Here is a 72,089-nt window from a genome sequence, read left to right on the forward strand (position 1 = left end):
ATCATTTCAGAACTTTTTCCATCTTTAATGTTACCTACAAACTGTACAACTCAATTGAAAAACAAACTGAGATCTTTTAGGTGAAGGGAAGAAAACAAAAAAATATATATAATGTGGTTGCATAAGTGTGCACACCCTCTTATAACTGGGGATGTAGCTGTGTTCAGAATTTAGCAATCACATTCAAAATCATGTTAAATAGGAGTCAGCATACACCTGCCATCAATTAAAGTGCCTCTGATTAACCCCAAATAAAGTTCAGCTGGTCTAGTTGGTCTTTCCTGAAATTTTCTTAGTCGCATTCTACAGCAAAAGCCATGGTCCACAGAGAGCTTCCAAAGCATCAGGGGGATCTCATTGTTAAAAGGTATCAGTCAGGAGAAGGGTACAAAAGAATTAGATAGACAGTCATCATAAAGTGGACAAAATATGGCACAACAGTTACATTACCAAGAACTGGACATCCCTCCAAAATTGATGAACAGACGAGAAGAAAACTGATCTGGGAGGCTACCAAGGGGCCTACAGCAACATTAAAGGAGCTGCAGGAATATCTGGCAAGTACTGGCTGTGTGGAACATGTGACAACAATCTCCCGTATTCTTCATATGTCTGGGCTATGGAGTAGAGTGGCAAGACGAAAGCCTTTTCTTACGAAGAAAAACATCCAAGCCAGGCTAAGTCTCCCAAAAGCATGTAGGAAAAGGTGTTATGGTCTGAGGAAACCAAGGTTGAACTTTTTAGCCATAATTCCAAAGGATATGTTTGGCCTAAAAACAACACTGCACATCACCAAAAGAACAACATACCCACAGTATAGCATGGTGGTGGCAGCATCACGCTTTGGGGCTGTTTTTCTTCAGCTGGAACTGGGGCCTTAGATAAGTAGAGGGAGTTATGAACAGTTCCAAATACCAGTCAATATTGGCACAAAATCTTCAGGCTTCTGCTAGAAAGCTGAACATGAAGAGGAACTTCATCTTTCAGCATGACAACGACCCAAAGCATACATCCAAATCAACACTGGAATGGCTTCACCAGAAGAAGATTAAAGTTTTGGAATGGCCCAGCCAGAGCCCAGACCTGAATCCGATTGAAAATCTGTGGGATAATCTAAAGAGGGCTGTGCACAGGAGATGCCCTCGCAATCTGACAGATTTTAAGTGTTTTTGCAAAGAAGAGTGGGCAAATCTTGGCAAGTCAAAATGTGCCATGCTGATAGACTCATACCCAAAAAGACTGAGTGCTGTAATAAAATCAAAAGGTGCTTCAACAAAGTACAGTCCTGATCAAAAGTTTAAGACCACTTGAAAAATGGCAAAAAATCATATTTAGCATGGCTGGATCTTAACAAGGTTCCAAGTAGAGCTTCAACATGCAACAAGAAGAAATGGGAGTGAGACAAAACATTTTTTGAGCATTCAATTTAATGAAAAGAACAAATAAACTCAAACAGGTTGTTTTTCAGCTGATCTAAAGTTTAGGACCACACCTCCAAAAAAAAACTAAACCCCCCACCCAAAACAGAAATCCAACTTCGAAACATGAACTCAGTAATGAGTAGCTCCGCTGTTATTGTTTATCACTTCCAAAATTCGTTTCGGCATGCTTGATGCAAGCGTTTCCATGAGGTGAGTGGGAACATTTCTCCAAGTGGTGAAGACGGCCGCACGAAGGCCATCTACTGTCTGGAACTGTCCATTTTTGTAAAATTCCCTTGCCATCCATCCCCAAAGGTTCTCAATTGGATTTAGATCAGGGGAACACGCAGGATGGGCCAAAAGAGTGATGTTATTCTCCTGGAAGAAGTCCCTCGTCCTACGGGCATTGTGTACTGTAGCGTTGTCCTGTTGAAAAACCCAGTCGTTACAACACAGACAAGGGCCCTCAGTCATGAGGAATGCTCTCTGCAACATCTGGACATAGCCAGCGGCCGTTTGACGCCCCTTCACTTCCTGAAGCTCCATTGTTCCACTGAAGGAAAAATCACCCCAGACCATTATGGCGCCCCCTCCACTGTGGCGCGTAGAAAACATCTCAGGTGGGATCTGCTTGTCATGCCAGTAATGTTGGAAACAATCAGGACCATCAATGTTAAATTTTTTCTCATCAGAGAATAAAACTTTTTTCCACCTTTGAATGTCCCATGTTTGGTGCTCTCTTGCAAAGTCCAAACGAGCAGTTCTGTGGCGTTCAAGAAGATGAGGTCTTTGAAGACGTTTTTTGTTTTTGAAGCCCTTCAGTCTCAGATGCCGTCTGATGGTTATAGGGCTGCAGTCAGCACCAGTAAGGGCCTTAATTCGGGTCGAGGATCGTCCAGTGTCTTGACGGACAGCCAATCGGATCCTCCGGCTCAGTGCTGATGAAATTTTTTTGGGTCTTCTACTTGACTTTTTTGTTCCATAACCCTCAGGATAATTTAAGAAATTCCAAATTACTGTCTTACTGCGTCCCACCTCAGCGACGATGGCGTGCTGTGAGAGACCCTGCTTATGCAGTTCAACAATCCGACCACGTTCAAAAAGGTAGAGTTTTTTTGCCTTTGCCATCACAACGTGTGACTACCTGACAGAAAATGACAATGAATCCACAACTTTGCACAGATTTGGCCTTTTAAAGGCATGTGGTCCTAAAATTTGGATCAGCTGAAAAGCAGCCAGTTTCAGTTTAATCGTTATTTTCAATTAATTGAATGCTCAAAAAATGTTTTGTCTCACTCTCATTTCTTCTTGTTGCATGTTGAAGCTCTACTTGGAACCTTATTAAGATCCAACAGTGTAAAATATAATTTTTTTGCCATTTTTCAAGTGGTCTTAAACTTTTGATCAGGACTGTATTAGTTTAAGGGTGTGCACACTTATGCAACCATATTCTTTTATTTATATTTTTTCTTCCCTCTACCCAGGGGCGTACACAAAAATCATTTGGCCCCATAGCAAGAATCAGAATTGGGCCCCCTAACTCCGCCCATTACCCACCACTGGCCCTGGCTCCTCCGCTGCCACACCCATTTGCTAATAAGTAAAGAAATACAATGTATAAATAACCTTTTAAAACTGTTACGGATAAATAATTTTTTTTTAATAGAGGGAACCGTATTCCTCCGCCTTCACTCACAGGTGCCGCGATCAGCATTGACCGTGGCACCTGGGGAGTTAAATGATGGGGGCTGTGCACTGTTCAGAGACATTTACATCCTATGTGACTGATATTAGCTGCTCCTCTTATAACGCTCCAGCACTGATATAACTTCCAGAGACATTACATCCTATGTGACTGATATCAGCTGCTCCTCTTATAACGCTCCAGCACTGATATAACTTCCAGAGACATTACATCCTATGTGACTGATATCAGCTGCTCCTCTTATAATGCTCCAGCACTGATATAACCTCCAGAGACATTACATCCTATGTGACTGATATCAGCCGCTTCTCTTATAACGCTCCAGCGCTGATATAACCTCCAGAGATAATACATCATACATAGGGAAATGAGGACTGGGGAAATTTGAAATGCCACTGATGGGGGGGGGGGGGGGGTCACTGGGAGACATAACTTCTTGCTCTGCATGAAGTATAGGTTAAGATAGTCAGTGGGCAGAGGTCTGTGAGGGGCTGGAACAACAGGGGGACACAAGATATGCAGGGGCAGCAGTTTCAGGACTCAAACTTCCCTCCCACAGTAACTTACCCCATTGCTGCTGTGTAGGAGGACCAGTGAGGGGACTGAACTTTATACTGGAGGCACAGTGACACAGGAGGTCAGAAGGAGCAGTGTCTACATTATCTCCTGCTGCTGCCTCGGCTCCTCTGCCTTTGCCCCCTCCTCATACATGAAGGAATTTCACACTGCAGAGAGGAGGGGGGCTGTCTGCTCATGTCGGTCGGTGAAGTTTACTTTGGAGAAAGGAACAAGCCCTGCAAGGTACTGTGCTGTGCCTTTCACCAAAGTAAAACTGAATGCAGTCCAGCAGCAGAGAAGAGCGTGTGGTGGTAGCTGGGAGCCAGCCCTTGCTTCCTTGCATTCCGGGCCCCCCCCTCCCACGGGCCCCATACCAGCTGCGTGGTCTGCCTATATTGGCAGTACGCCACTGCCTCTACCTAAAAGATTTCAGTTTGTTTTTCAATTGAGTTGTACAGTTTATAAGTCACATTAAAGGTGGAAAAAGTTCTGAAATTATTTATCTTTGTCTCATTTTTTTACATCACAGAAACCTGACATTTTAACAGGGGTGTGTAGACTTTTTATATCCACTGTATGTATATTTGGGTTATTCCTGCAGTATATGAATCTTTTGCTAGAGGTAGTTGTGCATTGTGTTTGTGTGTGTATATATATATTACTCTTTTTGTGGGGCAAGGTAACCAAAAAATGGCTGTTCTGGCACAGTTTTTATTTTTTGTTCTTTACAATGTTTACCTGACAGAGTAGATAATGTGATATTTTTATAGAGCAGGTCATAACGACGCGGCGATACCTAATATGTCTATTTTGTAATATTATTTTGGTTTATACAATAAAAAAAAGTTTGAAAAAAAATTGTTTTTGTGTTTCCATTTTCTGAAAGCCATTTTTTTTTTTTTGGGGGGGGGGGGGCATTGTCTTAGGTAGGATCAAATTTTTTTGTTGGATGAGATGATGGTTTGATTGGTACCATTTTGGGGCACATATGAATTTTTGATCGCTTGGTATCACTTTTTGTGATGTAAAGTGATAACGATTTTTTGGCATATTTTATATTTTTATTTTTTTACGGCGTTCACCAGACGGGTCAGCGCATGTGATATTTTTATAGAGTAGGTTGTTACGGACATGGCGATACCTAATATTTTGGTTTTACACAATAAGAGCATTTTTGAAACAAAAAAATCATGTTTTAGGTCTTCATTTTCTGAAAGCCATATCTTTTTTTATTTTTTGGGCAATTGTCTTAGATAGGAGCTCTTTTTTTGCGGGATGAAATGACGGTTTGATTGGTACTATTTTGGGCTACGTATGACTCTTTTGTGGGAAGTGCAGTGGGCAAAATTGCAATTCCATCATAGTTTTAAAAAAAAAAATTTATGCTCTTCACCGTGCGGTAAAAAAACGTAATTTTTGTTATAGATCAGGTCGTTATGGAAGCTGCGATACCAAACATAACCAATTATATGTGTGGATTTAGGAAGAAGTTTTTTTTTCTTTTACTTTTTTTTTGCACTTTTTTGACTCAGACCCACTTGGTTCTTGAAGATCCAGTGGGTCTGATGCCTCTCTAATACACTGCAGTACACTGTATAGTCATTCACAGTAAACCTGATCAGGCGCAGCTATACCATGGCAATCCGGATGCCTGTGAAGGTCTCCAGGTGCCATGGTAACCATTGGGATGCTGCCACAGCAGCACAGCATCCCGATGGGGGAGGGAGCTCCCTCCATCAGTTTACCCTTCAAGCATTGGGCCGCTGCCACAGCAGAGCAGTGGCCCGATGGTTATCCCCTCCATGCAGCGGTCCCTAAGGACTGCGGCATGGAGGGGTTAAACAGCCAACATCGGTGCCAGCACCGATGTCGGCCGTTTCAAGCAGAGTGTCAGCTGTATGTTACAGCTAGCACTCTGCTCCGCTGCCGCTCTTCAAACCTTGATTTGGAAGGGGAAGGCGAGGGGGTCTTGTTACCGTGCCGGCCATCCTGAACGGTAGGGTGTGACGGTTTGTGAGGACGGCCATCCTATACAGCGGGGGAAGGGGGACGGCATTGGGTCGCTGCCACAGCAGAGCAGTGGCCCGATGGTTAGCCCCTTCCATACAGTGATCCCTAAGGACCATGGCATGAAAGAGGTTATGTCTGAAGTTTGAAGCAGACTGTCAGCTGTATGTTACAGCTGACAGCAGAGGTGGCACTACATTTTTTCCAGAAGAGTAAAAATACTCCTCGTAACAATTTCGAGGAGTATTTTTAGTGGAGGAGGAGTACGAATTTTGCGGTAATTCATATATATATAATGCATATGCCCACATAACGTTATGATGCTGATATTTCTGCAGGGAAACCATTGCTAATCTCTCATGCAGAAATAAATGTAGACAATTTTATATTTATATAACATCATACACTAAACATAAGACTACTGCTGCCATACACAGGGCCCCCCTGACGCTGCCATACACAGCGCCCACCTAATGCTGTCATACACAGCGCCCACCTGACGCTGCCATACACAGGGCCCACCTGATGTCGCCATACATAGTGCCCACCTGACGCTGCCATACACAGCGCTCACCTGACACTGCCATACACAGCACCCACTTGACGCTGCTAACACAGCGCCCACCTGATGCTACTATATACATATTACATGCAGGTTATATTAATCGCATTGCGAATTCAACTTACCACACTCTGCGTCAGCTACGTAATTTTCCATGGAAGTTTTGCTATGGATCCCCCTCCGGCATGCCACAGTCCAGGTGTTAGTCCCCTTGAAACAACTTTTCCATCACTATTGTGGCCAGAAAGAGTCCCTGTGGGTTTTAAAATTCGCCTGTCTATTGAAGTCTATGGCGGTTCACCCGGTTCGCCCGTTCGCGAACAGTCGCGGAAGTTTGAGTTCGCCGTTCGTGAACGGAAAATTTTATGTTTGCGACATCTCTATTCCCTAATTGCAGCGGCTTCTTTCAGAATGATATTGCACCCTGCTACACTTCAAACTGGATGGGCATCTGTGGTATGAGTTGGAGAAAGAGGACCTATCTATGGAGACCTCACCAGCTTGCAGGGCTTAAAGGATCTTCTGCTAATGTCTTGATAACAGATACCAAGGGACACATATAGAAGTCTTCAAGAGACTGTTGTTTAGTGGTTTAGAGCTGTTTTAGTAGCAAGAGGGACGCCTACACAATCTACGGAAGGTGGGATTAATGTTATGGCTAGTCAGTGAATATAAAATGTAGAATTACATAAAACTCTGAAAAAGGGTGGCTTGGCTGCCGAGAGGAATGGCTGCTTGAACACATCGCTCCTGCACCTCGGCGACTACAAAACAGCTCCCCAGGGCAATAACTGCTGCCTTCTCCACGCTTTTGCTGGCACCAAAGCTGGACAACATCCAGGAAGCTATGGGGAAGTCTAAAAGGCAGCTCGCTAGGCTGCAGAGCGGTAACCTGGACAGCTTCATTGAACGAGGCCAGGCCAAAGATGGCGCAGATTCCCGCGCCACAACCCGCGCCTCATCTCCTCAAGACAGCGCATCGCCAAGAAGCACCTCTAGATCCCCACCACCTTTACTGGAGCCCGATGCCTTCTCCCTGACGGAAGCAGAGTTCCCCTCGCTCCCACCAACTCCAAGCGATCTAGGGACTCCAGGGAACAAGGATACACAGAATGTCACCGCGACTAACCTGAATGGGCTTTCACCCTCCAGCAGTCCACAAAAGCAGAAGCCGCGCCGGGACACGTCATATTCTTCTAAGGTCAGTGAGGGGCCCTGGGCACAAGCAGCGGAGCCTCCTGCTGTGATCCCCATCATTGCGTATCAAACCTCAGACAAACAGCTGTGTGAGGAATCTATTAAAAACATGCTGCTGGCCTTACACCAATCCCTGCGATCAGATATGACAGGGTTAATTAACCCACTGGCGGCTAAAGTTAAAGCCAACACTGACAAAATCCTGCATGTGGAGAATAAAATGTTAGAATTTGCCATGTCACAAAATAACGTCATAGATGCCCATAACGAAATGGCGGATGAGCTAGAAACCATCAAAAGCAAGTTAGCAGATCTGGAAGATCGTTCCAGAAGGAACAATGTTAAATTCAGGTGCATACCTGAAGATGTGGCACCCCGTGACCTGCAACCCTATATTAAAAGCCTTATCAAATCTTTGCTGCCCAATATCCCTGTCCCTGATATGATAATAGACAGGGCTCATAGAATTCCGAAGCCGTCACACTTGGGGGCAGATATCCCAAGGGACACACTTGCAAGGATCCATTTTTTCCACACGAAAGAAGCCCTAATGATGGCGGCTAGGAACTGCGACAAACTCCCTGCTCCATTCCAAACTGTCAGGCTTTTTGCGGACCTCTCCATGACAACTTTGAGGCAAAGGAGAGAATTACAGCCGATTACTCTAGCCCTCAGAGATAACAACATCCAATATAAGTGGGGCTACCCACAAAAGCTGCTAATCCGGAAAGACGGAAAAACCCATGTGGTAAAATCGGTTGCAGATGGAAAGGAACTTTTTATAGCATGGGACATTTCCTTCCAGCCGGAAAAAAGTGGAGACCGAAGACGGGATGATCGGATGTTTTCATCTGGAATCCAAAATGGCTAATGCCCCCAATGGGATTACCATAGTCCCAGATTGAAGATGAAGGCGATGCTATAAATATCATACGCCGGATCATTAATAGTTCAGTGGAGTGGAGTCGTCTATATGCTCTTTTCATGTGGGGTTTGATGTCTAACCTTTTTATCTAGGTGCAGATTATATGTTGACACATTCAATACTCCTCTCAGTCTCACTAGTGGACTTACGTCACCTATTCATCACAGACGAGTTTGACCGTCTGGAGTTGGGGTACTATTCTCTGTCTCTGTTATTTTTCCTAGCATCTGGACTCCCCATTAATTTGTTTCTTTGAATATCTGTCTACAGAATACATGTGTACAGATTGTTAGGCACTTGTCTATTGTTATCAAAGTTGATCTGCTGAATTTTGGTTGCCCGTCTACTCGCACAAAAATTGGTTCCTCCCCCCATTCAAATGGGTCTTAAAATTCTGTCTTTGAACGCCAAAGGACTCAATTGTCCACAAAAAAGGGCATATGTATGGCGGGAGGCAACTAAAGCTGGAGCGGACCTCATTTGTATTCAGGAAACTTATTTAATGCAGGAAGATGCTAAACTTATTAATAATCGTTTATTTCCTTATGTATTACATTCCCATTTTAGTAAGAAATCCAGAGGGGTGTTCATAGCTGTCAAGAATTCGGTGGCCTTTACAACCCTATCCTCAAAAGTGGACCCCGGAGGCCGATACATCATCTTGGTATGTTCTATCAACAACATCACCTACACCATAGTTAATATTTATGCACCTAATAAACACCAAATCTCCTTCCTGCAAAAAGTACTAAAACAGCTAAACCAATTGAAACAAGGAAAGGTGATCGTTTGTGGAGATTTTAACTTGGTGATGGATCGGTCGCTGGACTCTACTAGCCCAAACTGGCGTATGGAGGGAGATGCAGCCTCTCTTTTGCGCGCAGAAGGTCTCATTGATGTGTGGAGAGCTCAACATAGTGTAGAAAAAGACTATACCTTTTTCTCAACTCCCCATCTATCGTATTCACGCATTGATATGTTTTTTGTTGATCAGGCCACCTTGCTGCATACAATATCTTCTGATATTGGACTTATTCAGTGGTCTGATCATGCCCCAATTACACTGTCTTTGGAAGACATATACCAATTCCCACGTGCTCCTATTTGGCGTAATGATATATTGTTATTCTCCAACCCTGACACCGCTAAGGAAATAACTGCTGAACTAAAGGAATTTTTCACCTTTAATGATGGCTCTGTCACGGATAAGTATGTTTTATGGCAGTCTCATAAAGCATTTATTCGAGGCTCCCTGATTAGAATAAAATGCAAACTAAAGAAAATCAGAGAAAAGGAAATATCTCAGCTGCTAAAATCCATCGCTAACCTCGAGACACAGAACAAAATATCCCCTACAGCTCAAATAACGGCCCTTTTGAAAGCAGAGAGGAACAAATTATGTAGTCTAATGTCCCAGAATTATTCTAAATCCATGCTCTGGTTAAAAGCGAGACATTATGCCCAAGGGAACAGAGCTGGTAAACTATTGGCTAACAAACTTAAGACTCACCAAACTAAATAAAAAATTCCCTTCCTTATACATCCGTCATCTAAAGCTAAATTATTAGACCCTAGAGATATTGCAGAGCAGTTCCGCACTTATTATCATAGTCTCTATAATCTTAGAGAAACGGTTGCTTTGCCTCACAACTATTCTGAGCTAGTGGAAAACTTCCTATCCCAATCTAAACTACCCACTCTCTCTCCTGACCAACTCCATTCACTGAATACCCCTCCTACATCTATCGAAATACAAACACTTATTGCTAGTCTCCCATCGGGTAAATCCCCAGGCCCAGACGGTCTGTCTAATGAATATTACAAACATTTTTATCCCATACTATCCCCGTACATCTTAGATATTTTTAATAAAGCCTTGGAAGGTACTCCATTCCCTCCCGAGATGCTGACAGCCCTTATAGTCACCTTGCCAAAACCCGGTAAACCCCCAGAGGTTCCTCAGAATTTTAGGCCAATTTCGCTGCTAAACTCGGATATCAAAATCTTTGCCAAGTTAATAGCCAATAGATTGTCAGTCATACTCCCTTCTTTGATCAAAGACGACCAGACAGGATTTGTTAAGGGTCGATTGTTATCAGACAACACTAGACGATTGATCAATTTGTTGGATCATGCTGAACAAAATAACTTCCCTATGATAGCAGTAACATTAGACGCAGAGAAGGCGTTTGACCGTCTTCATTGGTCATTCGCATTCTCAGTCCTCAGTAAAATGGGTTTTCAGGGTAACATTTTAAATGCTTTCCATGGCTTATATGCCTCCCCTTCGGCTAAAGTATGGGTTAATGGGGTACTATCTGCTCCTTTCCAGATTACCAACGGCTCGCGTCAAGGATGCCCTTTGTCACCCCTCCTGTTCATCCTGGCCTTTGAACCTTTAGCCCAACATATACGGCAAGCGCCCAGTATTCAGGGAGTGGATATCGGAGGGAGAGACCACAGGATATCGTTATATGCTGACGATATTATCCTTACTCTTTCAGATCCCCTTAGGTCATTGGAATCAGCTTTTGATTTAATAACACACTTTGGCATTCTTTCATACTATAAAATCAACAACTCCAAATCTCAAGCCTTATTACTTAATACCTCCCGAGAGGATGTTAGAATGATACAGTCCCGATTTCCCTTAGACTGCCAGGAAATGGAGCTTCCATACTTGGGAATCAAGCTGACATATCCCAGTTCACATTTGTACAAACAAAACTATGAACCCCTTCTCGAAACCATGTCGGCTGACTTCTCCCACTACTCCATGAAGGAGATATCCTGGGTTGGTAGAGTGGCAGCATTCCAGATGATGACATTGCCCAAACTGATATACATATTTAGAGCAATCCCTATCCCAGTCCCAGATCTGTTCTTCCGGAAAGCTCAGGCAATAGTGTCCAAATACATTTGGAAATCATCTAAACCCAGAATTGCCCAGAAACAGCTCTTCTTACGGAAAAAAGCAGGAGGGTTAGGTCTACCTTGCATTAGTGATTATCATACAGCCATTGGCCTGTCATTAGCTAGGGAGTGGTGGGATAAAAATTGCAATAAAGCCTGGCACCAAATAGAATCTCACTCGATTAAGGAGAGCTCCTTAAAAGACTGGTTGATTGGCATATTATGGAACAGAAAAGTCCCTGATGTCCCCCTGCAAATTGTGAAACATGTAGGGAAGCTTTGGCTACAGTTTCATAACACCTATGCAGATTCCACTGATACCCTATTCTCCCATCTAGACACCCGAGCCTTAGAATGGATTTTGAAAGATATAACTCTTCGGAATTTGCATGAACAGGGAATTAAGAAAGTCTCTCAACTCATTTGCCCAGTAGGAGTCCTCACGTTCACCACTATCCAACAGTTGTTCCAGCTTTCAGCAGGCGAAATATTTAACTATCTCAGGGTGAAACATCTCCTGACATCGATTATCACTAAACCCCCTCCTCTACATGAAGGGATCCTTCAAATATACTGTTCTCAAAACTTGATGAAAAAAGGAGAGACAGGGCGTATATATGAATACATGGGTGATAAGTCTGAATTTGCCAAATCCAAATGCTTCCAGAAGTGGGAAAGTGAACTGGGCAGCTCATTTTCTAAGGCTGAATGCTCCTCTGCTATAAGCTTTTTGGCCTCCAATTTCAAATGTGTCACACATTATGAGGCTGGTGTTAAAACGCTTTTAAATTGGTATTTTACACCCATGAGATTGCATGTTATCTACCCTACATCTTCTCCCATGTGTTGGAGGGGCTGTGGAAACAGAGGCTCCCTGCTCCACGTCCTGTGGGCATGCCCGGTTGTCACTAATTACTGGAGACAGGTGTTTGCATTGCTAGGTGAAATATCTGGTCGGAGTGACCCCCCGTCTCCTGAAATTGCTCTTTTGTTTCTAGGCATCCAGCATTTCTGCCCGTCATACAGGCCAATAGTGGGACATGTTTTACTAAGTGCCAAATTAGTTATCACCCGTCATTGGAAAGAAACAAACCCTCCTAATATTTCGGAGGTGATTGATGATCTAAATAATACATGCAGATATGAAAGGATGATTCCGCCTTCAGTGATATCTCCTATAAAATACAGGCGCATCTGGAACCCATGGATGGTTCATCCGAAATTCTCCAAGTAGAGAATCTTTAATACTCTGATCCCATAGGAGAGGTAGGGGTTGGGGAGTCCCTTTGAATCTGCTCTTATAGGTCCCTCCTGCAGCTAAGCTTCCTGATTAGACGGATTTATGTTTGACACTTGTCACTTAGAGTTTTTCTTAGTGTTTAATGTAAATTCTTGAAGACTAATGATTGCCAAGAAACATGTCCTGATAATGCAACAATTCGATCCTGCGATATGACCCTTGCTGAATGTTATCAGATCATATTTTCCATTATACCGGAAACTTTTGTGCATGTAATAATATTTGCCATCGGTGGCTGCGTCCACCTCAGATTGTATATGCAGTGTCATGATTGTTACTTTTAAATAAGAAAAAATCTCAATAAAAATGTTGAACTCAAGGGGGTCGTATATTTGGGGAGGTCATGCAGGATACGTAGATTGTACAACAAATAAAGGGAGTAGTACAGCTCACAAACAGGTGGGACGCCACCAAAGAGCTGGAACCTCGAATAACTTAAATTGCGTTTAACATGTGAATCATTACACAGAGTTTCCACTACGAAATACTGACTTGTGAGTTGCTCGAATATACGGTGTTGGACTCATATTAACATCAGCAACTTATAGCCAATAATCGAACTGAGACCAGCTGCTTTTTTCTGTGAAAATCATACAAGTGCACTACAATATTTATAATCGGAGATTACCCAATCGAAAATCTGTTTTTGACGATTATTATATTCGATAACTAGATCATATTGTGGTGGATATACCAATTGCTGCCAGGCTTATGCGATCAACTAGTCATCCTATGCCTCAGTGATTTTCATCTTGAATTGTCATTTTAGTGATGTTTTAATCATTTTGTGTTTTGTTTTTTGTGCGGTTTGCGTGTCTTGTGTGACCTTTTTAAGTATATGACCTTTTTAATAATTATGACCTATGGAATATGGTAATATTTGAACTCAATAAAGTCAAATGTTTGAGCAGTCAAAAAAAAAAAAAAAAACTCTGAAAAAGCAGTTGTTCCTAAGAATTTATTCATCTGGGGCAAAGATTCAGTTTGCTGCCCTATCCCCCTGGATCTAGCACCCAACATCCAAGGTGTACTAGCACCCCTTCTTCATGCCCCTTGAAATTAAGGAAGCATCACCGATTATGTCAGTTCAGTACATGTTGATGAATGACTTAATATATTTCCATTTTTATTCTATATAAACTGACATTTCTGATTTGTACAATTAAATACTATTAGGATATTGATAAACACAATGCCACCAATCAATTTTAAGTGTATACAGAATATTAGACATTTGACAAATATTGTAGACCCGGGAACAGCAAGATTGAGTATGTGCTGAACTGTATTGACATTGAGTTATAAAAATTCAGCACGTTAAATTAAAATAGCTGTTTACCTAAGGACGGGGACAAAAATCAATGTTGTTTTTCATGTTTCTCTTGCTATTGCTGTCTGTGCGCTCAGTCTTTTCTTTTGTTACTTGAGCAGAAATTGCCCATAATTGCCTTAGTTTACACAGTGCAGTAATAGCTGTTCTTGGTTCTTCAAGTGATTTGGCGTAAAGTGCCGTATAATTGGGCTTTCCTGTCAGAACAGCTGTGATCATGACAGGTATGGACACAAAGGTGAATAATGCCACAGCAGCCAATAGAGATATATTATATATTATTACATAACGCCAAGGGCAACCTGTAGTGCATCAGGTGGTACTAAACCACAACTTGTAGTAAGCTATAACACAAGTAAAGGCATAGCTAGAATACAAGTGTAGCTGGCCAGCTAGGACCTGTCCAAGGTTGCTAGTATAGCTTATATGTGTATACAGTTAGACCTGCCAATAGCCGTAATACAGTTCCAATGTTTATGTGTTAAAGACAAAAGCAGAGTTATTTACTGTGACATCATGTTTTGGATGTCATATTACTGTTATATTTTGTGTTCACAGAAGCAGAAAAAGATAATATGCCTTTAACCCCTTAAGGACTCAGCCCTATTTCACCTTAAGGACTTGGCCATTTTTTGCAAATCTGACCAGTGTCACTTTAAAGGGGTTATCCGACTTAAATAAATCTATTCTAATTGCTTTTATTGTAGACCAGTGAAAGATTCTTAAAATCACTTTCATTACCTATCTATCACTGTTTGGCCAGTTCAGTTCAGGGTCATGTTACACCTGACGTCAGTAAGCCTGCTCAGGCACTGACGTCTCGTTTACAAGCTTTTCCCTGCTTGAGGGAGTGGCCAGGCTGTGTAAACGAGACGTCAGAGCCTCTGGTGCCCTCCACCCTCCAGCTCTCCTCACACTGCCTCGGCTCTGCTCTGCTGCTGATGTTTCGTTTACAAGCTTTTCCCTGCTTGAGGGAGTGGCCAGGCTGTGTAAACGAGAAGTCAGAGCCTCTGGTGCCCTCCCCCCTCCACCCTCCAGCTCTCCTCACACTGCCTCGGCTCTGCTCTGCTGCTGATGTTTCGTTTACAAGCTTTTCCCTGCTTGAGGGAGTGGCCAGGCTGTGTAAACGAGAAGTCAGAGCCTCTGGTGCCCTCCCCCCTCCACCCTCCAGCTCTCCTCACACTGCCTCGGCTCTGCTCTGCTGCTGATGTTTCGTTTACAAGCTTTTCCCTGCTTGAGGGAGTGTCCAGGCTGTGTAAACGAAACGTCAGAGCCTCATGTGCCCTCCCCCTCCAGCTCTTGTCACTGCCTCGGCTCTGCTATGCGATCGCTCATGTGCAGTACAAACCAGAGCCGAGGTGATCTCCAGCAGCACAGGGTATGTTTGTCCCTCCTGCATTCACTGGGGCTAGAGGTGGCAGTTTGTAAACGTTCCCCTCTGCATCTGGGGATCGTTATTACAGCCCTGGGTCGCCCCCCCCCCCCCCCCCCCACTAGTACACATTCAACACCCCCTGGGAAATATAAATAAATTATTGGCCATCACTATTATCATCATCATTATTCAGCTATATAAAATCCTTATCTGCCACCAATATATGGATTTATCTAAGCAATATCCATATTGAATATATATTTGAATAATATAGATATTGCTTAGATACAGATAATGCTAATGCTATTTTCACACTAGCGGCATGACAAGCGGATAGACGGATCCGTTATTGCAATGCATTTCTAGATGGATCCGCACCTGGATCCGTCTACAAATGCTGTCACTTGTCACACTGATCGGCGCATCCAGCAGGCACGCAGCTCCGACGACGGAGCTGCCTTGCGGATCCGGCGTTGCAAAACAACTGAAGGACGGATCCGGCCTTCCGGTCTGCGCATGCGCAGAACATGAAAACTGTGAAAAAGACTGCAAGAGGGATCCGTCCATCGACATGGCAAGCGGATAGACGGATCCGTTATTGCAATGCATTTCTAGACGGATCCGCACCTGGATCCGTCTACAAATGCTGTCAGTTGTCACACTGATTGGCGGATCCGGCGGGCAGCTCCGACGATGGAACTGCCTGCCGGATCACACTAACGCTAGTGTGAAAGTACCAGAAAAAGTCGAAAATCCAGGACTTTTAGTCAAGTGGCCGCTCGCTGTGCACTGCCGTGCTGCGCCATAGCTCCACCACCGTCCCCTTTATAGTCAATGGGGACAGAGCGGCAGTCCAGCGGCACGGCCAAATAGCGGCTGGCCGGATCCGACAGGGTGAACCGCCTGTTGGATCGATCCTGCCTCTAGTGTGAAAGTAGCCTTAGGCTCCATTCACACATCCGCAAATGGGTCCACATTTGTTCTGCAATTTTGCGGAACGGGTGCGGACCCATTCATTTTCTATGGTGACGGAATTTGGAATTAGTGCAAATACGTCCTCCTTGATATACTGTAATAACAGAAAGAAAATTTTTAGACTAGAAACAAAACCAAACATGAAAGAAATGTATGTAAAATAACATAACTTACACTGTACAGCTGCAATGTGACAGGAAGATCTTCTGCCCTGTGTGTGTATTTATTTATTTTTATGCAAAGTGCAGAGCAGGGGGCGGGAAAGGTCAGGTTGTTCACGCCCAGAAATATTCATGAAGCAGAGCTCAGGCTTTGTTGTTACACGCCCCCTCACCTTGTACTGCAGCATGTAAACAAAGCAATGACAGAACCATGAAAAGGTGCAAATATGGGTTTTAACTTGATGAAATCAAGCTTAACCAAATTATATGTATATCCTGATGGATTTTAAGTGTTTTGTTATTTTTTTTATTAACTCGGATAACCCCTTTAAGTGCTGATAACTTTAAAACACTTTGACTTATCCAGGCCATTCTGAGATTGTTTTTTCGTCACATATTGTACTTCATGACACTGGTAAAATAAAGTAAAAAATAATAATTTTTTTGCATAAAAAAATACCTAATTTACCAAAAATTTGGAAACATTTGCAAATTTCAAAGTTTCAGTTTCTCTACTTCTGTAATACATAGTAATACCCCCAAAAATTGTGATGACTTTACATTCCCCATATGTCTACTTCATGTTTGCATTATTTTGGGAATGATATTTTATTTTTCGGGGATGTTACAAGGCTTAGAAGTTTAGAAGCAAATCTTGAAATTTTTCAGAAATTTACAAAAAAACTATTTTTAGGGACCACTACAGGTCTGAAGTCACTTTGCAAGGCTTATATAATAGAAACCGCCCAGAAATGACCCCATTCTATAAACTACACCCCTCAAGGTATTCAAAACTGATTTTACAAACTTCGTTAACCCTTTAGGTGTTGCACAAGAGTTATTGGCAAATGGGGATGAAATTTGAGAATTTAATTTTTTTGCCTAATTTTCCATTTTAACCCATTTTTTCCACTAACAAAGCAAGGGTTAACAGCCAAACAAGACTGTATCTTTATTGCCATGACAGAAACACCCCATATTTGGCCATAAACTACTGTACGGGCACACAGTAGGGCGTAAAGGGAAAGGTGCGCCGTATGGTTTTTGAAAGCCAGATTTTGCTGGACTGTTTTTTTGACACCATGTCCCATTTGAAGCCCCCCTGATGCACCTCTAGAGTAGAAACTCCACAAAAGTCACCCCATCTAAGAAACTACACCCGTCAAGGTATTCAAAACTGATTTTACAAACTTTGTTAACCCTTTAGGTGTTGCACAAGATTTAATGGAAAATAGAGATACAATTTCAAAATTTCACTTTTTTGGCAGATTTTTCATTTTAATATTTTTTTTCCAGTTACAAAGCAAGGGTTAACAGCCAAACAAAACTCATTATTTATGGCCCTGATTCTGTAGTTTACAGAAACACCCTATATGTGGTCGTAAACTGCTGTACGGGCACACGGCAGGGCGCAGAAGGAAAGGAATGCCATACGGTTTTTGGAAGGCAGATTTTGCTGGACTGGTTTTTTTGACACCATGTCCCATTTGACGCTCCCCCTGATGCACCCCTAGAGTAGAAACTCCAAAAAAGTGACCCCATTTTAGAAACTACAGGATAGGGTGGCAGTTTTGTTGGTACTAGTTTAGGGTAGATATGATTTTTGGTTGCTCTATATTACACTTTTTTGTGCGGCAAGGTAACAAGAAATAGCTTTTTTGGCCCGTTTTTTTTTTTTTTTGTTATTTACAACATTCATCTGACAGGTTAGATCATGTGGTAATTTTATAGAGCAGAATGTCACGGACGCGGTGAAACCTAATATGTATACAATTTTTTTTATTTATGTAAGTTTTACACAATGATTTCATTATTAAAACAAAAAAAATGTTTTAGTGTCTCCATAGTCTAAGAGACATAGTTTTTTTCAGTTTTTGGGCGATTATCTTAAGTAGGGTCTCATTTTTTGCGGGATGAGATGACGGTTTGATTGGCTCTATTTTAGGGTGCATATGACTTTTTGATCGCTTGCTATTACACTTTTTGTGACGTAAGATGACAAAAAAATGGCTTTTTTTACACCGTTTTTATTTTTCATTTTTTTACGGTGGTCACCTGAGGAGTTAGGTCATGTATTTTTTTTATAGAGCCAGTCGATACGGACACAGAGATACCTAATATGTATACTTTTTTTAATTTATTTTTTACACAATGATTTCATTTTTGAAACAAGTATTTTGAAACAAGTATTTTGTGTTTCCATAGTCTAAGAGCCATAGTTTTTTTCAGTTTTTGGGCGATTATCTTGGGTAGGGTATGATTTTTGCGGGATGAGATGACGGTTTGATTGGTACTATTTTGCCGTACATGCAACTTTTTTGATCACTTTTATTACCTTTTTTGGAAAGTAAGGTGGGCAAAATTTCAATTTCCTCATAGTTTTTATTTTTTTATTTTTATGGCGTTCACCGTGCGGGGAAAGTAACATGACCGTTTTATAGATCAGGTCGTTACGGACGCGGCGATACCAAACATGTGTAGGGAATTTTATTTTTTTCATTTTTAATCAGTGATAAATGTGTTTTTTGATTTTTACTTTATTTTCACTTTTTTTTTGACCCAGACCCACTTGGTTCTTGAAGATCCAGTGGGTCTGATGTCTGCATAATACAGTACAGTACACTATATAGTGTTTTGTACTGTATTTTACTTACATTTTGTCTGAACAGATCTATGCCTTTAGCACAGATCTGTTCAGCACCATGGACAGCAGGATGCCTGAGAAGGCGTCCTGTTGCCATGGGAACCTTCCCCATCTGCTCAGTTGTGGCCACAACTTCGCAAATGGGGAAGGGTAAGGAGAGCGGCTGTCTGGGTGCTCTCTCCCTCTCCATCGGGGGGCTGCAAAGGCACAGCAGCCCCCCGATGGGAGAGGACGGGAGCTCCCTCTTACTGTTAACTTTTTCCATACAGCGGTCCGTACGGACCGCGGTATGGAAAGGGTTAAACGGCTGACATCTGCACAGATGTCAGTCGTTTATACCAGGGTGTCAGCAATGTGCTGACACCCTGGTATACCCACTGGCCACCAACAAATTTTCAAGAGGAGGCGGGGGATCGCGATCCCGCCTGCCACACCGCCCGCCTCCCACACCGCCCCCACCGCCCACAACCCCCCCTCTGCACCACCCGCCGGCAAAAAATCATGCAGGGGTGCAGGGGGGGTGCAAAATCGATATTTTAGCCACACTAAAATCTCTGATCCTCGCGGGGATCAGAAACTGCAGAAAGCGATCGCCGATACGGGGGGTCACATGACCCCCCCTGGCATTGTGACAGGATGCCGGCTGAATGATTTCAGCCGGCATCCTGTTCGGATTAACCCCCGCAGCTCCGCAATCTCGATTTAAACTTAGGATGTACCGGTACGCCCTGAGTCCTTAAGGATTCGGGAAATAGGGCGTACCGGTACGCCCTAAGTCCTTAAGGGGTTAAGATTTATTTTGCAATGTAATTACCTTACATTACAAAATAAAGTGACACTGCAGAAACAACAGAAAGCATAGTGTTAATCTGTTGTTGCTGGGTAGAAGTCTAGACCAATTACAGCCAGCTTCGCACACAGCAAGACTTTTCACCAATCACAGCCAGCCTCACACACAGCCTGTCTGGTAATTCCCCCAGCTCCTTCTGCTAGAATAATTATTCACAAGAGACAGGAGCTGAAGAGACATTCACTCCACTGAGAGCTGAGTTTTATGGGAACAAGAGGTCAATATAGGTATTTAAAACAGTTATATAATGTTTATATTGTTAGTATTGTAATTAGAACTGTATACTGAACTATATATATATATATGTCTTTACTTACAGTTCTACCAATTGCAAGTTGAAATTGCCAAATATAAATTGCAAGCATACAAACCAGATTCCATACAAATTGCATACAAACTGCGAACTGCTCATACCAGATCATAAGCAATTGCATACTGAAAACTGCAAACCAAGTTGAGCAAGCAGAACTATTAGTTAGACCTCAGATATACCTCTGAGAGAGATCATAAAGTGCTTAAATAACTTAAAGTGAGAGTACAGATAATCAAGAGAGAAATATATCCACCATTTTATGTTGAATGACAAGATTGAACAGTTGAACCACCATCTTAATCATGCCGCTATTTTCTGATATCTTTTCAACACGCAGCAGTGTTATATGAAGAAAAGTTGAAGTTAATAAGGAAGTTATTTCAAGCATTTGGTGTGCTCTTTAAACCTACTGTTTCCATAGAACTGCGCTAGAGGAATTACAGAGTAATAGACAGTCTGGTTAGACTAAAGGTCCAAGGACCCAGCACCCCATTGGACCAACATCCAAATTGCACCAGAATAGATTGACTGAGCTGTCACTCAGTCTAAAGCAAAACCAGAGGCATCTAAACCAAATAACATATTAACCTCCCTCAGCGTGCACCCGCTGAAGGGAGGAACAGAGTAAGCTCTCTGTTGCTATGGACAATCGTGTCACCAGAGGGCGTGCCTAGACAGTGCTGGAGCCCGGACAGGTAAGTTGGTGACATTACCCACCCTTTCTTAAGAGGGGCCACTGGACCCTCAACCTTGGGAGCAGGCTTAAATGGAAATTTTGCACGAAACCTCCTAATAAGGCGAGGAGCATGGATGTCCCAAGCTGGTGCTCATGTTCTCTACTAAGGACTATACCCCTTCCAATGAATTAAGTTCTGGAGAGAACCTTGAACCTTCCAGGAGTCTAGAATTCTCTGTATCTCGTAGTTAACTTAATCCAGAATAACCATTGGATCAGGAGGTTTAGGTGGAGGAACTGCAGGTGAAACATATCTTTTAAGCAAGGACTTATGGAAGACGTCATGAATTCTGAACGATGAAGGCAGCTGAATAGTGATGGATGAACATCGGCCAGGACGGTTCGCGAATTAAATGTTTGCGAACCGCAAGTTCGCGGCGGGCCCTATTCACTTTAATGGCAGGCGAACCTGAAAAAACTTTAGCTCATATTTGCAGCCAGCAAACACTTACTAGAAGTACACAAATAGTCCCACAACATGGACAGTGATATACCAGAGGGGGATCATTGGCAAAAATTCCCACAAAAAATATGTATTTTAAACAGGGGCCATTTTTATGCATCTTAAAGGGAAACTCTCAAAAATGTGCCCTGCTGGAGCCTAGAAATTTTTTATTCTCTATCAGTTTGATGTATACAAATGTGCAGCACTCCACGTTTTTGTATTCTGCAGAGTCTATTAATTTTTAATTATTCTACTAAAAAATTTTCTACCATGGAACTGTATGGTGAACGGACGCCACTGTACGGCATGAGTCTGAGGCACCTGTTAACACATAAAATTTTGGTATGCATTAAATTTATGGCAAAAATAGGATGTGAACCCAGCCCTAGTATCAGAATAAGCACCAGTACACAGCGGAGCAGCGTGGCGGAGAGGGGAGGCCGCCATGTACTGACAGTGGGCTACCTGGTCCTGGTGGTCAGGGATGAGGACTGTGTTTCCCAAGGATCATTTTCTACTGGGAAATACAGGGCACAATATAATACACTAGAATCTATATAATATAAAGATATTAGCCCTTCCCCCGAATGATAATACAATTAGGTTGTCATTTTATAGAAATACGTCTATGTTAGGCGTATTTCTGACACAGATTGTGGTGCAAAGGTCCTTAGCACCGCAACCTGCATATTTTTCCCGCTCATGCCAGATTTAAAATAGGATGGCGTGGGCAGGGAAAGGGATACAGTTATGGCCATCCAGATATTGGATACCACCGCCATACATTGACCGGATAACATCTCTGCACAGTGACCAGATAACACCGCCATACCGTGACCGGATAAAACAGTATTAGAGGGCACAGTACAGGGAATGACTAGGGGCATTGCACAGGGTGTGGTAAGAGGGCATGATGCAGGGTATAAGGGGGCACAGTACGGGGTGATGGGCACAGTACAGGGTGGGGACACAGTCACATGACCCTATGACATTAGAAGGTCCTTATGGTGAATGCGGTTCATACGCCACCATAATGAGAGGCAGAGGAGTAAGACGGGGTGTGATTATGTGGCTAGAGATAAAAAAATGTATTTGTCGGCCAGTACAGGCCCCAAAAATTAGGCAATAGGCATTCACCTGACAGCACAGAACTTTGGATTCTGTGGTTGGAGGTACATTAGGCGGTCACAGGATAAAAATTTAACTGTCGGCCAGTATAGACCCTGTAGAAAGGCGCAGGGGTCCGTCATTGACGGAAGGTACGTGTCACCGAGGTTCCTGGCCTCGGTGAGATAAGAGAGATAAGAACCGGTAATTTTGTGTGTCAGTGGCAGCTAGTGTTCGCTGACACTGTTTTACTTAGTGTGGCTGTAAAGCTAATCCGGGCCGGTTCTTATTGGGAGCAGCCAAAGAGCAGGGTGGGTGGCTGTTCCCCATGTCCAGGCCAGGTTTTCGGCTGGGGTTTAAAAGCCCAGCCAGCAGCTCAGCTGGGTGTGGAATGAACCTCCAGGTGATAGTGGAGCTCTGTGTTTTGGGAGCTGAGGAGTTCTGCCATACTGCAAGGCTGAGATCTGCATGAGAGCTGCCAGCTGGAAGCCAGGCACCCTAAAGCCTGCTGTGGACTTCCAGGTGACATGTTTTTGAGTTCTGTCGACTTTTGCTGTGTGAATTAACATGAGGATTCCTGCGGTGTGAATTAACACCAGGGCCCAGCCAAGTATTGTGTTTCTTTTCTGCCTTTTTGTGTGAATAAACACTGACTTTTGCTTTTCAACCCTGGTTTTGCCTCTGTATTGAGTCCGCTTACCCTGCCTACCAGAGCAAATCCCTACAGCCCCAAAAATTAGCCAATAGGCATTCACCTGACAGCAAAGAAATTTGGATTCTGTGGCTGGAGGTACATTAGGCGGTCACAGGATAAAAATGTTACTGTCGGCCAGTATAGGTCCCAAAAATTAGGCAATAGGCATTCACCTGACAGCAAAGAACTTTGGATTCTGTGGCTGGAGGTACATTAGGCGTTCACAAGATAAATATGTAACTGTAGGCCAGTGCAGGCCCCAAAAATTAGGCAATAGGCATTCACCTGACAGCAAAGAACTTTGGATTCTGTGGCTGGAAATACATTAGGCGGTCACAGAATAAAAATGTAACTGTCGGCCAGTAGAGGCAGCAATAATTAGCCAACAGGCATTCACCTGACCGCAAAGAACTTTGGATTCTGTGGCTGGAGGTACATTAGACGGTCACAGGATAAATACAGGGATCTCAAGTCTCCCGGAGGTTCAGGGAGTCTCCCGCTATTAGATAGCGGCTCCCTGACACCCGCATGTGAAACAATATATCCTGGAAAGGTTTATCTCAGTCACATAGCAGAGCAGAGAGATAAGAGAAGTGACAGGACAGAGTTTAGATTACAGGTTGAATTAACCCTTTAGTGTCAAATTGGCTTCTCAAGGAGATATATATGTTAAAGGCATCCCTTCTTCTGTCTCATTCAGTAGCTATAGAACTATTGAGAGAGATGCATTTTTAAAAAAATACATTTACACATTTAACCCTCCATTTTAATCATATTATTTACCCCAGTGTTAAATTCACACCCCCTGGATGCTTTAATCATATATATAAATATGATAATTTGGGGCAGGGTAATGAGCCCAGTCCTCCACACCATAGAGCAAAGTGTGCAGATACTGCATATGTTTGGAAAATGTAATAAAAAATTTGTGAAAAAAAAAAAAAGAAAACCTCCCTGAAATAAGAAGTGCACCTCCCTGAAATGAGTTTTTGCAGGTTGGGATGTCTGTAAATATGTAACTGTCGGCCAGTACAGGCCCCAAAATTTAGGCATTCAACGGACATAAAAGGCCTTTTATGCCGCTGTAGTTACCTAAGACAGTGACCATGATTTGTTCTGGGTGGTGGCGGGCTGTCATGAGGAAATTCAATCAAACGTGGTCGACTTGTGTTGAATTCCTCCGAGATCCATGCCTCATTCATTTTTAGAAATGTGAGGTGTTCGACTCCAGCTCCCGTATTGGGGCCAGCCATGAAGCCGGCTGTTACAGCTTGATGCTGTGCTGGTCACCGCTTTTCCAGTTTCTCGGCTCATCCCTCTGCTGGCTGTTTATTACCTGCCTTAGGTTGATGTCCTGCTGTCGGATGGTCGTCTTCCCATTGGTGTGGGTGGTAAGCATCTGAGGGGCCCTCTGAAGAAATTGCACAGGACTTAGGTGTGACAGCGAGGGGCTTGCTTGAGGAGCGTGAGTGTTCCTTTTTCCCCCTTGAATTCCTGGCAGTGTGGTGAGACCTTAGATGCCCTTTTTTCTTCAGATCGGGACTGTGTCACTTCAACTGGACATAACAGCAAGTGAGCGGGAGTGCGGGCTGGAGGGGTAGAGGGGGCCATGACAACAAGTTCTAAAGAATACATATGGAATCTGTGTGGTCCCCCCCAATTAAAACCAGCCCCTAGGGTTTAGACCACGGTAGAGGTGGAGGGAACGTCAGTGACCGTGGGCTTCGGGCTATAAGGACCAACCAGAGGGTGTGTTGCTGTTCCAGAGGTCCGCGGTTGGAAAGAATATAATCGACGGCCAAGAATACGGTGCGCTAATTGTGCTAACCAGATTTGCTATATATGACGTTGACTGTATGCACTCAGAACGCTTGAAGTAGCCGGAACTCCAATTGGAGTAGTTAGTGTGTCATAAAGGGGAAGCTGCTAACCCGTTTCAAGGGCCAACCACTAATCGATGTGGTGGAAACAGAGATAACTAATTGGTAACTGAAACTGTTACAGCATGTGAGCACCACCAGTGGAATTGCAATGCAACCATATGAGAACGTATGGGGACTGGTAACAATGAACTAATAGAAACTAATCCAAATAATATAACTAATTAAGGGATTGCCAGTGACCCCTGCGATACTAACTATCTGGAACTGTCGACGTTACTAACTGCAGAGTTTCTAATCAATTAATTGTACTACATTATTAACAGCAAAGACGGACTGCTAATTGATAATTGACTGTGAATATATGAAAATTGCTGATTTATGTGCATGTGATAGATATACTGTTATATGTGAACTGTCCCCCTCTGCGGGTTCTATACTGATAGAGTATTTGGGTTTGCCTGGGGAGGAGGAAAGGGTGGTCAGGGGCGAAGTAGGGGAATGGTGAGACAGGGCACAGGGAAAAAGGCAAAGGGGCAATCGGAGTTGAATACCTCGGTCTCCCCAATGCCTAAAAGAAATGAAAGATCCAAACAGTTACTCCTGACTAGCATGCGCGGACATAGCCCTGCAAAGAAAAAAAAAGAGGACGGGTTACTAGACCAGGAGGGGGAACTGCTCTTGGAGGGAAACTCGGAGTCGGTGTTAGTCGGGGAAGGCTCTCAGTCTGGGGAGAGAGGAGGTGGTCAGCCTGATGAGGCCGAAAGAAAAAGAGACGTCTTGGAACAGGCTCCTAGCCTGCAAGATATATTTCAGGAAATAAAAAAATGTAACACGGCGATACGGGACCTCTCTCTCCAGACTGGGAATATTAGGGAATCAGTCGGACTCCTTAGGGCGGACCTACAAAGATAGACTGACAGAAGTGGAGAAAAGAACATCAGAAGTGGAGGATATAGTGCAGACAGTGGTTAAAGAGAAAAACATGTTAATGGTAGAAAATAAGGGAATAAAATACAAACTAATACAGTTGGAAAATAGGGCCAGGAGGTCAAGTTTGAAATGCCTGGGGATCCCAGAGGGAGCAGAGGGGCAAGACCCCCGCATTTTTATACAAGAGTGGTTGAGGGAACAATTGGGTGAGGATATTTCTGAATATAAAAACTTTGTGGAGAGTGCTTATAGAGTGCCGGCAAAGATGCCCCCTCCAGGTACAAGGGTAATGATTTTGAATCTGCTCTCAGTCAGGGACAGGGAGGAGATATTGCGCAGTGCAAGGAGGAAAGGGAGGCTGGACTATGCGGGTACAACAGTTATGGTATTTCCCGATTACGCAAAAGAAATGGTAAATGAAAGAAGCCGGTTCATGGATGTGAAAAAAATATTGCGGTCAAAGAATGTTAAATATTCAATGATGTTTCCGGCTAAGCTGAGAATTGAATGGGAAAGTAAATCGTGGTTTTTTGACACAGCAGAGGCGGCAGGAGAATGGGTTAAGGAAAAGATAAAGGTCTGAGCGGGGGCTGGGATGGATGGGGTGCCGTAAGGGGGAATGCTAGTTTAGAGAACCAGGACTTAGGTTTCCTGGATCATTTGTGAGGGATGGGTGAGGTTTGCCGGTTGGCTTTTTTTTTTTTTTCCATTGTCCCCCTCCTCTACCCCCGTTGTGCCATCCTTTTCCTTCTCCTGTTTCAGTGTTCCTGACCCTTCTATAATACTGGGGGCCTGCCATACTTTGGGAATGGATAGGATTATGAACAAAAAAACATGAGAATCATCTCATGGAATATTAGGGGGTTGAGTAGGGGTTCAAAGAGAGTTGCAGTCTTTGATGTAATACATAGATCTCTCCCCGCAATAGTCTGTCTACAGGAAACACATCTGACAAATGAGACTAGGGATGGGATAGGTAGACCATGGATGCAATATGCTTTCCACTCAGTGTATTCAGCATACGCGAGAGGAGTAAGCATATTAATACACCGGGACATAGATATAAAAATAGTGAAAGTAACTATAGATAAGGAGGGCTGTTATGTCCAGTTGGACTGTATACTGGAAGGCAGAGCGTGGTTAATAGCAAGTGTGTATATACCGCCACCCTTTAAAATCGACGTCCTATTAAAAATTTATGATATTGCACTTAAGGCAGGGGATAAATTACTGTTGGTGGTTGGAGATTTCAATAATGTTATGGATGTAAGAATAGATAGATGTAAATTGGGGAATAATCAGGGTCCCTGCATGGGATCCAAATTAAAAAATATCACTAAAGAGATGGGTTGGATTGACATTTGGAGGGTTATGCACCCTAATTCACGGAAATACTCATGCTTTTCAAAGACTCACAGAAGTCTATCACGGATTGATTTAGTTTTCACAAATGAGAAAGGCTCACTGGAAATTGTAGGGGTGAAATATGGGCAACGGGGTGTTTCGGACCACAATCCAATCAATATAAATATTAAAACACAAAAAATGAAAAAAAAGAGGGATGAACATAAGTATAGGATGGATAAATACGATCGATACACACGATAAGATCTTGCGAGAGATAAGAGAGTTCTTCGGGATGAACGATGGATCAATGACAGTTAATATAGTATGGGAGGCTGCCAAGGCCTTTATTAGAGGGATTATTACAAAGTATACAGTGTTATATAAGAGAGGAATAAGGGAGAAAATAACAATATTGGAAGGCGAGGCAGAAAAAAATGAAAAAAATTACATTGCAAACCCTACAGATCAAAATTATACTTCTTGGATAGAGAAGGCCTCGGAACTAAAGGATGAATTGTTCTTATTGGCAGAACAACAAAAAGAAAACCATGTAAGGGATAACTATATCTATGCACATATCCCTGGGAAAAAATTTGCGGCCTTGATAGCGACCCAAACAAAAAAGAATAAGTATATCCATTGTATAATGGATGAAACGGGACATAAAAATACTGAGCCAACAGCCAAAATAGAGTTACTCCAAAAATATTTTGCTGATATATACAGAAGTAAGATAAATAAAAATTCAGAGCAAATACAACAGTTTTTGGATGAAATTACTATTTCGAGGTTAACAATAGATCAATGTAAGTCCCTGGAAGCTCGCTTAACCCCTTTAGAAGTGAAGGAGATGTTAAATGGGATAACAAAGAACAAGGCCCCAGGCATAGATGGCATCCTGTTTGAGGTGTATGTTCAATATAAAGAAATATTAATTTCGAAACTGCTTAGAGTCTGGGAGTCAGCGAAGCAGGTGGGAAATCTGCCAGACTCTATGCGAGAAGCCTTGATCACACTTATCTTAAAGCCAGGTAAGGACCCGGCCCTGATGGATTCGTATCGTCCTATTTCTCTGATCACCACAGACAATAAAATATTAGCCAAGATTTTGGCAAATAGACTTCGGAGTGTGATCTCGGTGCTTGTTCATGAGGACCAATCGGGATTCATGTTGGGCAAAACTACCACAGAGAATATTATGAGATATTTTGTGAATACCCAGTTTGAACCCACAAATTGCGGAGAACGGTTGATTGTAACTATAGATGCCTCAAAGGCTTTTGACACGATGTTCAACACAATTAAGAAAATGGGATTCGGGGATCGCTTTGTTACATGGGTAAAACTATTGTATACGGAAATCTCTGCTAGGGTGATAGTAAATGGAGAACACTCAGGTCGCATACCAATTGGCAGAGGGGTTAGACAGGGATGTTCCCTCTCCCCTCTGCTTTTTGCTATAGCTATTGAACCGCTTGCAGACATGATTAGACAGGATCCGGGAATTGTAGGGTTCAGATATCGCACCCACGAGGAAAAAATTGCTTTATATGCGGACGATATCATGTTATTTGTGGGTTCACACAGATCACTAAATAGGATATTTCAGGTATTTGAGCAATTTGGTAAACATGCGGGACTCAGTATAAACTGGTCTAAATCGGCGTGTATCCTGATTGACCCTCTGAACGAATTTAGACCGGGACAGTTGGAAATTAAGAAGATTAATGAACCCGTTAAATATTTGGGAATTCAGATTACTCCGGATCCCAATGACTATGTTCGATTAAACGTGATTCCGAAAATCCAGGAAATTAAGAAGAAAATAGATGTATGGAAAAGATTGTACATGTCGATGGCAGGACATATTTCACTGGTTAAGATGTGCGTATTACCCGCCTTGAACTATACCCTGTGGAATACACCAGTGATAATCCCCAAAAGATACTTTAAAATAATAGCCAGCTTATTAACTGATTTAATATGGCTGGGGAAAAAACCGAGGATAAAGGCACAGATACTGAGTATCACGGAGAGGGAGGGTGGACTATCCGTACCAGATTTGGAACTTTATTTTAGTGCAGGGATTACAAAAAATATGATAACATAACTCAAAGTTACAAAAATTTCATAGCAGGGATAAATAAAAGACTGGAGAAATGTAATATCTTTCAAGTTATGGAAAGAGGTATTCTGGAACAACAGGGATGTAAATATAGACCTTTGATTCTGTTGATGGCCAAGAGCTGGGAGACGGTAAAAGAACTATGGTCCCAAACTGGGCTCTATGCAGACAATATTGGCCTCACAGAATTAAAGTTAATTGATCAGAAGATCTGGTGGAAATACGGAATATACAAATTGGGACAGGTATGGGAGGTGGGGGATATAATACCTTATGAAGAGTTAAAAAGGAAATACCAACTGAAAAATATAGGGTCGAGGTTCTATTACTTACAACTAAAACATGCACTGTACAAGACGATAGGGAAAGGCACACAAATAACTACTTTGCCACAGCCTTTGGAGAATATTACTGAGTTAACACCTGGCAAGAAATAGATTTCAAGAATATACCAATGGTTGTCGCATCAAAAGAATAACAGAAGAGCAGTTGATAACCTGATCCATAAATGGCAGGGCATTCTGGAACCTGTGCGGGAAGACTTTTGGGATTCAGCTATACAGGCAAAGACTAGGGTTTCAAGGAATTTCTCCTATAGAATAATTCAATTTAATATACTGTATCGTCTCTACTACTCTCCTAAAAAGTTAATGAAGTACTATAGAACTAAAGTCTTTACTTGTCAAAAGTGTGGAGAGATAGGAGTGGACGATATACATATATTATGGACATGCATAAAAATCCAAAACTATTGGGCAAAGATAATTAAAAAAAATAGAGGAATACCATCAGTTTACAGTGCCCAGACATTTTGAGGAATGCATCTTAGGAGTGTTGGATGGTGTGGAAGTGCCCCAACACAGGGAAATTGCAACTAAATTACTGTTCCAAGCCAGGAAATGAATAGTTGGGCATTGGGGGGGGGAGTGAGGCCCCTACAGTTAAAGAATGGGAGAACCGCACAAGGATGTTGCTAGCCAGTGAGGAGTTCCACTTGACCGGGTTTAAGAAAAAACATAGATTTTCCAGGCTGTGGCAGAAATGGCTAAATAAAAACTGAGGGTTGGTAGGGGGGAGGGGCAATGGAGGGAGGATGGTAATATTTTTTTTTTTCTTCTTCTCTCTTCCTTTTTTTTTTTTTTTCTCTTCCGTTATTAGCAACCGATACCGTGCGCTAAATACCGTGTAATAGGCCGCTGCGGACAATTAAATTATTCGCACCACATCTCCTGTGTAAAGTGCGCGCATCCCCAAAATACAGTCCTGATCAAAAGTTTAAGACCACTTGAAAAATGGCAAAAAATCATATTTTACATTGTTGGATCTTAACAAGGTTCCAAGTAAAGCTTCAACATGCAATAATAAGAAATAAGAGTGAGACAAAACATTTTTTGAGCATTCAATTAATTGAAAATAACGATTAAACTGAAACAGGCTGTTTTTCAGCTGATCCAAATTTTAGGACCACATGCCTTTAAAAGGCCAAATCTGTGCAAAGATGTGTATTCATTGTCATTTTCTGTCAGGTAGTCACACGTTGTGATGGCAAAGGCAAAAAAACTCTCCCTTTTTGAACGTGGTCGGGTTGTTGAACTGCATAAGCAGGGTCTCTCACAGCACGCCATCGCTCATGAGGTGGGAATTTCTTAAATGATCCTGAGGGTTATTGAACAAAAAAGTCAAGTGGAAGACCCCAAAAAAATTCATCAGCACTGAGCCGGAGGATCCAATTGGCTGTCAGTCAAGACACTGGACGATCTTCGACCCAAATTAAGGCCCTTACTGATGCTGACTGCAGCCCCATAACCATCAGACGGCATCTGAGACTGAAGGGCTTCAAAAACAAAAAACGTCTTCAAAGACCTCGTCTCCTTGAACGCCACAGAACTGCTCGTTTGAACTTTGCAAGAGAGCACCAAACATGGGAGGTTCAAAGGTGGAAGAAAGTTTTATTCTCTGATGAGAAATTTAACCTTTATGGTCCTGATGGTTTCCAACGTTACTGGCATGACAAGCAGTTCCCACCTGAGATGTTTTCTACGCGCCACAGTGGAGGGGGCGCCATAATGGTCTGGGGTGCTTTTTCCTTCAGTGGAACAATGGAGCTTCAGGAAGTGCAGGGGCGTCAAACGGCCGCTAGCTATGTCCAGATGTTGCAGAGAGCATTCCTCATGACTGAGGGCCCTCGTCTGTGTGGTAACGAATGGGTTTTTCAACAGGACAACGCTACAGTACACAATGCCCGCAGGACAAGGGACTTCTTCCAGGAGAATAACATCACTCTTTTGGCCCATCCTGCGTGTTCCCCTGATCTAAATCCAATTGAGAACCTTTGGGGATGGATGGCAAGGGAAGTTTACAAAAATGGACAACAGTTCCAGACAGTAGAATGCCTTCGTGCGGCCGTCTTCACCACTTGGAGAAATGTTCCCACTCACCTCATGGAAACGCTTGCATCAAGCATGCCGAAACTAATTTTTGAAGTGATAAACAATAACGGCGGAGCTACTCATTACTGAGTTCATGTTTCGAAGTTGGATTTCTGTTTTGGGGGGGTTTCGTTTTTTTTTGGAGGTGTGGTCCTAAACTTTTTGCCATTTTTCAAGTGGTCTTAAACTTTTGATCAGGACTGTATCAGTGACATCCAGTGCACTTTTTCCATAGACAGTGTCCGCTGCGAACAGTTAAATTATCCGTGCCACATCTCCTGTTTAAAGTGTGCGCATCCCTAAAATATCAGTGACATCCAGTGTACCTTGCTGCTGGACAGTTAAGGCTACCTTCACACTGGCGTTTTGGTTTCTGTTTGTGAGATCCGTTCAGGGATTTCACAAGCGGTCCAAAATGGATCAGTTTTGCTGTTAATGCATTCTGAATTGATAAGGATCTGCTCAGAATGCATCAGTTTGGCTCAGTTTGGCTCTGTCCCGCCTCCATTCCGCTTTGGAGGCGGACACCAAAACGCTGCTTACGAGGAAATGTTGCCATTTAGGCTTGTGGACACTGAGGCCTTCTGCAGCCTGATGTCGGTGGCCGTCCAGCATTAAGCAGTCCCAAGACGCCACTATTTTTTAAGGTGTGCCATGCCCACCTTACACCAACATGTGTCCTGTAACATCACACGTGCCCTGACCAACGCAGTTTCTGGGAAGGTCCACTTAACCACTGACACATGGAGAAGTGCATTCAGTCAGGGACGCTACATTTCCCTGACGGCACACTGGGTGAATGTTGTGGAGGCCGGGAGCGAGTCGTACCCTGGGATGGCACAGGTGCTACCGACGCCAAGGATTGTGGGCCCTACGTCGATCAGGGATTCCGCCAGCACCTACGTTAGTGGCTCCAAACCTCACTCCTCCTCCTCCACTTCCACCTCTGATTTATCCGCGTGCAGCTCCAGTCAGTCATCAGTCGATAGCTGGAAGCAGTGTAGCACAGCAGTGGGGAAGCGGCAACAGGCCGTGCTGAAGATGATATGCTTAGGGGACAAACAGCACACCGGCCGCCACAGAGCTGTGGCAGGGGATAAGAGACCAGACAGAGCTGTGCCTATCGCCACTCAACCTACAACCAGGCATGGTTGTGTCTGATAATGGCCGTATCTTGGTGGCGGCTTTAGAGCTCGGCAACCTGACACATCCCATGCCTAGCCCATGTGTTCAATGTGTTCAACCTTGTGGTTTAGCGGTTTCTCAAAACTTACCCCAATTTGCCTGAGCTACTGGTGAAGGTGCGCCGCGTGTGTGCACATTTCCACAAGTCATCAACAGCTTCAGCCGGTCTGTCAACGCTGCAGCAGCGCTTGAAGTTGCCAGCTCACCAGCTGTTGTGTGACGTGAGCACGTGCTGGGAATCCACGTTCCACATGTTGGCCAGGCTTTGTGAGCAGCAGAGGGCAGTAGTAGAATACCAGCTGCAACATGGTTGTCGTCTTTCCAGTCAGCTTCCGCTTTTCACAAGCGAGGAGTGGGCATGGATGTCTGACCTCTGTGAGGTTTTAAGAAACTTTGAGGAATCAACACAGATAGTGAGCGGCGATAACGCTATTATCAGCGTAACCATCCCACTTCTGTGTCTACTCAAACGCTTGCTGCTCACAATTAAGGACGACGCTTTGCATGTGGAAGAGGTGGAAATGGGGGAAGACATTACACAGGGTGATAGCCGGACCACCCTCAGTTCATCTTCTCAGCGTGAATTGGACGATTAAGAGGAGGAGGAGCAGGAGAAGGTTGCCTCCGCTACAGAGGGTAGTACCCATGGAAGTTTAATTCCATCTGTTCAGTGTGGGTGGGCAGAAGAGAAGGAAGAGGATGAGGAGATTGAGAGTGATCCTCCTGATGACGACAGCGAAGTCTTGCCTGTTGGTACTCTTCAATACGGAAAAGTGGGGGGAGAGAGAAAATGTCCCCTGGGGGGAGTGGTAGTTTCCCCCAGCGGGCAGTCTCTCCCCACAAAACAAAGAAAACAGAGGGTAAGCGCCACTCCCAGAAAATTCAGAAAGGTGCTATACGTGTCAGCATTGTAGGATGGTAAAGTGGAAGCTGGTGGAATGTGTGAGCGCTAATCCACACGTGGACACAGAAAGCAATAGTGGTATTGAGGAGAGGGGTACTGTTCCCTCAATAATCATAAAGGCACTAATGCACCCTAAGTAGGTACTTAAATATTTAATGGATCATGGAAAACAAAATCCGCTGTTATTAAAATTATAATATAAATGAAATGGCATAAAACCACAATAAATATAAGTGCACTCACTTCACTGGGGGGTAGTCATCAGGATAAGCACAAAACACCTGTGACGTAGAACCCCCCGGCCAAGATCGCCTGCACCTACTCCTGAGGAAGGGGAATTGCAGTCCCCGAAATGAGTCGAGCCAGATTTGGTCCTAATAAAGTGATTGATTTAAAGCCCTGTGATTCTACACGTGATCTTGGCCGGGAGGGTTCTATGTCACAGGTATTTTGTGCTTATCCTGATGACTACCCCCCAGAGAAGTGAGTGCACTTATATTTATTGTGGTTTTATGCCATTTCATTTATATTATAATTTTAATAACAGTGGATCTGGTTTTCCATGATTCATTCAATATTTAAGTACCTACTTAGGGTTCATTAGTGCCTTTATGATTATTGAGGGAACAGTACCCCTCTCCTCAATACCACTATTGCTTTCTGTGTCCACGTGTGGATTAGCGCTCAAACATTCCACCAGCTTCCACTTTACCATCCTACAATGCTGACACCCCCCCTGCACCCTCATTCTGATGCGCGGCCTAGTGTCACAAGGAGGGAAAATTTTTGGAAGATGGTGAAGGAGTACATAGCAGACCGTGTCAGCGTCCTCAATGATCCCTCAGTGCCTTACAACAACTGGGTGTCCAAGCTGGACACGTGGCACGAACTGGCGCTCTATGCCTAGGTTTTGTCTGAGTGGGTATTCAGTGCTGGTGGTGGCATTATAAATTGTAACAGATAAGCGTATCCGCCTGTCAACTGAAAATGCTGACAGGTTGACTCTTATAAAAATGAACAAGGCCTGGATTGGCCGTGACTTCTCGACTCCACCAGAGGAAAGCTGATGAACATAAAGGCACTTTAAATGTGTTGTTTATAATGTACTTAATACACTGTATTCCCATGCACCCCTTCCACCACAAACAAGGGTATATGGTTGAATCTTCTTTTTCTCATCCTCCTACTCCTCTTCCAGCATATCAACACATGCTTATTCGTCGCATATAATGCCCTCGCATATAATGTTTTACAGGGTCAGCTCACCAGCAGGCCCTCGCATATAATTTTTGAGAGGGTCAGCTCACCAGCAGGCTTTCGCATATAATGTTTTACAGGGTCAGCTCACCAGCAGGCCCTCGCATATAATTTTTTAGAGGGTCAGCTCACCAGCAGGCCCTCACATATAATGTTTTACAGGGTCAGCTCACCAGCAGGCCCTCGCATATAATTTTTTAGAGGGTCAGCTACCAGCAGGCCCTCGCATATAATGATTTACAGGGTCAGCTCACCAGCAGGCCTTCACCTACAATCTATTACAGGGTCAGTTCACCTGAAGGCCCTCACATATAATGTTTTAGAGGGTCAGCTCACCAGCAGGCCTGCACCTAAAATCATTTACAGCGTCAGCTCAACAGCAGGCTCGCACCTAAAATCTTTTACAGGGTCAGCTCACCAGCAGGCCTGGATCTAAAATATTTTACAGGGTCAGCTCACCAGCAGGCCCGCACCTCAAAACTTTTACAGGGTCAGCTCACATGCAGGTCCGCACCTAAAATCTTTCACAGGATCAGCTCACCTTCAGGCCTGGACTTAAAATCTTTTACAGGGTGAGCTCACCTGAAGGCCCTCGCATATAATGTTTTAGAGGGTCAACTCACCAGCAGGCCTGCACCTAAAGTATTTTACAGGGTCAGCTCACCAGCAGGCCCTCATATATAATTTTTTATAGGGTCAGCTCACCAGCAGCCCCTCACATATAATTTTTTATGGGGTCAGCTGTCACGGATGGTGTAGCAGGAAACAATAAGTAACAAATAAAGATCCGACTGAATTGATCCCAAACTAAGGAACAAAAGGGTAAGCCCTATAAATGCCCTAGAGCTCTCCCTCACTGCTCAGCCCATGCAAAGATCTCAATGATAGAAAGTTGCATGTCCACGTACCTTAGACTGAGTGACACCTGCAAACCCTATAATAGTGAGGGGACACGACCACCGGCACCCTGCACTCAATACGGAGGGAGTCAGGGTCACCTAGAATCAAGCCAACAGGAAGACACAAATACAGAAATAGACTTATCTTGAGGAACCAGCAGTAGCAACTTCAAGCAGTGAAACCAATCCAGGAAGTAGTATAAACCGCAAAGTGAAGCAGTATGGGAGGAGATATATAGGGAGGCAATCACTGCTAATAGATGACAGCTGGGAGAGGGAGAAGAGATGTCAAAGCGAAAGCAAAACAAAAGAACATCATGCAGGAGGTACTGAAGAACGTCTATCAGAACTTCTCAGAGATCTGGCGGTGACATCAGCTCACCAGCAGACCCTCGCATATAATTTTTTACAGGGTCAGCTCACCAGCAGGCCTTAACCTACAATCTTTTACAGGTTCAGCTCACCTGCAGGCCCGCACCTAAAATCTTTTACAGGGTCAGATCACCTACAAGCCTTCACCTAATTATACCTAATAGTTAATTTGCATGCTACCTTGCTTAGATGTGGTAGCCGTAGCTATTTCTCAGGCTCCCTCTCCGGAATCGAACTCTGATACCCGTAGTCACCATCGTTTGCGCTAACAATAGCATCGAAAGTTGAGAGGCCAGACATGCAAATGGATCGTCGCCGTCACGGGGACATGCGATCGACCCCAGGTTATCTAGAGTCACCGAAGCGACAGCAGGCCGGGGTCAACCTGCATTACTGAATTAGTGAATTCTCAAGGACAGAGTAGGAAAGGTACAGGGGAGATCTTTAGGAACTTTTACTCCTCATTATATATATCTAAGACCTCCTGTTTAGAGGAAGAGATAGTGGAATTTCTGGAAGGGATTGATCTGCCCAAATTATCGCTGGAGGCTAGGGAAATGTTAGATGCCCCATTAAGCTTGGAAGAATTAGAAGAAGCATTGAACACCATGGCAAACGATAAGGCTCCAGGTACCAATGGTCTTCCGATCGAGATATACAAAAAGTTTTGTGGGGTGTTGCTCCCTGAGTTAATAAAGGTTTTTCAGCACTCCCTAGAGTTGGGCTCTCTCCCTCAATCAATGCAGAAAGCACTCATTGTGGTAATACCTAAACCAGGGAAAGATCCCAAATTGCCAGATTCATATAGGCCTATTTTGTTGCTTGCGGCAGATGTTAAGATACTGGCAGGGCCCTTCCGATGAGACTATCCAAAGTGATATTGTCCATAATACACTCAGATCAGACTGGATTTATGCCCCAAAAATCCACGTCTATTAACATATGTAGAGTCTTCACCAGTCTGCAGTTTGGGGTGTACTATAGGGGATATAGGGCAATCCTAACACTTGACACCACTAAGGCATTCGACAGTGTGGAATGGAGATATTTGTGGTGTAGGTTACGCGCAATGGGCTTTGGTCAGTGTTTTATTAAATGGGTGCAAACATTGTATTCAGATCCAATAAAACGCATTAGAGCTAATGAGAGGGTATCTTCATTCTTCAGGCTTACTAGAGGGACCCGGCAGGGATGTCCACTGTCCCTCTTACTATTTGCAATAGCGATTGAACCAATTGCGGCAGCAATACGTAGTTCTCCAGTAATAAAGGGCTTCCAATACGGATCGGTCCTGTCACGACTGTGACTGATCCAGACAGGTCTGGGAGGAGACGGTCGCAGCGACTTGCTACTCGCGATAGCTTGTGATTTTGCTCCGTGGTTCAGGGTATGTCATCTGGGTTTTGCCTTGTGAACCTTTTTGTCCTGACTGGGAGTTTGTAGGCATCCTTCTCAGGTGAGTCCTGTCTGCCACTCCCAGCTACTATATTAGTTTCACTTTCACTTGCAGTCATTGCCAGATATAGTCCTTACTTCCAGTTCTATTCTGACCTTTGAAGGAGATCGTTTGATGGTGTTGCTGTGGAGCTCTTGTCCGGCGTGGACTGTCGTGATTGGGATCGCCTTCTCTGCTCTGATATAGTTTGTTTGTTGCTGTCTTCCCCTGCTGTTCTCCTAGACATGAGTGATGGTGACTAGTGCTCCCATCGGCCTTTCCCCACTCTAGGCTTGTTAGGGTGACTGAGGGTTTAGGCATACTGCTCGCCGCACGGGTTCACACCCCGTCTAGGGTATCAGGGCAGACAGGTGCCAGCTTAGGGTTAGTCAGGGGTGGCCATACTATTCCCATCCGTAGATAAGGGTCCCCCTTCCCCTCCGTCTGGTGCGACACGACTGCTGCTGGGGTAGCGGTCGTGACAGTATATCTGGCCTTTTTTTTAAAAAAAAGGGACATTTCTTATTTTTATTTTTTTTGCTTGCTGTTTTGCTTTGTATTTTTCTGTTCCACTATGGATCCGTTTACGGTTTTGGCAAAACAATTACAGGGATTATCCCTTGAAGTGGCAGGATTAAAAGCAACAGTGCTGCAGCAGCAGCAGCCATCCTTGGGTTCCACCGTTGCTACGGGAAACCAAGGTACTCCTGAGCCAAAAGTGGCTTTACCTGATAGGTTCTCAGGAGGGAGAGACCAATTTGTAACCTTCAGAGAAGCTTGCAAATTGTTCTTCAGGTTACGCCCTAGATCCTCCGGCGGTGAGGAACAACGGGTGGGTATTGTAATTTCTCTCCTGCAAGGAGATCCGCAGGCTTGGGCTTTCTCCCTACCATCAGACTCTCTGGCCTTACGATCAGTGGAGGAGTTTTTTGAAGCCCTGGGTCTCGTATATGATGACCCGGACAGGGTCTCACTGGCTGAGTCTAAGCTACGTAGACTTCGGCAAGAGAACCGGTCTGCTGAACTATATTGTTCCGAATTCCGTAGGTGGGCTACTGATACGTTATGGAACGACTCGGCCCTTAGGAGTCAGTTCTGCCAGGGGTTGTCTGAAAAATTAAAAGACGCGCTGGCGGTATACGAGGTCTCTGGGTCTCTGGAGGCTGCTATGTCTCTGTCCATAAGAATCGACAGACGACTCAGGGAGAGACTATTAAATTTTACGGAGGCCTCTATAGGGCAGGGATCGGTTTGTTATGATCCAGTCGAACCAATGCAAATAGGGGGCGCCACTAGACGGGTGAATACTCCTAAGTTCCGCTGTAGGTCAGAGGATTGTTTTTGTTGTGAGGGGAGGGGTCATTTTGTAAAGGTTTGTCCCTCAGAACCCAAGAGACCACAAACAAAGGAGCCGCCTGGAAAACTAGAGTCCCCAGATTGTGCGGAGGATAACAGTCTGGGCGTATTCGTTTCCTCCATACGCATGTCTCAGTTTTTGTTGTCCGCTACCGTTGAGGCGGGCAATAAGACTGAGATCTGTTCCGTCTTTTTGGACAGTGGGGCGGGGGTCAACTTGGTGGATTCACGGTTTGCTCAGGCTCTGGGTTTTACTCCAGAACCGATACGCAGAACTATTCCTGTTTTTGCCATCGACTCCTCCCCTCTTACTCAGAAAGAGTTAACTCAGATCATTCATAATATCCATCTGCAGGTAGGGGACCTCCATAAAGAGCATATCTCGTGTTATGTCCTGGACGGTCTTCCGGCTCCTATGGTATTGGGGCTTCCCTGGCTGGTGACTCACAATCCAGTGGTGGATTGGCAGGCCGGGGAGATTGTGGAGTGGAGTGAACATTGTAAGGACAACTGCTTGAGTAGTAGGTGCTCTACACTCTCTGTAACATCTTTACCTGCCTTTCTGTCAGATTTTATGGATGTGTTCTCTGAGAAGGGTTGTCAGGGGTTACCACCTCATCGTCCATATGATTGCCCGATTAATCTACTACCTGGGGCCAAACTACCTAAAACCCGGTTATACAATCTTTCCGGCCCGGAGAGGAAGGCTATGAAAGATTATATTTCGGAGAGTTTGGCTAAGGGACACATCAGACCCTCTTCTTCACCTGTGGCTGCAGGGTTCTTTTTCGTTAAAAAGAAAGATGGGGGCCTACGTCCTTGCCTGGATTTCCGGGAATTAAACTGGATAACTATCCGAGATCCCTATCCTCTTCCTCTCATTCCCGACCTCTTTAATCAGGTTGTTGGTGCTAAATGGTTCTCCAAAATGGATCTCAGAGGAGCCTATAACCTGGTTCGCATCAAAGAGGGGGATGAGTGGAAGATGGCTTTTAATACTCCGGAAGGGCATTATGAAAATCTTGTCATGCCATTTGGTCTTACTAATGCGCCTGCGGTATTCCAACATTTTGTCAACGATATTTTTAGTCACCTAATCGGGAGATTTGTTGTGATATATCTTGATGACCTCCTGGTCTATTCCCCGGATCTGGATACACATAAGATCCATGTGAGACAAGTGCTGCAGATATTAAGGGCCAACAAATTGTTTGCTAAGTTAGAAAAATGTGTGTTCGCCGTAAAAGAACTGCCATTTCTGGGGTATGTGTTGTCAGATTCAGGTTTCCGCATGGATCCAGAGAAAGTCCGGGCGATTATAGACTGGGATCTGCCTGAGAAACTGAAGGCATTGCAACTCTTCCTGGGGTTTGCCAATTTTTATAGAAAGTTTATAAAAAACTATTCCTTGGTGGTCAAACCACTGACGGACATGACCCGAAAGGGATCCGATTTTTCCAAATGGTCACATGCAGCCAAAACTGCCTTTGCATCTCTGAAGGAGAGATTCACCTCGGCCCCTATTCTCGTACAGCCAGATGTCTCGCTTCCTTTTATTGTAGAGGTTGACGCATCAGAGGTGGGGGTGGGAGCGGTACTATCTCAGGGCCCGTCCCCTGGTGAATGGCGTCCGTGTGCTTTCTTTTCGAAGAAATTGTCTACTGCAGAAAGATGATATTGGCAACAGGGAACTTTTGGCTATTAAGTTGGCTTTTGAGGAGTGGCGTCATTTTTTGGAGGGGGGCGGTTCATCCAGTCACGGTGATTACTGATCACAAAAACGTATTATATCTGGAGTCTGCTAAACCTCTCACCCCTAGACAGGCTCGGTGGTCGTTATTTTTTACTAGGTTTAATTTTGTAATAACCTATCGCCCGGGGGCAAAAAATACTAAGGCGGATGCATTGTCTCGAAGTTTTCCTGGAGGGGGTGATGTTGAGGTACCAGAGCCCATTTTGCAAAAGGGGGTGGTGGTCTCTGCATTACACTCAGGTTTGGAGGGGAGGGTGTTGGAAGCTCAGGGGGACGCCCCGGCCTCCTGCCCCTCGGGTAAATTGTTTGTGCCAGAAAATTTACGACTGGAGATACTAACAGAACACCATAACTCCACACTGGCAGGACACCCAGGTAGTAGGGCAACCTCTGAGTTAGTGTCTCGTCGGTTCTGGTGGCCTAAATGGCGCCAGGAGGTGTTGAATTTTGTGTCTGCATGTGCTACCTGTGCTCGTTCTAAGGTAGATCATACTCGTCCGGCAGGGCGTCTTTTACCTCTGGCCATCCCCAACAGGCCTTGGACGCACCTGTCAATGGATTTCATTACGGATCTACCAGTATCAGCGGGGAAGACTGTTATTCATGTAGTTGTTGACAGATTCAGTAAAATGGTGCACTTTATTGCTCTTGCCGCATTGCCTAATGCTAACACACTGGCTCAGGTTTTTATTGACCACATCGTGAAGCTTCACGGGGTCCCTTCCGATATTGTTTCGGATCGTGGTACCCAATTCGTTTCTAAATTTTGGAAAGCTTTTTGTTCTCGTTTAGGGGTTCATCTGTCGTTTTCTTCATCTTTCCATCCACAGTCCAACAGTCAGACTGAACGTACCAATCAAAACCTAGAGACATATTTGAGATGCTTTGTTTCCGAAAATCAGGAGGAATGGTCATCTTATTTACCGTTAGCCGAGTTTGCCATTAATAATCGTCGTCAAGAATCCACTGATAAGTCACCATTTTTTGGTGCGTATGCTTTCCATCCTCAGTTTTGTACGTTTAGTGAGGGGGGGCCGTCTGGGATTCCCGAGGAGGAACGATTTGCGTCTTCACTTTCTTCAGTGTGGCAGAGTGTGCAAGAAAGTTTGAAGAGAATTGGTGGTAGATACAAACGTGCGGCTGATAGGAAGCGCTCTGAAGGTCCGGACCTTGGGGTGAATGACTTGGTGTGGTTGTCTACCAGAAATATCAAGTTGAAGGTTCCCTCGTGGAAATTAGGTCCGAGATTTATTGGTCCTTATAGGGTAATTAAGATCATTAACCCGGTGGCTTTTCGTCTGGAGCTACCTCAGACTCTAAGGATCCATAATGTCTTCCACAGATCTCTGCTTAAGAGATATGTAGAACCTCCTGAACCATTGCCACTACCGCCTCCACCGGTGGTTGTTGATGGCAGTCTTGAGTTTCAGGTAGAAAAGATTGTTGATTCACGATATGTTCGCCGCTCTCTTCAGTACCTGGTGCACTGGAAAGGTTATGGTTCCGAAGAGAGAATGTGGGTTCCAGCATCAGAGATAAAAGCGGACAGACTCATTCAGGCTTTTCATAGCTCCCATCCGGAGAAGCCTGGTCTTGAGGGTCCAGGGGCCCCTCGTAGAAAGGGGGGTACTGTCACGACTGTGACTGATCCAGACAGGTCTGGGAGGAGAAGGTCGCAGCGACTTGCTACTCGCGATAGCTTGTGATTTTGCTCCGTGGTTCAGGGTATGTCATCTGGGTTTTGCCTTGTGAACCTTTTTGTCCTGACTGGGAGTTTGTAGGCATCCTTCTCAGGTGAGTCCTGTCTGCCACTCCCAGCTACTATATTAGTTTCACTTTCACTTGCAGTCATTGCCAGATATAGTCCTTACTTCCAGTTCTATTCTGACCTTTGAAGGAGATCGTTTGATGGTGTTGCTGTGGAGCTCTTGTCCGGCGTGGACTGTCGTGATTGGGATCGCCTTCTCTGCTCGTGACTGGATAAGTCTATCTCTGATATAGTTTGTTTGTTGCTGTCTTCCCCTGCTGTTCTCCTAGACATGAGTGATGGTGACTAGTGCTCCCATCGGCCTTTCCCCACTCTAGGCTTGTTAGGGTGACTGAGGGTTTAGGCATACTGCTCGCCGCACGGGTTCACACCCCGTCTAGGGTATCAGGGCAGACAGGTGCCAGCTTAGGGTTAGTCAGGGGTGGCCATACTATTCCCATCCGTAGATAAGGGTCCCCCTTCCCCTCCGTCTGGTGCGACACGACTGCTGCTGGGGTAGCGGTCGTGACAGGTCCACAACGAATTAGCTATGAACACAGACCACACTCTGCTGTTTTTGGGGGATACGTCGACATCTCTGTCAGAAACCATGTCGTTCATTGGCCGATTTGGTGAGCTGTCTGGTTTGACTATAAACTGGCATAAGTCGGCGCTTATGTTCTTGGATGGTCAAATCTCTTCGGCAACTGCTATAGAGAATAATATTCCCTGTGTTAAAACTATTAAATATTTGGGGATTAGCATCTCACATTGTCTGGAGGACTTTGAGGAGCTGAATTTAACGCCAATGCATGCTAAGTTTAGACACAAGACCAGGACGTGGTGCAAACTTTTCCTGTCAGTGGTGGGGAGAGGTGATGCCTCAACTACTATATGTTCTATATAATGCCTCAGTCTGGATATCACTAGATAGGTTCCAGAAAATCAACTCCATTTTCAGGAAACTTTACAGTGTGTGACATCAGCAGGTGGTTTGGCCCAATCCCTGGATATATTACTTAGCGGCACAATGTCAACACTTTAGGGGTTGGATAGATCCTGACACAACGGACATGACTGGCCAAATATTACGTCATAAAATGGGTGGAAGGGAGCTCCTGTGGGTGCTAGAGGGGTCTGGAATACCGCTAGTGGATGAGCGTAATCCACTTGTGCGGCTGATGAGAAAAGTATGGGAAAAGTCTCAACAATTAAGAGGAGCTATCAGAGTCACAGAGTTTACTCCCTTATGGAATAACCACATCCTTCCTGAATTTCTCCCTTTGAAGGGCTTCCAAATTTAGCAAAACAAAGGAATGACCAGATTGGGTGACCTGTTAGACAAGAGGGTGCTTAGAACATTTACCAACCTACAGGAGATCTATGGTCTACCAATAGCCAGCTTCTATCAATACTTGCAAATAAGGCACGCATTTAACGCTACGGTCAAAAACAGTAGTGTTGTGATCCATAGAGATACCACCTTACAGTTAATGGTCGGAAGAGGAGATAAAAGGGGACTTATATCCACAATTTATCAAATGCTCTAAGACAAATTCTTGGAGTCACATCCATTTTCCAGAATGAGAGCGGGGGAGAAAGATGTAGGTGAGATACCCAAACAGCAATGGGAGGACATCTTAGAGGCCATACCAAAAACGTCACTGAATGAAAGTGGGAAATTATTGCAATTATTTATCAAACATAGGGTTTATAAAACCCTATTTTTTTTTTACATCGTATAGTTATCAGAGCGGATACAAAATGTCCAAGATGTCAGATGGAACCAGCAGATTTATTACACATGTTGCGGCAGTGCCCAAGCCTGGATAGTTTCTGGATGGGTGTAGTAGATCTAATTCACAGAGCCATCTTAATACGAGTCCCTTGGGAGCCTAAAATATGTATCTTGGGATATATGACTGAGATTGGAGAGGATGAGACAGATAGGATGGTAGTGGTTTAAGACGTGTACCGGGGTGGGCCCACCAGGATACAGCGAAGTCACAGACAAGAAAAGCGACACTGACACCAGTTTTATATGCAAGAACAGAAACTTTACTTTGACAATAGTAATAACACAACAATACAAGTATACACAGATTAAGGTATACCCCAGGCCCACAGTCACCGTCCCTGTCCGAGGGACAAGCCTAGCCCGATGGCGCACACAGCAGGGCCTGCAAGTCGTGCTGTGCCACTAAAGAGGACACACCTAGCCAGTGGCAGACGCAGCAGAGCCTGCAAGTCAATTACTGTGCCGCAGTCTAGTACAATAAGGCCTAGCAAAACATATAACCCTAACTATCTAACTAATACAAGGCCTAGGCTAGTCTATGTTACTTCAGGCGCCACACAGTATAATACAATCAGTAACCAGGTGTACTGACCTGCGTCCGTTCTGGGCCCGAGGATGCCGGTTACCCGGTAGGGCCACCAACCTCTCAGCAACAGTGCGGCCTTGCTTGATAATAAGACTTCTGCCCACACGCTGTAAATGGTCTTCCTGGAACAATCTCTCTTTCAAAGAGCCGGATCCAGTAAGGGGACAACAGCTACTCTCTTTCCTCTGCGTGTCCATTCACTCCCGGACATCCGCAAGCCAGGATAGAATCGGATTCAGTCTCTCACAGAACAATCCTTCCCTCCTGTCATATCAGCTCAGACTTCCTGGTTCACTCAGAAGCAGCCTGCATGAGTCATCACCTGCTTTACATATGCAAATCCCAGAATGTGCTGGTTGTAGCTGCAAAACAGTGGCTTCTAGTGCCCGGAATGCCAAATGACAGTTTCAATACAATTTAGGCACAAACATTATACAGGCAGAGCTGTTCCACAATCTCACAGTGTTGGCAACAGAGAGAGAAAGGCGCTCATAGGGTGAATAAGTAAAGTACTATTTTCCCTCACCCAGGGGAGGTAATATGCTAATTGGGTGCAACTACAATGAAGGATGAGAAATAGTGGGGATTGGTTGGTGCATCCGGTCTTTTCCAATCACCCTTAGGTCGGGGGCAAACCGCCAATCGGGTGAGTGTGCGTACTGTAGAATTACTGAAGCAGGGAAGTCCAATAAATGAGCGGACAAAATGAAGGACAAAAAAACACAACCAATGGTCAAAGATACATCAGTTTAATCCGAGACAACGAGTTTCAGGGTACATGACCCCTTTCTCAAGTCTGGTGGATACACAGAGGCGGCTGCTCGCTCACCAGCATGTGGGGTGTCAGGTTCGCTGTATGTTCCTTTGGAGTATTGTCTTGGTATAAACAACCCTCCCTTTTGCGATGCATCTCCCATCCCCTCCGACAACAAGACGAAGGGGATAATGAGGGAATAGAGGCAGGAAAGCCCTAAAACTTCCATTCTCCACAGATTCTAGTCCATTTAGCCTCAGTATTTCTTTGCTTATGTAAGATATTTTCATATCTCTTAATCATATTAACAAGATTTAACCATGTATTCATGCTTGGAGCATTTCGTGAGAACCAAGCCCATGCTATCAGGAGTCTCGCCAAGAACATTATTTTAATCAGAAGGCTTCTTTTATATTTATGACATCCCACCTTGGAGAGCTCACTCAATGCCCAACATTCCACCGTAAATGGAATCGCAACTTTCAATTTATATGTAATAAATTTATGGATTGCAACCCAATATTGTTTCAATTCTACACAAGACCAAAACATATGTAAATAGTCCGCCTCAGGTGCATCACACCGTGGACAATTGGGAGTGTTCCTTAGACCACATCTATTGAGCCATAGGGGTGTAATATAAATTCTGTGTAAGATATTAAATTGAACCAAAACGTTAATAAAATGATAAGAAACTAATTTTAAATTCACAAATATATTGTCCCAGTCTTCGAGATGAATCGTTGGACAATCAATTTGCCAAGCCTTCTGACCCGAAGAACATATATCACCAAACCATGTTTTAAGTAGAGCTTTATAAAGTTGAGAGATCTTAACCTTTTGCCCCAAATTCCCTATCAAATCATTCAAATGTGTAGAAGTCTATTTCTATGTCTATTTCAAACCTAACTTTTTTTTTATCTCAAAAGTGCCGATCTTAACTGAAAATACCTAAACCAAGATAAATTCCGTAAATTTTATCTTTGTGCTAACTCTGTATATGAAAATATATCCCCGTTCCCCACTACCTGTGCCACGTAAAAAATATAATTTTTTGCCAATACTGATCAGTACCCAATTCATCTAAAACTTGTAGATGATAATTATACTATAAAGAGGTACACCCAAGTGAATATTCCAAACCAGTGTCTTATGGAACACCAAGACTTCGTGAATAACTTCCTGGTGGCTTTAAAGTCCTTATGAGAATTGAATAGTTGACCAGATTCCAAGAAGGTGAATAAATTGTCATATGGAGATCTCCTCACCAGAGATCTACAAAGTGGGCTATTATTCCAGTCACAAAAGAACCACAGCTGTGCAAATATAAAATAGCCCTTGAAGCAGGGAAGGTTAAGCCTTGCCTGTTCAAACAGCTTATAAAAATGCTCCAGTTTAAGCCTTACACGTTTTCTCCCCCATAGTAAATCATTGATAATTCTGTCAAATAATTTAAACACTTATCTCCAAACCATACTGGGGAGTTCCTCAGGATATAGAGTAACTGGGGCAGAATTACCATCTTCACTAGGGATATTCTATCGGCTCTCAATAAGGGAAGCCTGTCACGGCTGAGGATGGGGGAAATCCTCAGCCGTGCGGTGATGGAAAATGTCCAGTCGCTACTCGCCAGGAACACAGAATCAGGGAGCAGGTCACCTCCTGTTGCGTCCCTAACGCTGACCCTGTCTCCTACCTGCATGGGCCGACCTTGATGGTAGGAGGACCCATGCGCAGGAACCTCGGATCCCTGACTTACCCTCCGACCGGTCCCTGGGCTAAGGAGCAGGGTAAGACAACCCACTCCTCCTAGGCACGGAGGAGCAGGAGTCTCACTGGGCAAGCAGCATGAAGAAGGGGGGTACATAAACAGGACTATGGATAAGACAGGTGAACCAAACAGTTCCACACAAACCTGTCTCAGCCTTGCTGACTGGAACCCGTGCTAAGGACAGGCTGTCCACACAGACAAAGGTAAACAGCACACACATGAAGACACACAGGGACCAGGACATCCATAGCTGGACAAAAACCAAAGACACAAGACATCAACAACACATCACGGTATTAGAACTTATGACCGGAAGGGTGGCCCTTACAAGAAGATGGAAATCACAGGAGGCTGCAACAGCAAAGCATGACTGAAGCAACCTACTGAGCCATGCCAAAGTGAGAGGCTTTATAGGCCTAAGAGGCCACACCCAACAGTCAGACACACCCAGTGACATCACACACACTGGGAAGGGAGTTAACCCTTCCAGAACCACAGGTAAGGGAAAACACCAACTTAAAGGGAAAGTGTCCAACACAACAAACACACTGGTTGTTGCCGCAGGCAACGACATGGGTGGCAACCGTGTCCTGGGAGTCAACCCCAAGGCCGGGACACTGCCACCACATGTACACAACGACAAACGTTGCCACGGGCAACCACAGTGCAGGAAAGGTGTCCGTGCACACCACACACCACACAGAGTGCACACAGACAAACGACAGTGCATACATACACGCACACAAACTCCAAAGGGACCGCACACATACCTGTTGTCCGCGGCAACCGCACTTGAGGCATACAACATCAAGCCTTAAGCTGCGGTTGAAACAACAACCCAAACCGCGGGCAACTGTATGCGGCTCCCAAGGAGTCACTGCCAAAACCGTGGCCGTGACAAAGCCGGAGCCATATCATTATTTTAGACCTTAGTTTATTTATCAAAGGAATAAGATTAAGCTGTATAAAGTCTTCAACCTTAGGGGATATTGTTATACCCAAATATTCAAAAGAATTGGAGATCTTCAAGATACTTAGAGATCCCTCATTGGAGAGTTCAGGCATAAGCGTAGTTTTCAGCCAATTGATATCTAGACCCAAAACTTCCCCAAAGGAGTTAACGATTTGAATAATTTTTGGGAGGGTAGTATTTGTATGTTGTAAGTAGAGTAAGATATCATCTGAATATAGGGAAATACGGTCCTCCATTTCTAAGAACCCTAGAATCTGAGGATCTTGTCTAACCCTAGCAGCAAGAGGCTCAATATAAATATCAAATAAAAGCAGGAAGAGTGGGCATCCCTTACGGGTGCCTTTGCTCATAGAGTTACTTCTTGTTGGAACCCCATTTATATTGAGTCTTGCGGTAGGAGATCTATACAAAAGCTTGATCATATTGATAAACCTAGGGCCAAATCCCATCTTCTGTAACACTCTCTAAAGGAATCTCCACTCCACCCTGTCAAAGGCCTTGGAGGCATCTAGAGACAGGATGGACAGAGAGACCCCTCCCCCCAGAAGCCTGTAAATTAGCAAAAAGACGGTGCAGATTATAATGAGTCCCTTTATTAGGAATAAAGCCATTTTGGTCGGGATGTATAATTGATGTTATGACCTTGGAAATCCTTGTAGCAAGGATCCTTGAGAGAAGCTTAACAACAGTATTAAGAAGAGAAATGGGTCTATAAGACTCCAAATCAAGTGGATCCTTACCCTTCTTCAATATAACTGTGATCACAGCTTCTGTCATTGATTCTGGAAGGACCCTCTTCTCTATTGAATCAGAAACTACCTTTAATAAACAGGGTAGGGTAACCTTCCTATACTTTAGATAGAATTCATATTGGAGTCCATCCGGTCCAGGAGAAGAGTTTCCTGAACAGGCCTTGATTGCATCCTCCATCTCTTGAAGACAGAGATCCATCTCAAGAGATTCTCTTTGATTATCTGTAAGAGCTGGAAGTGATATAGAGTCCAAATATGAATCAATTGCATAATCTGAGAGGGCATTTATATACAATAATTTATTTATATATATACAATAATTCAAAAAAATATTTCATAAATATTTCCCTTATACTATCCTGATCTTCAGTAATAGTACCATCAGGGGCACAAATACTACGTATCTCTTTCTTTGGATCCTGATTAGAAATGACCCTGGCCAACATTTTCCCTGGACGAAAAATATTTTTGTCCGCTAAAGAAAAGCCTCTATGGGGCCTTATCCAGAAGAAAGTCAGAAAAAGCCTGACTTGTCCTCTGCATAATTTCCCTGCTTTCCTCTGTTTTGCTCCTGGTGAACTTATCCATTCCGGCAGCAGCTGCTTCCTCCAATTCCTACTCCCTCATAGCATAACATTTTCTCAGATTAGAAATATTACTGAAAAAAAAAAAACTCATAAAGGCTTTAAATGCGTCCCACACGTAGTGGGACTTCACTGACCCATAATTCCTATAACAAAAAGGAAATAATCTCATTTTTTATCAGGTCATGATTATCCATTATTGATCACCAATGGGGGTTCAATCTAAATGGGGGTTTCACATTAGAATTATTATCAACCATACATAGCTCCAACGAAAGAGGTACATGGTCTGATAAAGACCTAGCCTCATATTTCATCCATTTAATACAGTTCACATAGCCAGATCTATCCTGGACATAGAGTTTCCAGGTTTACTAACACAGGAATAGGCTTTTTTCCCTTTAGATAAATATGCCCATACATCCACAAAACCTAATTCCTGGCAAAAACGAGCCAGTGGGGACCCTTGAACAGGGGTGTAAATATTCCCTCCCATAGATATCCTATCCATCTCTGGATTAATAACACAATTAAAATCCCAGTTCACTATAGACGGACAGTCTGGCCACTGATCCATAAAGGCCATCAAACAATTAAGTACATGAATAGAAAAAGGAGGAGGAATATAGATAAAGGCCAGAATACATAATTTCCCGTCCAGCTTTCCATAAAGAAAAACATATCTCCCCTGCTTATCAATAGAGGATGCCAAACAAAAAATCTATCTGTTTATTAATTAATACTGTCACTCCTCTAGAATAACTAGTGAAAGATAGACCTGTGCAGCCCAACCCCCCACCAAGTCCAGGGATCATGCCCTGAGTAAAATGAGTCTCCACCAGACTTACAATCGCGGGTAGGTGTCTCCAACCAAATCAGAAACCGCCTGCCTTTTTATCTTATCACCAAGGCCCCAATCATTCCAGGTTAATATTCTAATCATCATCAATCAACCCATGAGATGCCCAAATATAGAATTACTCAGGTTTCCTAACTCCCTACCGCCAAAGGGAGACTCATCGCAACCAACCCCAAAGCCCACCCCCCTCCCACACTTATTGATCCCCCACATTCCTCTAACAAATCTCTAACCTAAGACCTCTCTCCCTCCTCCCGCCACCCCCGAATAAGACCACTCATATATTATTCCGATCAAGCCAGTCCACCACAAGATCTGGTGTGTCAGAAAAGAGGGTCTCCCTCTTCACAATTATCCGCAGTTTGGCCGGGTAGAAAAATGAGTGTTTAATTTCTTCTTTTTCTGGAGACGTTTCTTTACTTCCATATAGCTACGTCTTCTACCTTGAATATCCTTAGAAAAATCTGGAAAAAAAAGCCAGTCTGTTGTCGTTATATAAAATAGGGGTGGCACTCCCTTGCCCTTCCCAAAATCATGTCCCTATCTCGTGAGACCAATATCTTTGCAAGGAGTGTCGTGGTTGCCTTCCAAGAATTGGTTTACACCCTGGGACCCGATGTGCTCTTTCCACAAAAAATAGTGGAGAGAAATGCTCCCTTCCAAACTTCTCCAAAATGAAATCTTGTATCATAACGCCAGGATTATCTCCCTCCATGCCTTCTGGTAAACTAATAATTCCAGAACATTTGCCGGAATGCCGGCATTAATATATTATAAATAAATGTATTAATGCCGGTACCAAGTGCTCCGGAAAACCAGATCCGGTTTCCCTATCTGCGCATGCGCAGACTTTTAAAAATGAGAAAAAATAAATGCCGGCTCCGTTTTTCCAGATGACACCGGAGAGACGGATCCATAATTTCAATGCATTTGTCAGACGGATCCGGATCCATCTACAAATGATATCCGTTTGCATACGGATTTCCGGATCCAGCAGGCAGTTCCGGATCCTCACAATACAAGTGTGAAAGTACCTATGCCTAGGACATCCCTGTACCGTTTAGCACTTTCCTCAAGTTGATAAAAAGAGGTGCTCATGTGGCAGTACACACAGAGAACACTGCAGCCACCGGTATACCCAGAATGAGCCATATTGGCACTGGTAGTTAGCTAGCAATTGGGGATGAGTAATGCTTGCAAATTAGGTCACTGCCCTAAAGATTTAAATAAAGGTTGATAGTGATACCTGTAGCAGAGGGATCGTGCTGAAGAGGCTGTAGACCATAATGCTTACTAACCCTCGCATACATGAGCTTTCAGAGAACCGGTCAAAGGTTAGGTCAGGAGAAACAGACCAGCCTTCTTGCCACAAACAAAAATACTTGGGTAGAGAGTGGCACACCGGCATGTGCAAAGTACAGATAGCTATGGCTGATAGTGTGCTACACCTGTGGACTGTGAGCATGGATGTACCCTGCATGCACAGGATACATGGCTTGTGGTTATGCTTGGACAGAGTGCTCATCATCACGTGGAGAGTAGCTGTGGCCTAGACCAAGCAGCGTAGATGTATGGCATGGTGTGGGAACGTGATGCTTACCATGCGGCACATTTACAGCATGGTGCCGGAAGGGAATTATATCAGTATGATTTTCTACTCACCCGTTAAGTTACTGAGGCTTCTGGTCAGGACAAACCTACTAAAATTTGCTATTATATTTTAATTGAAAATTATGTTTGGCCATAGCTGAACAATTACTTTAATTGATTAGTTCTATCCTGAAATCTTCAGTAAGTGTTGCTTTCTCAGAGATGTCAGCAATTGTGTATAGAAGGTGGATGTCAAGATTTTTCCAACTCTATATTGTATTTCACTTTATCAGTACATTGTTTGCACAGGCATGCTGGCTTTCATAAAATCAGATAATTACGTGAAATAGAAGCCAAAGGCATTCTCTGTGCTATGCCATTTTCAACAAACACATCTATAACTAATAGCCTAAGCGAGTTGGCTCTTAAGTACTAGAGGGAATGACAATAAAAAAACGTAAAATTAGATTTGAATCTATTTATCCCTCCTGGATCATGATTTTGTTTTCAATAGGAAGCTAGGCCTATTAATCAGCAAGGCCTAGCACTTGAACAAAAATGTTATTTTTTACGTTATCAAATAATCCATACAATTATTGTTATTCTGATTGCAAACAGATGTCTTGTTGTTGGCCGAAAGTGTAGTAGGAGATAAATCAAGCAGATGAATGTTTAGATTCCACCTAAAAAGAAGATTTGTATGTTTGAAACTGACCTGTTGTATGTGATCTTGGTAGGTGAAGGCATCCATGTTGGTCCCTGTTGGTCCCATGTCGATATGAACTCACATTGCTGAGAAAAATGATGTTTTAATATATGCAAATGAGCCTCTAGAAGCAACGGTGGTGTTGCCAACTCTCTTTGCACTTTAATTGACAGGACCAGGCAGTGAAAACACAATCATGCCTGGCCCTGTCAATCATAGTGGACAGGGTGTGGCAGTTATAGAGAGAGCTGAGCCTCTACAAGTAAGGGCAATGCCCCCTTGCCTCTCTCCATTAGGTCTGGATTGTGCAAAGCAGAATCTTTTTTTTTTTTTTGCTGATGCTCCAATCCCTACTTTGGGACCTTATAAAGTGGGGTACTTTTTGAAGATTGCTGACACTTGTATAGGGGCTAAATTTTTTCCTTCTATTGATATTGGGGGGGGGGGGGGTTGGAATAAGCACAAAACTGTACAACACGTGTTCTACTATCGATCTAGCATTTTAAATCTGAGTGAAAATACCTGAAATGCCACTCCATGTAAGTGCATCTCACATACTAAATACATACATTTTAAAAACCATATAAAATATTCAAGGTAGTGGATAAAAATATCAGTGATTTAATAGGGCTAAATCCATTTATTTTATATTATCTCCATGCAGTGGGGGGAGGACGAGGACCAGGGGGAGTTATTTAATTTCTTAAAACCAGCACAAAATCATCTTCTGTTTATTTCTGTCTTCACACGGCTGCAATTTTTTAGATAAATTTTCGTCAATTTAATTATACCAGCATGTACATCCTCAGTACACCAATACACAGGGTAGCACACAAAATTATCTGTGAGTGATAACGTGATACTAGGTGTCAGGCCTCAATCATCCATTTCTGTTTATTGAGACATTTACCATATGGCTGCTGCTGCTGCCGCCTCAGCTGCTGTCACTCTTCGCTGCTAATTCTCTACTTCCACCACTATCAATGCAAAGCATCTGCCACTACTACCACTACCACCCCTACTACTACTACTATTAGTGTTACCACTACTACCCATAGATAGCCGACTTACTGCCTTGTATGTTTGTTCCATGCTATGCTGCTTCTGTTGCCGCTACTATTGTGACTGCATGCCACTATATCCATACCCATTCAACATCCACACTGCTGCAGTTCACAAGGCTTTTTCACAGTAAGCCACTTTTTCTTCTGACAATCAACACGTGTCATGTCATATAGGCAGGCATTCTGACCCTGTCAAGGCATAATTTTTGGAAACTTAGTCCCCCAACCCACTTTTTTTTTTATATTCCATAACACCGTGTGTATTTAAATATCATATGCCCCTGATAAAAGATAATTTTTGGAAGCTTTAGAATATGAAAAAGCATATGCCATGGTGCGGTGTGTTTTTAAACATGCTGTATGTTAACGCCATCAAACATGCATTTACCCATAGCTATGTATGTCAGTGCCACTCAGACATAATTTACTATTGCTGCCATTGCGTCCAAGAGCTTGGGGAGGGGGAGGAGGAGGGGAAAAGAAAAAAAAATCATAAAGAATAAACAAAAAGAGATCAGTTTTCCTAGGAGACTCTAATTTTCAAACCAATTTTCAGGGCAATTGGAGCAACTCTGGTTCAGTTCAAATCTATTCGGGTATGAGACAATCTTTTTTTTAAATTTGGCGAACCTGGACCAAACCAAATTGCTCTTCTCTACCTAAAATGTTCTTTACTTATATAAATGGTAAAAAGTTTAAATCTGAAAGTGGTGGCCCTTTACAGAGTGATGAGGGAGGAGTTGTAGAGAGCAATGAGAAGAAAGCAAATATATTAAAGGGAACCTATCACCTTAAAAATGCAATGTAAGCATGCTATAGAGCAGGAGAAGCTGAGCAGATTGATATATAGTTTTGTGGAAAAAGATTCAGTAAAACTTCAGTGATTGACAGCTATATCTGTATGTTCAGTCATAGAGAGCAGGCTGTCAATCACTGATACGACTGCCTCCTTGACTTCAAAGTCCCGAGTGAGCAGGAATTTAAATGAATGAAATACAAATCCTTCTAAACCCCACTCCTGTGGGGTGTGTCTAATATTGATAGCCTACAGTATACTTCGGATAAGTTATCAATATCAGGTTGGCAGAGGTCCAACTACAGAAACCCTGCCAATCAGCTGTTTGAAGCTGTAAGCACTGCTTCCTCTTCAAAATTACCTGCTGTATCTGCATCCTGTGGATGTTGATGTAGTTGAGAGCGGTGCTCACCTGGGGATCACCAATCCTCCCCTGGAGGGCACAGGCTCAACGTCCTCCCCTCTCTACAACCCTGCTTTCTGTTTTTGGCCATACTTTCTATCACTCTTCTCTCCCTTTTGTCTCCCTGCGTATATGATCAGATGTGTCTAATTCAGGTTATGCTCACCAAGTTCACCTTTTTTTTTAACTGATGATAATTTGATTTGATTTAGTCATTGTGTGAAATGAGTCTGATTTTTGTATCTTATATAGAGATTAACGGCTTTTATGATGCACAGTGGTGTTTGAAAGTTTGTGAGACAGAAACTGACAAAGTGAGGTGTATTGTTTGGGGGGCGGGGTACTCTTTCTCATTACAAAGCGCACCTAGTATGTGTAGTACATGTGTGAAGAAATTAGCATTCTTTAAGTGGTTATCCAAAGGCTAAAATACCCCCCCCCCCCCATGCCCGGGCCCCTCGTATACATTATACTTACCTGCTCCCCTGTACACGCGTCGCTCCGGATCCCTGCATGGCCACCGCTGCATCTCCCTTTCGGGCGGATCCAAACATCTGTCAATGGGGAGGGGGTGCAGCCAATGGCAGGGCGAGATGGGGATCAGCCTTCCTTGACTTTGAATACCCCCTTTAAGCCTATCTGATGCCAAATGTAAGATGTGCTAATTTTTATATACTGTATTTTTCCCAGAAACCCAGGGGAACATTGACTGGGTCTCGATACTCCTTATGCAAACGTGCTTGTTTAAAGGATATGCTGTAGTTGTGAAACACTTGGCATTTTTACATTCTTTTAGAAAGAAAGCTGCCTTAGGGCAAGTTCACATCATGTGAAAGAGAGCTAGTATAAGCTTGGGATATTCTAGTTCTCTCGTCCCACTATCAGTTCAATATTACATTCTCTCTGGTTCATCTGAAATTGATCCCAAAAATGAATTTGCTCTTTCTTAAAGAGGCTGTCGGCTTTTGCGATGACATATTCTCAAGTGAATGGGGACATCAGAGCTGTAATTAAACCTGTTTGCTGCCACAATGTCAACAGCAAGAAAAACACACACAGCACTTATATGAGCATTACGTTCTCTTAAAACAGCTCATCGATGGGGGTGCTGGAAGAAGAGCACCAGCCGATCAGATATTGATGACCTATCCTGCTATCAAGCTCTATCTTGGTAACTACCCTTTATTAAAAGAGCAAAGTAAAGAAACATTGCTTGGCTGCCTGAGAGGCCTTGTTGGAGTACTATTTCTTCTAATGGAGAGTGCTGAGTACAGTATGCTGATATCTGATACACTTAGGAGCCAATTTGAATATCTTTCCCAGAAACCCAGCAGGGCATTGCCTGGCCTTCAATACAATGCAAATGTACTTCTCATACTAGGCACTCTCCGCTATGAGAAAGAGTACCCCCAGACAATGCATCCCTCTGTCTGACCCATTAATTTGTAACTGAATTTTTCAAAAAGCTGAATCTTGACAGGTCCACCCATCTCTTTAGGCTTAGTAGATAATTTGAAAGTGCTTTCAATCAGTGTAATGACAACCAGATGTGAGTGATCAACCTGTTTAATTCAAAGAACAGGGATCTATCAAAGTCTGATCGTTACAACCCAAGTTTTTAGATGTGTATCATGGCATGATAAAATGACCTTATAAGAAAAGTTATTAATGCCCTTCAGGCTTTAGGGTTACAAAACCATATCTAAAGAGTTTGGACTCCACCAATCCACAGTCAGATAGATTGTGTACAAATGGAGGAAATTCAAGACCAATATTACCCCCATCCCCCCCAAGAATGGTCAACCAACAAAGATCACACCTGTATCTAGTGCCATTCCTCTGTTTTTTCAAGTTCCTGCTATAAATTTCCAATTTAGTGTTATCATCACGCTTATCAAAAAGAAACAGGGTGCTCATCTCTTACATCTACTGCAACCTTTCTCCATCTCAAGACAATTTGGGAGCCGGGCTTCATCGTCATCGGGAGAAGAGGATGGCAGCTTCAGCATGAGGCAGCGGCGGAGCCAGCTAGTCGGTAGCGTGGTCGAGAGTCAGCAGGGTGGCAGCAGTGGGAGATCGGGAGCCAAACGTGCCCAGGGTAGACCACCCGCTTCACAGTAGCCTACCTGCCCTGAAAGTAGTGGTGCAGGGGTTCACGGAGGAAGCGGCGGTAGCAGTCAGTCAGTGTGGAGTGTTGGGAGTAAAATCACATTCTCTGCGGTGTAGCAGTTTTTTGTTAAGCCGCGGGAGGAGGTAAACATGGCTATTTGCCGATTCTGTGGGCAGAAGGTGAAGTGTGGCCAGGGTGCCAATGTTGGCACCACGGCCCTGCGTCAACATATGCAGCATCACCATAGTGGCACGCACCCAATTTCAGGCAGTCAAGGCTCCACCACCTTAGCTGAAGGGAGCTGGCAGTCCTTCCCATCATCTACCGCTCCTGATGCTCCTGATGCTCGCCCTTCTACTCCTCATCAGTCATTCTTTCAGCAATCGATCACCGAAGTGGGGGACTCTGCACCTTTTAGAGAACTGATGGCTTGTGCCGAGCCAAGGTGGAGACTCCCAAGCTGTAATTTCTTTGCCAAAAAGGCAGTACCAGCCCTGCACAAATATGTAGAACAGAAGGTGGGCCAGTCCTTGAGCCTGTTGGTGTCTGCCAAAGTGCACGGCAGTGCCAACGTGTGGAGCTGTAACTACTGTCAAGGACAATATATGTCCTTTACGGCCCACTGGGTAAATGTGGTTCCTGCCCAGCCAAACCAGCAACTTGGCCAGGTGACGCTGCTTCCGCCCCCACGTTCTCATGCCGTTGATCCTGCGACAATCTCCGCCTCTGCCTCCTCATCCTCCACTGTGTCCTCATCCTCCACTGCAGGGATAATTCACAGTACCCCACCAGCATACTACATGTGCAGGGCACGGCGGTGTCGCACGGTTCTGCACCTCGTTTACCTGGGCGAGCAGAGTCACACAGGGGAGGAACTGGTCCGTGTCCTTTATCAAGAAATTGAATCCTGGCTTTCTCTGCAACAACAAAAAATCGGAACCATGGTGACCGACAACGAGAAGAACATGGTGTTGGCGCTGCATCAAGGAGGGATGAGCCATGCGCCCTGCATGGCGCACGTGTTCAATCTGGTTGTCAAGCATTTCCTGAACTCTTCCACCCATCTGCAAGACATCCTAAAAATGGCCAGGAAATTTTCCATTTGTAACACCCCAGAGTTGTGTTACTACACGCTTCTACCCCGCTACTATCTTCTAAGCGCCTTTTATAATGTCATCTGATATAATTTACATTATGTCCTCCAGAAATGTGCATAAAACTATGTTAAATGTAATGGTTTATGTAATTAGCCTGGTTACCAGTAGGTGGCAGCCACTCATTGGCAGGTACAAGTTACAGTTTAGTGTATTTGAGCTGAAATGGTCTATTCCAGCTTAGCTCCCCCTCTGTGAAGAAGTGGGCTGTACCCACATCCTGCAGCAGGGGTGGAAAAGGAAGTTAGTGAGTGTGTAGCCCACCCCCTGCTAGGGGTATGGTGTGCGTGTGTGGAATTCCCCTGCATAGGGAAAACAGCAAGGACCTAGTCTTGGCTGAGACTTGGCAATATACCCAGGCTGAGCACCTTCAGCTCTGCTGGATGAAGAGAGTAGAAACTACAGCCAAACTCCAGAGTTCCAGGAAGAAAGCATCCCCTGAGAATCCAGAGATTAAACGTGGAATTCGATTTAAAACCCTGTCTGATAGACTAGCATATGGAAGGTAGAGGTCCCTATACTCTGTAATTTTAAGTATGGATAATAATAGACATGGATCGGCCCACCCGAATGGAGATTGGTGGATATAAATCACATGATCAACCACAGAGGCAGATCACGTAGTGGAGCAACTTTATGAATGAAAGTATAGCGGCTGAAAAAGAAAAAATATAATTAGTGGCTGGGAGTATGAAAATGACAAAATATATTTTTTAATTTTTGTTGCGGTTTGTTTTATAATATTAAGGAGGTTTTACAAGTAGTTTTAAGGTAAATACGGGCAATATAAGAATAGGATTTTGTGAAAAAAGGGGGAAGGGGAATTGGGTGGATATTTAAACACTTGCGTGGATGATTGAGGTATATGACCTTGATGATTCTTGGAGCGAAACCTGGGTCGGGCGTACACAAGACTGCTGTGTTTTATCGGTTTTGATCTGCCTGTACTACTACTGACGTTTGTGAGTATAATAAAAAATCTGTCTATATACACATTGGTGACAGTGCTTCACTATCAGAACGAATTTTCTGTAGAATTGCCTATGGGAAGAAAAGAACAAGACGAGCTCGTAATGACGGTTTTCGTCTGATGTGCTTGTATACCTATGTGCGCTTGTGAGTATATTACCAGGAGTGCATGGGGTTAATGATAGCAGTACTTCACTATTGGTGCGTTCTCTGATATTCCACAGGAACGAGTGGAGAGGGAAGTTGTCTGTGAAAAACAATATTTTACCTATATACGCAGAGGTGGATGGTTCTGACTTGGAGTTGTTATCCTGAAAATAGTTAATAATCTGCCGGTCCTATAAGACGCATTGAAGTGTGAATTAGGCCCACATCACCATTGGGACCTGCTGCAGCAAATTATCCAGGCAACGTATTGGAGGACTTTCCTTTTATATCTATATAAATGATTTCTTGATGATACAGGCGGACAGAGGTACTCCCCTGTGTAACTTCGATGTTAACCAGTGTCAGCTCATGCATGACACCTGCCGTTTGCTCGCTCGTGCATTTTGAGGAGGCCACTTTGTTTGTCAGTTGCCAGGACTACGGGATGAACAACGTCATTCCACTGCTTCATGTCCTGGAAAAGATGCTGGTAAATCTTGCTGGTCAGGGGACTGGAGATGTAGCACCTACATCTCACGGCCACATGAGCCCTGTGGGGGCTAAACTGGAGGAAGAAGACATTGGAGCACAAGTACAAGCAGGAGCAGCCGAAGGCACAAGAGGGAGATGAGGAAGAGGAAGCAGAGGACCCAGACACACCATGGCAGTATGCAGTGGAGATGGAGGCACAAAATCCTCCTGAGTCACGTGCGCAACATTTATAAACTGTAATCCGTATCCTGCAGTAACTTTTACTTTAAATCAGCGCTCATCTCTTTACTACCTTACACTCAGCTCCAGTAACAGGCAGTGCAGGCGGCGCTCACTCACTGACGTCACGCGCCTGCTCCTCCCATTAGGCGGCGCAGGCGCGTGACGTCAGTGAGTGGGGATCTGTGGATGGCACTGTTATAGGGAGGGGGATCTGTGGATGACACTGTCATGGGGTGGATCTGTGGAAGACACATATAGCATAAGATGCTATATACGGTATGTGTCATCCACAGATCCCCCCCATTAGTGTCATCCACAGATCCCTCTCCATAACAGTGGATCCCCCATAATAGTGTCATCCACAGATCCCCCATAACAGTGCCATCCATAGATCCCCCATAATAGTGTCATCCACAGATCCCCCATAGCAGTGCCATCCACAGATCCTCCATAACAGTGTCATCCACAGATCCCCCATGACAGTGACTGGAGCAGACTTGCTGATAAACACACCTAGGCCACCACCAGTCAAGGTAAAAACTTACAGTTGTCAATAGTGTAATGTAGTGTAGGGGGTCATGTAATGTTTTGAGGCCAAAATGGCACAGATGACCACCAAGAATATCTAGAATATCTAAAATTAGCTGGTCAAGTAAAATGTTGCAAGCAACAATCATTAAATAGGTGTCCGACAAAAAGGGGGCGGGCCAATGGTCGGAGTCAAGTGGTGGCAAAATTAGCTTTCGCCTAGGGTGGCAAAAATCCTTGCACCAGTCCTGCTTGGACAGCACCCTGCCACCCCACATTGAAGATCCGCTGGACTACTGGGCAACCAAACTGGATTTGTGGCTGCAACTGGCCGAGTTTGCCCTGGAAAAGCCGTCCTTCCCGGCCAGTAGTGTGGCATCAGACCGGGTGTTTAGTGCGGCGGGGTTCATAGTTACCCCAAGGAGAACTCGCCTGTCCCAAAATATGGAGAAACTGACCTTTGTCAAGATGAATCAGGCATGGATCAGCCAGGATTTTCACCCACCCGTGCCTAATGCATCAGATTAGATCATCCATGCTGCCTCACCCAAACCTTGACAAAAGAGACCAGTTTCTTTTGCCTACCTGCCTCAGCTACTATTCTGATGCTGCCACCCGCCTGATGCCACACATCTGATGCCAAGTGCTCCTTCTTGCAACCACCATTGTCAGCGGGTACTGTTATTACCACCCACCTCCCCACTCTGTCACCGGGTCACTCTGTGATCTCCTGATGCTGCTGCTAACTCACCACTCAGGTCTCCTCATGCTGCGCTGCCACTTCCACACTCTGTCATTGTGCCACTCTGTGGCCTTCTCATGCTGCTGCTGCTGCCACCTCCACACTGTCAAGCTCTGACAGGCGAGCTTAGGAATACAGCGAGGAGGAAAACCCACTGGCAGGTAGCAGCCGGGAATGAGGTACCCAAGCAAAATCCCAGAATAGTCAGGCAAAATCGAAGGTTAAGGCGGAATGCACAGGGTCAGAAATGGAGGTTGGTCAAAGTTGGTACACAGAAAGTCAACAGGGAACAGCGAACAAAATGCCTAGGAAGCTTCGTATGTCTCACCATAAGGTGGAATAACTCAGCACTGAGCCAGGATCTAATCAGGTCTTTAAAGCCAGAGGGTGTGGGTGTGGACCAGGAACCTCCCCCAGCAAGGCCACAGCTATTATCTAAATATGCACAGTAGCTGCTGGGGCGCCCATGGTTTTGCCAGGCCAAAGGGAGGCCCATACCCTCCGACCCCGAGGGGAGATGATGTCCCCGGCTTCCCTGACAGAGCCCCCCACCATGGAGCGGCCTCCGGACGCGACCTTGGGAAGGCCTCTCGGGATGGGCCTGATCGAATGCCCATACCTTGGCATCCTCATGGACCCCCTCCGAGGGCTCCCAGGAACGCTCCTCGGGACCATACCCCTTCCACTGGACGAGATACTCAAGGACCCCACGCCGACCGCAGGAGTCCACAATCTCCTGGACTTCGTATTCATTATCGTTATCCACCTGAATGGGAGGAGGAGCGGGTGCACTGTCGGGGAACGGATTGGCACAGTGTGGCTTCAGTAAGGACACATGAAACATGGGGTGGATGCCCAAGGATGATGGGCAACTGTGGCTTAGCAGCAACCTCATTGATCATGTCCATGATGGTAAAAGGTCCAAGGTAGTGGGGACCCAGTTTCTTGGAGGGGCAGGAGAGCCGAAGGTGCTGTGTGGAAACCCCCCACTTTGTCCCCTTTCTTATACCGTGGGGACACCACGGCGGTCGGCTTGTATCTTCTGACGCCGCTGGGCAACTTGGAGATGCCGCAGGAGCATCCGCCATAGTTCTCAGAGGTGTCGGAGCTGCTGGGTCACCTCTGGTACTAGAACATTTATAGGTAGATTCGGAAGGGTTAAGGGGTGATAGCCATAGTTGGCAAAGAATGGAGAGACACCGGTGGATGAATGCTGGTGGTTGCTGTACGTGAATTCAGCCAGGGGGAGATGGCTCACCCAATCATCCTGCAGATATGAGGAGTAAAACTTGAGCTATTGCTCCAGTGTTTGACTGGTCCTCTCAGTTTGCCCGTTGGTTTGTGGATGATATGCGTAAGATACCGTGTTTCCCCTGAAAATAAGACATACCCATAAAATAAGCCGTAGCAGAATTTCTAAGCATTTGCGGAATATAAGCCATACCCCGAAAATAAGACATAGTGATAGGCGTGGCCATGCAGCATACCGGCGCGGAGCGGTAAAGAAGACGTGCAGCCCTTCTTATCTGCCCCATCGTGACAGCTGCTATCTCGGAGGTGACCGGGGAGGTGTGGGCAGCCCCATCAACAAGGTTGGCTCCCCCTGTCAGGTCCCGGTCGTTCTGTGTGTGCTGCAAGCTGAGGCATAGAGGGAGACAAAGAAAGTGAAAGTAAAAGTCTCCTCAGTGAAGTGAGGAGCAGGATGCTCTGCTTTAGGTATTGTGTGTCCTCAGCGGGAAGAAGTAAAGCTGTGGCTGCCGTTTTACTCAGCACTGTGGGTCTCTCTTCCCCCAGTACCAACCAGCAACAGTCTGTGGGTCTCTCTCACCCCACACAAACACCAGGGGATAGGGAAAAAGCTTCAGCTTTTGTAGATTGTTGTACCATACGTAATAAAAATAAGACATCCCCTGAAAATAAGCCATAGTGTGTCTTCTTGAGGAAAAATAAATATAAGACAGTGTCTTATTTTCGGGGAAACACGGTAGGCTGCGAGTGATGTGGAGGCTCCGGCAGAAGTGGGTCCAGAATCAGGACATGAATTGGGAGCCCCTGTCAGAGACAATGTTATCCGGGAGGCCATGGAGCCGGGACACATGTTGTAGGAAGAGGTTAGAGGTCTCCTGGGCAGTAGGGAGGTTAGACTTTGGGATGAAGTGAGCCATCTTGGTACACCGGTCCACCACCACCATGATGGTGGTACAGGATTGTGAAGAAAGGAACTCCACGACAAAGTCCATTGTAATATGTAACCATTGGGAGGCAGGAACGTAGATCCATTGTTGGTGGTAACGCAGTCCCTGTTTGAGCGGTAGGTGGGCAGCCTCCTCTTTAACCGGTGAACTGGCCTTTCTGATTCCTTCGATTAGGGAGTAATGGGTAGCTAGGAAGAAAGCTGCTGGCAGGATAGGTTTTGGAGGCACAGGCCCGGTCTCGGAACAACACATTCGGGATAAGGCGTCAGCCTTGCCGTTCTTGGACCTGGCCCTGTAGGTGATCTGTAAAGGGAGGCGAGAGAAAAAGAGGGCCCACCGGGCATGTCGGGGTCTCAATCGCTTATCGTTACGGAGATATTTGAGATTCCGGTGATCTGTATAGACCAACACCGGATTTCCTGCTCTCTCAAGTAAGTGGCGCCACTCTTCCAGGGCATTCTTGATGACGAGTAATTCCCGCTCGCCGATGTCAAAATTACATTCAGCCCCGGTGAGTTTGTGGGAGTAGAAGGCCACGGGGTGTAACAATTGCTTCTCCCCTTGGCACTGGGAGAGCACTGCTCTGACCGCCCCCTCCGAGGCGTCCGTCTCCAAATAGACTGGGTGAGAGGCATCTGGCTGTGCCAAGACAGGAGCTTGAGTCAACATGCGTTTAAGGCGCTGGAATGCCTGGTGGGCCTCCAGGGTCCACGTAAATGTGGTGCCACTCTTGGTTAGTGCAGTGATGGGGCCACAGATGGCTGAAAATCCCTAAATGAACCGCCTGTAGAAATTGGCATCCGGCGGTTGCGGGGTACGGGTCACTCCAGGATGGGCTGGATCTTCTCCACCCGTCCTGGGGATAAAATGTAGCCAAGGAACTCAATAGACGTTGCCTCAAAGGTGCTTTTTTCCAGTTTCCCGTGAAGCTGATGTGTCCGGAGGCGGTGGAGGACCGACTTGACTTGTCTTTCCTGTTGCGGCAATGTATGGGAGAAGACAAGTATGTCGTCTAGATATACCACCACATATGAATATAGAAGGTCACAAAACACGTCATTAATGAAGTGCTGAAACGTGGCTGTGGCATTACAGAGCCCGAATCGTGAGTGAAATGCAGACGAGATTGTAGGCCCCCCGGAGGTCGATTTTGGTGAAGAACCTAGCGTCCTTCACCCTGTCCATTAAATGCAGAATGAGGGGAAGCGGGTACCGGGGTTCTTTTTGGTGATATCGTTGAGAGCCCTGTAATCCACACAGGGGCGGAGGCCGGCATCCTTTTTTCCCACAAAAAAGATGCCGGCTCCGACGGGAGAAGTAGAAGAGCGGATAAACCCCTTTGCCAGATTCTCATCTATATATTCCTTTACGGTCTTGGATTCTGATTCCGAGAGATTATACAGGCGCCCATATGGCAACGGGGCCCCAGGGAGTAGGTCTATGGGGCAATCATGCGGCCTGTGGCAAGGTATCGGCAACACATCCGCAAACTCCTGGTATTTGTCTGGTAGGGTGTGCTCGAGGGTACCAAGGACTGTAGGAAGTTTTTTTGATGGAAAGAACACTCGCCAGGGAGCTGGGAGGGAATTGAAAGGTGATGGATCCAGTGACCCAGTCAATCAGAGGATTGTGTTTCCGGAGCCAGGGGATACCCAGCATGACAAGGAACAATAGAGAAGGCACGATGTCCGACGTGACTAGTGCGGAGTGATGGTTGCCGATGCGGAGGAGCAAGGGATGGGATTCCATGGCGATGGGACCAGTCTGGAGGTTGCTGCCATCCACCATGTGCAGCTGGGATGGATTACTCTTCGGACGCAATGGAAACCCCAACTGAAGAGTCAGTTCCTCGTCCATGAAACAGCTGCTGGCACCCGAGTCGATAATGGTAGAGAGATTAATGCCATTCTTGTCCAACTGTAGGAAAACAGAAATGGTAAGGTGAGATGACTGGTTGTACATTGGAGGGGTAACACAAGGTGAAGATATGTCCGGCCTACCTGCCGGAGGTTTGATGGAACAGTCCTTCAAGAAGCGGCCTGGTTTGGTGCAGTATAGGCACAGACGCAGTGCTGCCATCTGGTCCTTTTGACCACAGAAAGGGGGCCACGAACAACCCCAATCTGCATGGGTTCTTCTGGGGTGACATCTCCGAGCGTGGGAGCAGGAACTGACCCCTGGAGAGGCAGGGGGTTCGGTCGTAGTGCCGGTGGTTGTTGTGTCAGCTGCCTCTCCTGACGCCTCTCGCGGAAGCGTCGGTCCAGGTGAGTGACCTGGCGCTTCAGGGCCTCTAGGGTATCGGGTACTCCGACGCAGGCGAGCTCGTCCATTAAGGGCTCCGACAGTTCAATCCGGAACTGATCTATGAGGGCGATCTCGTTTAGTCCAGTTTCCAGGGCGACCTCACGGAACTCGGCGATATAGTCTTCCTTGGCGGAGGTTACGCAGAGTACTCCTGGCGGTGGAAGCCCGTAGTGGATCGTCATACAGTCCCTGAATAGCAGTGACAAAGGACCCCCAAGTAGAGAGCACCGGATCTTCGGCCTGAAGTAACTGGTGTGGCCAGCTCTGGGGAGGCCCCGAGAGGAGAGAGATAGCCGTACGTACTTTGATATAATCAGTGGAATACGTGCGTGGCTTCAGGGCGAAGAGGAGCTCACAGGAGACAATGAATGAGCGGTACTTCTTCCGATCACCTGCGAAGTGCTCAGGGAAGCCGATCGATGGTTCACTGACAGTCATTTCAACGGCATGTGCCGAAATAGGCGGAGGTGAGGGTGGCAGCTCGGTAGCTTCTGCGCTACGTCGCTCCTGTGCGACCACCCTTTGGAACAGATGTTCTTGACTCGTCTGCATCTCCTGAAATGCTTGTGTCATCAGTCTCATTTGTTGCGAGAGAGCTGTAATGGCGTCTGCTGCTCCTGCAGGTTCCATGAAGGGGCTGAGTTATTATGTCAAGCTCTGACAGGTGAGCTTAAGGAAAACAGCGAGGAGGAAAACCTACTGGCAGGTAGCAGCCGGAAACCAGGTACCCACAATCCCAGAGTAGTCAGGCAAAATCCAAGGTTAAGACGGAATGCACAACGTCAGAAGCGGAGGTTGGTCAAAGTTGGTACACAGAAAGTCAGCAGGGAACAGCGAACAAAATGCCTAGGAAGCTTTGTATGTCTCACCATAAAGCCGAATGCCGGTTACCACGGCCGCGGCATAGATCATACGAGTGTATTACTGTAGTGCAGCGGTGACATGAAGCGCACAGCGTCATAGCAACCAATGACGCAGTGCACTCCTGCTCTCAGCAGGAACCCAGGCCGGGTTACCACGGACCGCTCAAGGCCGTAAAACACGGCCGTGTGCATTCGGCTTAAGGCCTATTGCACATGACCGTATGGCTTTTTCAGTGTTTTGCGGTCCGTTTTTCACAGATCCGTTGTTCCGTTTTTTGTTTCCGTTGTGTTTCCGTTTTTCCGTTCCGTTTTTCCGTATGGCATATACAGTATACAGTAATTACATAGATAAAATTGGGCCTGGCATAACATTTTCAATAGATGGTTCAGAAAAAAACGGAACGGAAACGGAAGACATACGGATGCATTTCCGTATGTGTTCCGTTTTTTTTGCAGACCCATTGACTTGAATGGAGCCACGGAACGTGATTTGCGGGCAATAATAGGACATGTTCTATCTTTAAACGGAATAGAAAAACGGAAATACGGAAACGGAATCCATACGGAGTACATTCAGTTTTTTTTGCGGAACCATTGAAATGAATAGTTCCGTATACGGACCGTATACGGAATGCAAAAAACGGCCAGTAAACGGGGGGGAAAAAACGGTTGTGTGCAGGTGTCACTACTTTGAGACGTTCTCACAGCTCTGTTTCTCCACCCCTGTGATGATGTCACTACTAGAGCTTGGAGGAGTTCTCACTGCTCTGTTTCTCCGCCCCTGTGATGAGGTTTTTACTTTCTGTTTCCTTCCTCCCAGCTGTTCCTCCTGCATTTGATTTCCCTGCCTTTAAATCACCCCTCCTCCTTTTGTAGGGTGTGGATTATATTTCTCATTTGAGTTGTAGCTCTTGCTTGAGTATCTTCACTTATAAGCTATCATTTCACTGGACCTGTGTTCTGCTCCAGCAAGTACTCCGGATATTGCCAGCTGTCTTTGGATCTGTCTTCTCTGCTGCTGCAGCTCCTTCAGCTAAGTGTGCAGACATTGTAGTGTATCTGTTTATTTTCTGACTGGATCTGAGGCGACCACGGTTCCCTCCATATACTGAGCAGGGCACCAGTGGCCGTGCCCCTTCCACTATTGTAGGGGTTACAGTGGTCATCAGTCTTAGGTACGCGGGCATGCCTCGTTCCACCATTTGGATCCGGGCATGTGCTTTAGCAGCATAGGGAGAGCTTTGAGGGTCTGACAGGGGTCACCCTTTATCCTCCCTAGTTTGGGTCCGGTCAGTAGCTCCATTTACTGTGTATGCTCTTGTTGCTCACATACAGCCGTGACAGCAGGCGGCCTAAGGTGGAATAATTCAGCACTGAGCCAGGATCTAATCAGGTCTTTATAGCCAGAGGGCGTGGGTGTGGACCGGGAATCTCCCCCAGCAAGGCCACAGCTATTATCTAAATATGCGCAGTAGCTGCTGGGGCGCCTATAGTTCTGCCAGGCCCAAGGGAGGGCCGTATCCCATGCTGCACCCTCCGACCCCGGGGGGAGATGACGTCCCCAGCTTCCTGACACACACTATGTCACCTTACCACTCTGTGGCCTCCTCATGCTGCTGCTGCCATCTGCACACTATGTCATCTTGCCAGTCTGTTGCCTCCTCATGCTGCTAATTCAACACTATGTCACTGGGCCACTCTGTGGCCTCCTCATGCTGCTGCCACCTCCACACTATGTCACCTTTCTACTCTGTGGTCTCCTCATACTGCTGCCACCTCCACACTATGTCACCTTGCCACTCTGTGGTCTCCTCATGCTGCTTCTAAGGCCTCATGCACACGACCGTATTTTTTTGCGGTCCGCAAAACAGGGTTCCGTTTTTCCGTGATCCGTGACCGTTTTTTCATCCGTGGGTCTTCCTTGATTTTTGGAGGATCCACGGACATGAAAAAAAAAGTCGTTTTGGTGTCCGCCTGGCCGTGCGGAGCCAAACGGATCCGTCCTGAATTACAATGCAAGTCAATGGGGACGGATCCGTTTGATGTTGACACAATATGGTGCAATTTCAAACGGATCCGTCCCCCATTGACTTTCAATGTAAAGTCAGGAGTTAATATACCATCGGATCTGAGTTTTCTCCAATCCGATGGTATATTTTAACTTGAAGCGTCCCCATCACCATGGGAACGCCTCTATGTTAGAATATACCGTCGGATTTGAGTTACATCGTGAAACTCAAATCCGACAGTATATTCTAACACAGAGGCGTTCCCATGGTGATGGGGACGCTTCAGGTTAGAATATACTAAAAGAACTGTGTACATGACTGCCCCCTGCTGCCTGGCAGGTGCTGCCGGGCAGCAGGGGGCAGCCCCCCCCTGTAGTTAACACATTGGTGGCCAGTGTGGCCGCCCCCCCCCTCCCTCCCCTGTAGTTAACTCATTGGTGGCCAGTGCCCCCCCCTCCCCTGTAGTTAACTCATTGGTGGCCAGTGCGGCCGGGAGCTCCTCCTACTGGTAAGTGACAGGTCATGTCACTTACCAGTAGGAGGAGCTCCCGGCCGGATGCAGACATCGCAGACATCGCAGCTCGCAGGTAAGTATAATGGTTCTACAAATTGCTAAGTAACCATGGCAACCGGGACTGCAGTAGCGCCCTGGTTGCCATGGTTACCGATCGGAGCCCCAGCGATTAAACTGGGACTCCGATCGGTACACTCCGCTGCCACCAATGATAGGGGGGAGATTTAAATTAGGAGGGGGAGGGAGGGGAGAAGGCCCACTGGCCACCAACGAGTTAACTACAGGGGAGGGAGGGGGGGCCCACTGGCCACCAATGAGTTAACTACAGGGGAGGGAGGGGGGCCCACTGGCCACCATTGAGTTAACTACAGGGGAGGGAGGGGGGCCCACTGGCCACCAATGAGTTAACTACAGGGCAGGGAGGGGGCCCACTGGCCACCAATGAGTTAACTACAGGGGGGGGGGGGGGGGGGCGGCCGCACTGGCCACCAATGTGTTAACTGCAGGGGGCAGTCATGTACACAGTTCTTTTAGTATATTCTAACCTGAAGCGACCCCATCACCATGGGAACGCCTCTGTGTTAGAATATACTGTCGGTTCTGAGTTTTCACGAAGTGAAAACTCAGCTATGAAAAAGATTTTATGCAGACGGATCTTCAAATCCGTCTGTATAAAAACTAACCTACGGCCACGGATCACGGACACGGATGCCAATCTTGTGTGCATCTGTGTTCTTTCACGGACCCATTGACTTGAATGGGTCCGTGAACCGTTGTCCGTCAAAAAAAATAGGACAGGTCATTTTTTTTGACGGACAGGATACACGGATCACGGTCTCGGCTGCAAACGGTGCATTTTCCGATTTTTTCACGGACCCATTGAAAGTCAATGGGTCCGCGAAAAAAAACGGAAACGGCACAACGGCCACGGATGCACACAACGGTCGTGTGCATGAGGCCTAACTCAACACTATGTCACTGGGCCACTCTGTGGCCTCCTCATGCTGCTGCCACCTCAACACTATATAAATGGGCCACTCTGTGGTCTCCTCATGCCGCTACCACCTCCCCACTATGTCACTGGTCCACTCTGTGGTCTCCTCATGCTGCTGCTACCTCAACACTATGTTATTGGGCCACTCTGTGGACTTCTCAAGCTGTTCTCCCACCTTCCCCACTCCATGACTGGGCCACTATTTTGCCTTTGTGGCCTGGTTGACATCATAATTTATTTGACCCTTCTTCTGATCTGTCAGAAGGAAGGAAAAATTTGATGCACAACAGATCCTGTCTGTGTAGCAAGCTATAAGGCCTGTATGGTCCTATCAGAATTGGTTTATGATTTGGTAGCCAAAAGCAGGAGTGGGTACAATACACAAAAGACATGCAAATATTCCATTCACGTGTCATCTCTGTTTTGGATCCACTTTTTTTTTTGCTTTAGCAATACTGATGGATTACTGACCATGTGACTGAGTGAAGGCAGATGCTCAACAGACAGGATCAGTTTTTTTTAGGGGGGTTATTGTTCTGACAGATCAGAGGAAGGCCAAATCATGTGACGTCAACACAAACTTACTGCTGGCACCCTCTCCACTGTGTCAGGGGGGTCTACTTGTATAAATGTTTAATAGAACAGGTTCTGTAGATATCTATGTGGAATCAGCTGACGACGGTGCAAAAGGAGTGCGCTCTTTCACTCTACAGTAAGATCTTGAGCCTCTGCACGGTTCTTTATACCTGGTGCTAACATCGACCTTTAAGGTTGAGTTCATACTTGAGTTATTTGGTAAGTCTTGGCCCCATAACTGCCCAAATAAGTGAAGTGTGCAGTGATTCTAAGAGCAACGCCTGTCATGTGCGTGTCATACTAACTCACAGTATTGTTTCACTACCACAGCAGACTCCCTATGCGTGTTACTGCAAGGCACACAGTGTTCTACACCACTATACAGGCTCTCTGCAGCCAGGAAATAGCTGTTTTTAACACGATTCACCGCAAATGAATTTGGATCAAATCGAGTCTTTCGGAAAATTTGCCGTACCGGCCGAATCTATTTTTTTTTAAATTCGCTCATCTGTAGATATGACCTATCAAGACGTATAACATCAGGAGGGGTAGGCCCTCTCTAATAACACACAGTAAAAAGTCATGTACAATTAGGATTTGAATCACATAACCTGAATGAGTATATTAACAAAAAAAAAAAGGGAGTTAGAATTAGGTGTTTGGGGGGGGAATGGAAAAATAAGGGATAATGGGGGAGGGAAAAGTGAGGAGGGGAGGGGGTAAGAACAAGGGAAGTAGGATCCTGTCATGGTTGTCATATTAAGAACCTATGGAAGTAGGGTATTCCAAAATGG

Source organism: Bufo bufo, chromosome 5, assembly GCF_905171765.1.
Source record: "Bufo bufo chromosome 5, aBufBuf1.1, whole genome shotgun sequence".
Taxonomy (NCBI): Eukaryota; Metazoa; Chordata; class Amphibia; order Anura; family Bufonidae; genus Bufo; species Bufo bufo.